This window comes from Hypanus sabinus, unplaced genomic scaffold (genome assembly GCF_030144855.1).
Source record: "Hypanus sabinus isolate sHypSab1 unplaced genomic scaffold, sHypSab1.hap1 scaffold_1469, whole genome shotgun sequence".
Taxonomy (NCBI): Eukaryota; Metazoa; Chordata; class Chondrichthyes; order Myliobatiformes; family Dasyatidae; genus Hypanus; species Hypanus sabinus.
Genome location: NW_026779543.1, coordinates 14,809 through 86,559, shown reverse-complemented (window position 1 = coordinate 86,559; position 71,751 = coordinate 14,809). Strand labels below are relative to the sequence as shown.

The following is a 71,751-nucleotide window of genomic DNA, read 5'->3' as shown; positions in this document are numbered from 1 at the left end:
GGGCGGAGAGGGATGCAGAGAGATCAAGGGCGAATGGGAAGGGCGGGGAGGGGTGGGGAAATGTCGAGAAATAAGGGGATTGATGAGTAGATGTTTGACGTTGTCTGAAGAATTAAGTAGGAGGGGGTGTAGTGAGTGGTGTGGTAATTCGGGAGGATGGATGGAGGGAGAGTGGAAAAGAGGTAAAGAGAAAGGGGGTAGTCACGTCATTCATGTTGCCCCCACGGGCTGTTGACAGAGTCCCTGGATGTTTTCAGGAATCGCCGGGTACAAAGGTGCCGACTTCTCGCAGACGAAACTGCGAATACGTTTGCAAGGGTATTTGTCTCCGTCCGGTCTGCAATGAGTGCAGACGGTAGTTCGATTGGTCACGAGATACAGGACACCAGAGGCCGCTTCCCTGTGAAAGAGGGTTAAAACGTTTCAACACAGACACTACAGCGCAGCAGTAAACCCGAGACCCTCGCAGAACTAAGCTCATCAATCAGCTCTCTCCTCACAGCCCTGAGACCGTTCCCAGCCGCATCACACTGACCCACTCCGTCCCCACAGTCCTGTGTCAGTCTCCAAACTAATCCCACAGCACCACGCACCCCTCACAACCTCCAGTCCATCGCCAGATTAATCTCACTGACCCACCTTCTCTTCAGTCCTGTTTCAGTCCTCAGACAAATCCAACAGAAGAACTCTCCCCCCCTCCAAATCAGTTTCATTCACCAAAGAAACACACTGTACTACCCTCTCCCCAAAGACTTGTGGGAGAATCGAAATGAATTCCTCTATTCCTATATACTCTATTCCTATATTCCTCTATACTCTATTCCTCTGTCTGTGTCCAAATTAACCCCTTTGCCACTCCACCTCCCCTCAGCTTCCTGTCAGTGTCCAAACTTTCGCACTGCCACGCGATCAACCCACAGCCGCGGGGCCGCCGTCACAGTCCTTCGTCAGACCGCAAACTAGTCCCACGGACCTAATATTGGAACACCGCCCTGTGTCTCTGCTCAAACTGATCCTTCTGTCTCACCATCTCCATTCAGAGTTCTGTCTGTCACTAAACTAATCCCGCTGCCCAGCTCTTCGCTCACATACAAATGTCAGTCCCCAAAATCAGCATTGCCTCTCCCTCTCCCCACAGATTCGTGTCAGACTTCAAACTAATTCCACTGTGTCGCGCCTTCCAAACCGACCAGCTCGGTCTCAAAATTACCCCAGGGTACTGGTGCTGTTCCCTACCCACAGCCTGCTGAATGCCCGCACAATATTCTAGTCCCCTGCTTCGCCATTCCCCGACAGACAAGTGTCGGTTACAAAAGTATTCCCTTTGTACCATCCTCTCCCGACAAACTGGAACAGTCTGCAAACCCCTCCCTCTTCCCACAAACCAACTGCAGTCCGTAAACAAGTCCCATTTTCTCCTGTCAGGACTATGTCATTCCATAGGTAATACCACACAGATCTCACCCGTCTTCGCATTTTCCAATCCAGTATGCACGTTTTCGGTCGACAAGAAGGTGGGATATAGCGTTCTGTGAAGATACATTTATTTCATTATTGCCGAGAATCGGAAACCATTGATGGGGTCACTCTCAGTTTATTACAACAGGAGTGACGGTGGGACGGTGCGGAGGGAGCATTTTGTGTCTGACCCCGGGATTGTGTGATGTGACTGTGTGGAGGGAGATTCACTCAGCGTCTAACCCCGGGAGTGTGCCATGGACGGTGCGGAGGGAGATTCTCTCCGTGTCGGACCCCGGCAGTGTGAGACGTGACGGTGTGGAGGGAGGTTCACTCTGTGTCTGACCCCGGGAGTGTTTGTCGGGACAGGGTGAAGGGAGATTCACTCTGTGTCTGAAACCGGGAGTGTGTGATGGGTGGTGTGGAGGGAGATTCACACTGTGCCTGACCCGGGACTGTGTGATGGGCGGTGTGGAGCAAACCTCACTCTGTGTCTGTCCCGGAGAATATTTGTCGGGTGTGTGTGCTTTGTGCCTCACTCTGTGTTAGACCCCTTCGGTGTATAATGTGTCCCGTCCTACTGTGGGACCTTCATGAGTTTGGGACATACCACTTCATCCACTGAATTGATTTCGAAAAGACTTGAATTCCGGCCTGAGCATTCCTGCATCGATTTGTCGAAAGATGCTTTAAATGTGGATACGTAATAACACCTGTCTTTGTTAAAGATCCAGTCCTTCAAACAGGATTGCTCTGTAAACAGGAATAAGTGACAGTGAATCTTAATCCGTACCTACACATCGCAGACCCCGGAGGATTGGGCGAGACTGAGGCGCCGATTGAATCTCCCTCCAAACCGTCCCCTCACCCTTTCCCCGGATCAGACACAGAGTGAATCTGCCTTCCTACCGTCCCATCACACACTCCCGGGGTCAGACACAGAGTGAATCTCCCTCCACACCGTCCCATCACACACTCCCGGGGTCAGACACAGAGTGAATCTCCCTCCCCACCTTCCCATCACACACTCCCGGGGTCAGACACAGAGTGAATCTCCCTCCACACCGTCCCATCATACACTCCCGGGGTCAGACACAGAGTGAATCTACCTCCCCACCGTCCCATCACACACTCCCGGGGTCAGACACAGAGTGAATCTCCCTCCACACCGTCCCATCACACACTCCCGGAATCAGACACAGAGTGAATCTCCCATCACACACTCCCGGAATCAGACACAGAGTGAATCTCCCATCACACACTCCCGGGTTCAGACAGAGTGTGATGCTCTCTCCACACCACCCAGTCACACTCCCACGCAGTCCGTCGAATTGAATTGACTTTATTTCTTACATTGTTTAGGTACGTGGGCAGTAAAAATCTTTACGTTATGTCTCCGTCTAAATGTGCAATGTGCAATTTATAGTAATTTGTAATAAACTGTGTATACAGCAAGGAAATCAATAGAGCGCAGAAACACAACTGCATCAGCGTGGCTGAGTAAGTTGATGGCCTGATGGAAGGAGCTTTCCCGAAGCCTCCTGGTCCTGGCTATTATTCTGCGGTAACGTTTCCTCTTGCCGGATATATTGCAGGAGGTCCAGGATCCAGCTGCACAAGGCATGGTGAAGGACGAGTTCTCAGAGCTTCTTCGAGCCTGGACGGAGTTATGGCGTCGAAATCTCAACTGTACTCCATGAAAAGTATTTGCAGTGTCCTTCTTCTCCAGATCTGTAAGAACACTGTGCAGAGCAGTGGCTAGTGTGACAACTGTCAACCGGATGTGTCGGAAGGCAAATTATCGAAAACACAGCCTAAAAGGTGACTTAAGGTTCAGGTCGCTTCCGGTGCTCTCCAGGAAGGATTAGTGCTGGCGATATCTAACCAAGCGTCAGGAAGAGTTGGGTCGTCTCGGAGAGAGGCAGAGCTATTGGCAGCCCCACTGCGCTTGGCTTTGAAGCGTGTGATATGGTGCAGACCTTGACGTCATTTGCATGTGTTGCTGGTGGGGTGTTGTGTCTGGATCTTGTCCCTGTATTGAGATCCCCTTGATCACCGGCAATGTGAACAGTCTGTCGCGGGATAAGTGCTGCTCGCACGGAACCCTCTTCCGGCGGATGCCGGTCTGGGTAGATTCTGACCGATTTCTGGGGGCACATCCTTACTGCTCTTCCGAATGAAACTCGTCACCCCCTTCCGTAAACTTGGAGACATCCACAGCATGAAGGATATTCCGGTCGGCGTCACCAAAGCAGTCCTGTTCAAGGGAGACCGATCGAATCGGACCATCAGCGGACGATTTTAAGCATGGCCGCCATTTGTTTCAGCTTCTACCTGGAACGCGGCAGAAACAAGACGGAGGAGTGGCCCGACTTTCCAAACGGCGGGTGGAGGAGTGTTTTATATGATAGCGGAAGACAAGTGGTCGTGCCTTCCATCTCCCCGAGTGCTCCCCTGGATGTGTTGACGAAACTTCGGCGAGACTTCAGAAAACAACGTTCTGTTAAAGACTGCGGCGACGATGAAGGCGGCCTCTGGGTACACGGTCTCCAGGGTGTTGACGATCTCGCACAGATCCCTGAGAGACAGGTCAGTAACAGGCTGCGACGGAGTACACACAGCTGTGATGATCACAGCCGTGAAATCCAGAAACACACAGCACAGGGTCAGGCACAGAGTGAAGGTGTTCCACTGTCCGACGCAGACTCCAGACTCCCTCCGCTCAATCTCATCAAAAGCTACGGTCAGATCATAGAGTGAAGCGCCCTCCACACCGTCCGGTCACACACTCCCGGAGTCAGACACAGAGTGAATTTCCCTCCACACCGTCCGATCACACACTCCCGGGGTCAGACACAGAGTGAATTTCCCTCCACACCGTCCCGTCACACACTTCCGGGGTCAGACACAGAGTGACAGAGTGAATCTCCCTCCGCACCGTCCCATCACACACAGCTCTGGTCAGACACAGAGTGAATCTCCCTCCACACATTCCCATCACATACTCCCGGGTCAGGCAAAGAGTGAATCTCCCTGCACACCGCCTCATCACACACTCCCGGGGTCAGACACAGAGTGAATCTTCCAACACACCGTCCCATCGCACACTCCCTGGGTCAGAGACAGAGTGAATCTCCCTCCACAACGTCCCAGCACACAGTGCTGTGGTCAGATAGAGAGTGAAGCTCCCTCCACGCCGTCCCATCACACACTAGCGGGGTCTGACACAGAGAGTGAATCTCCCTCCATACCGTCCCTTCACACAGTACCGGGGTCAGACACAGAGTAAATCTCCCTTCACACCGTACCAACACACACTCCCCGGGTCAGACACAGAGTGAAGCTCCCTCCACACCGTACCAACACACACTCCCTTGGTCAGACACAGAGTGAATCTCCCTCCACACCGTCCCATCACACACTACCAGGGTCAGAAATAGAGTGAATCTCCCTCCACCCCGTCCCATCACACACTCCCGGGGTCAGACACAGAGTGCATCTCGCTCCACACAGTCCCATCACACACTCCTGTGGTCAGACACGGAGTGAAGCTTCCTCCACACCGTCCCATCACACACTCCCAGGGTCAGAGACAGAGTGACTCTCCCACCACAACGTCCCAACACACACTCCCCGGGTCAGACTCAGAGTGAATCTCCCTCCACACCTTCCCATCACACACTACCAGGGTCAGAAATAGAGTGAATCACACTCCATACCGTCGCATCACGCACTCCCGGTGTCAGACACAGAGTGAATCTCCCTCCACACCGTCCCATCACACACTCCCGGGGTCAGACGCAGAGTTAATATCCCTCCACACCGTCCCAGCACACACTCCCAGAGTCGGCATTTGAGTTGTCCGAAACGTTCATACACTCCGAATGTCAACGGAGCGGTGAAGCTTCCTCGACAATCTCCTACCATACACTCACGGAGTCAGATACGGGGTGAAGCTCCTTGCACTCCGTCCCATCACAAAACCCTGACGTCAGAATATTAAGGTCTTCCCCAGAATCCCATTTCTCTCTCTGTCTGATGAGATGCGGGATGATATAGCCTCACCTCTGATACTGGTAAAGAAGTGGCAAATTTCCGGATAGGTGCTCCAAAGCAGAGTGTTGTTTGAGTCCGAGCAGATCTGAGCCTGACGAATCTGTGATACTGAGAGAGACGGTGAAGGATATTTAGCGTTGACAGGGACGTGTGAGTGGGCGTCTCTTTCCAGTGCTCTTATCCGCGTATAGATATCACGCGTATGGAGTGTCATTCTCAGGATTGTGGGACATGTTGGTGTCATGGTGAGGAGTGTCTGGTGTCATAGTCAAGGGAAACGGTGTCATCGTGACGTGCGAGTATGCGTCAGTGACGTGGTGATTGTTAATTCCGTGTCACAGTGAGGGACATATCATTGTTGCCTGAGGTTCGTGTCGGTGTCACAGTGATAAGTGTTTCTGTCACCCGATGAGATGTGTACCGGGTCAAGCTGAGATTAATTTCAGTGTTACGGTGAGGATATGTCGGTATCTCAGTGAGTGGAGAGTCTGTGTCCTGGTGAGGGGTGTGGTGTAACACGGGCGGCTGTGCTGGTCTCACCGTGAGAGATGTGTCAGTGTTACGGTGAAGCTTGTGTCTGTGTCACGACGAAGAACGTGCTGTGATCACAGTCGGTGTGTCTGTGTTAGTGAAGTACGTGTCCGTGCCACGGTGAGGGGCACGTCGGTGTTACAGTGAATCGTTATTACAGTAACGACGGTGTCTGTCGCTATCAGTTTGAAGGATGTGTCGGTATCATGTTGAGGGATGTATTGCTGGGGCTACTGTTGGGGTCGCGGTGAGAGTCCCCTCACTACCACAGTGAGGGGTATGTGGTTTCACCATCAAGTGTGTTTCGGTGTGATTTTGGGAATTTATCGCTATTACAGTGGCCCTCTTTATTCTCTGCGGTTTGGTCTTTCCGTCCGGTGTGAAACTCACCATGAATCCTCCAGCAGATACCCGTGATGATGAGGGCCGCTGTTAAAACGCAGATTAGCCATATGCTTGAGTCTGATCGGTCTCCCCTTGCGGTTCGTTCATTTCCCATGTCGTCTGTGGAAAAGACGTTCCACGACTTTGTTACTCCATCGTCATATTCCCTGATCTACCCCACCCCTGCTCTTCCCATCCTCTGAGTTCAAATCACTCTCTTTCCCTCTTTCTGAGAAGTGAACATAAATCATAGATCAGAACTATTGCAAAGAAAATGAACACTTTTCCTGCCTACCAAAATCCATCTCCCACCATTCTCTGTAAATTGACGTGCCTGAGAAACCTCTGCTAAAGCGCCTCTATCGATCTCCCTCCAGCAACAGCGCTGGCAGCACATTCCAGTCACCCAGGCACTCTGTGTAAACAGAAATCCGCCCCACCCAGTGTAGGATTCACAGTCAATACCTAGAAAGCTAAAATCGCCAAAGTTCACGACCTTATGTTTCCTGTAAGAGCCTGCGAACTTTCCACAGGTGTGTTCATCTGAATCCTCACGACTGTTAGTTGATCGACAATGTAGCCCCATGAACGAGTTCATGCCGATCTTGTTTCTCACTTCAGCTCTTAAACTCTCACCTAGACGAGGGATATTTTCCCTGATTTGTAAAGCCGCCCCTCATTCTTGAATTTATTCCGCATCAGCACGACTAAAAGAGCAGAAAACTGTTTGAGCTATCTGATCTTCGCCTCCTGCAAACAAGTCTCACTGGTGACGACATTAACACCGGTCCTGAGCTCATCTGCCTTCCGTCCAGTACTTCCTGCTTTGAGACGTGCGCAGCTGAGATCATGAGTCCCAGCTGGTTCAAAAATTTTCTTCCTGACTCTATGTGAGGTCGCATCAGCATCTGTCCCAACAAGCACTCCACTCTCTGCTATGTAACGCCACCACTCCCCCTTTTTAATGGCGCTTCCCGCTGGGATAGTAGTTCCACTCCACTTCAGATGGACACTGAGAAATCTGCTCATGGCGGAGGAAGAAGCAGATTCATCACGTGGGGGCGCTATTGCGCGGCCTCCAGGCGGCAGTCGGTGCTTCCCCCTTGCACCGCTACCCTCCCCCCCAGTATTCTCTCGGCAGAAGACAAGGTCTATTGTTGTTGACTGAAGATGTCTTGCGGCCGTCAAATTACGCAGTGACTCGAGATGTGTTGTCGTCTGTTTATTGCCAATGAACTATCTGCCTACTTTTGTCTAGACCAGAACCACCTCCCTCGTTCTACCGATATTACCGTTGTCTATATGGACCACGAAGTCTGCCTGCTCACTCTCACTCTTGACAATGTTGAGCACGAGATATCCGACACTGGTAATAGAGGATTCTATAGTAGGGGTAAACAGAAAAGATGTTCTGTGGACGAGAGATGGTATGTTAAATCTCGGGTGCAATCTCTCTCCTTCCCTGCTGATACAAAGAACCATATTCAGTGCCAGAGACTGACCGTTGAGACTTTCCTCTGCTTCTCATTTGCACCCCTCTCCCTCACCCAGAAGTGCAGAAAGTGGTCTACCGGTTATTCAGCAGATTGGCCACAAGGGGACTCTGCACAGCCTCTGGCTGTTTAACTCCATTCCCCTTCCTGAATGTCGCCCATTTTCCTGTGAAACTCTCAGTGGGTCTATCTTTCCACCAATATGTCCACCTTATCATTCCCTTCAGCTTCCCCAATGATTCCGAGTTCAACCTGTTCAGGTTCCAGTTCTTTAATGGCGAGTGTTAGAAGCTGGATGCACTTCTCACAGGAGACACGGGAGGTCTCCTTGCAGTCCCACGTCCAGCAAGGGGAGCAGGCAGCTCTCCTGTCAGGAATGCCTACCGCTTTAATTGCACAATCATAAAGAAAGAAACAACATATAAACTGAAATGAACTATAAGAGTACAGAGGAGATTACTGGAATGTTACCTGGGTTTCAGCACCCAAGTTACAGAGAAAGGTTGAATAAATAGGTCGTTATACTTTTGAACGCAGAAGGTTGAGGGGGATTTGATAGCAGTATTGAAAATTATGAGGGGGATAGATAGCGTTGACATGGATAGGCTTTTTCCAATGAGTGCAGTGGAGATTCAACCAGGAGGACATGAGTTGAGAGTTCGGTTGCAAAAGTTTAGGGGTAACACGGGGGTGAATTTCTTTTCTCAGAGAGTGGTAACAATGCGGAACGAGCTTCCAGTAGAAGTGGTACAGGCAGGTTCGATATTGCCATTTATATAAAAAAAAACTCGATAGGTATATGTACAGGGAAGGAATAGAGGTTTATGGGCTGAGAGCAGATCGGTGGGATAAGATGAAAGTAAGCGTTCGGCACGGACTAGAAGGGAAAAATGGCCTGTTTCCGTGCTATAAGTGTTATATTGTTATTTGAAATATTTCCGAGATAGCTGCCCGAAGGATTGCTAGAAAGGCAAATCAAAATCACGTTTGACTTCAAAAGACCTTCAGGACGATTTAGCCGACTTTGGAGTGGTGGTGAACTGTTCTACTGTGCAGCGACACCTGAACAAATATGACTTTCATGGAAGAGACATCAGAGAAAGGTTGAACAAGAATGAAACATTTAAGATTATTAAGGGATTGGACACGCTGGAGGCAGGAAGCATGTTCCTGCCGATGGGTGAGTCCAGAACTAGATGCCACAGTTTAAGAATAAAGGTTAGTCCTTTTAGAGCAGAGATGCTAAAAAACTTTTTCACTCAGAGTGTGGTGGATATATGGAATGCTCTGTCCCAGAAGGCAGTGGAGGCCAAGTCTCTGGATGCATTCAAGAGAGAGTTAGATAGAGCACTTATAGATAGCGGGGTCAAGGGATATGGGGAGACGGCAGGAACGGGGTACTAATTGTGCATGATCAACCATGATCACAGTGAATGGTGGTGCTGGCTAGAAGGACCGAATGGCCTACACCTGCACCTACTGTCTATTGTCTATTAAGTTAATTATTTTATTATTTAAACCATAGAAGGTTTGGGGGGTACTATCGAGGTATTTAAAATTATGAACGGGATAGAAAGAGTTGACATGGATAGGCTTTTTTTCCACTGAGAGCATTGGAGATTCAAACAAGAGGACATGAGATGAGAGTTACGGAGCAAAAGTTTCGGGGTAACACGAGGGGGGACTTCTTTACTCAGAGAGTGGTCGCTGTGTGGGACGAACTTCCAGTAGAAATGTTAGAGGCAGGTTCGATTTTGTCATTTAAAAAAATGGTTAAGTATATAGACAGGAAAGTATTCCAGGGTTATAGGGTGCATGAAGATCGGTGGGACTAGGTGAGAATACGTGTACGTCACGGTCTAGAAGAGATGAGATTACCTATTCCCGTGCTGAAATTGTTATATGGTTATATGGTTTGATGCTTTTTGTAATGGGTGATTTTAACTTCCCTAATATTGACTGGCATCTCCTGACTGCAAGGAGGATAGATGGGGCTGAAATTGTATGGTGTGTTCAACAAGGATTCCTACACCGAATGTGGACCGGACGTTGAGAGGAGAAGCAATACTAGATCTGGTTCTGGGTAATGAACCTCGTCAGGTGGCAGACCTCCCGGTGGGGGAGCATCTTGTTGAGAGTGACCACAACACCCTTAGCTTCGGCATAACTATGGAAACAAGTTAAAAACAGAAAAAAATGTGTAAGTGTCTAACGGGGAAAGGGCTAACTATAATTGGATCAGACAAGAGACACCGAGAGTAAATTGGAAACAGATGTATAGGGGTGAAATGTTAGATATAAGAAGCAGGAAGTAGGAGGGGCTCATGGAAAACAAGGTAACCAGAAGTTTTAGAAAGGACTTATGAGAGCTCGAAGGGGCTATGAGAAGGGATTGACATGGAGGATTAAGGGGAGCCCTAAGGCTTTCTGTGCTTATGTGAAGAACAGAAGGATGACAAGAATGAAAGCAGGGCCGCTAAAAGATAAAGAAGGCAACATGTGCCTGGAGGCGTAGGAGCTTGGCGGGGTCCTAAATGATTACTTTGCTTCAGTATTCACAAGTGAAAAGGACCTTGACCAGGCCTGTGTGCTGGACGATGTGACGATGTTGTGTCTTCTGAAAAACATCAGGATTGATAAGTCCCCAGGGCCGGACGTGATATACCCTAGGGTGCTGTGGTAAGTGAGAGGAGAGATCGTTGGCGCAGTAACTATCAGCATTTGAATCCTCTTTAGCTGTAGCGAAGGTCCCGGAGGGTTGGAGAATGGCAAAAGTAGTTCCCTTGTTTAAATAAATAACCGAATCCTCGGAACCATAGACCGGTGTGTCGGTGGTCTGCAAACTATAGGAAAATATTCCTAAGGATAGGACCTACGAGAATTTGGAGAAATACAGTCCACTCAAGGATAGTCAACATGACTTTATGAAGGGAAGGTCTTGCTTCACGAGCGAAATTGAGTTATTTGAAGAGGTAACAAATGAAATTGATCATGGTAGTGCGGTAGATGTGGACTACATGGATTGTAGCAAGGGCCCCAGGAGAGAATCATCCGGAAAGTCATTATGCATGGGATCAGTAGAACCTTTGCTGTTTGGATTAAAAAAAAAGGCTTAAAGGAATCAAGCAGAGGGTAGAAGTGGAAGGAAAGTATTCTGCCTGGAGTTCGGTGACTAGTGGAGTGCCGCACGTATCTGTCCTGGAACCCCTGCTATATGTGATATTTACTAATGAACTGGATGCAGAGGCAAAAGGATGGGTGAGTATGTTTGCGGAGGACAAGAAGATTGGAGGAGTTGTGGATGGAGCTGTATTTAGTCTGAAGTTACAAGAAAATATAGACAGGATGCACACTTGGGCAGTAAAGAGGTAGATAGAGTTCAATCAGGATAAATGTGAGGTGAGGCATTTGGGAAGGACAAACCAGCAGACTGAGTACAGGATTAATGGTCAAAAATTAGGAGAGTGGATGAACAGAAGGACCTTGGGTAGAAATCCATGCATCCCTCAAGGTCGCTGCACAGTTAGATAGGACAGTTACGAAGGCCTATGTGATGCTGGAGTTTATTAATAGGAGGATTGATGTCGAGAGCAGAGAGGTCATGTTGCAACTCTACAAATCTCTGGTGAGTCAACACTTATAGTAGATTGTTCAGTTCAGTTTCTCTCATTATAGGAAGGATGTGAAAGCTATGGAGAGGGTGCAGAGGAGATTTACCAGGATGTTGCCTGGTTTGGAAAACAATTCTTAAGAGGCAAAGTTAGCTGAGCTAGGATTTTTTTCTCTGAAGCGTAGAAGTATCAGAGGGGACTTGATAGAGGTGCACAAGATTATGAGAAGCATAGCCAGTGCCTGTTTCCCGGGGAACGGATAGCAAGAACCAGAGTGCATGTGCACAAACTAAACGGAGGGAAGATAAGAGAAGATATCGGGGTAAATTGTTTTGACACAGTGGGTTATGTGTGCCTTGAATGATGGAATGACTTGCCAGGGATGGTGGTGGAGGCGAAAAAATTAGGGGTATTTTAGAGTCTCTTGGACAGCCATATGGATTAAACAAATTAGAGGGTTACGGGGTATTGAGGGTTCCGTGCTCTTTTAAATTATACAAACCCCATTTCCAGAAAAGTTGGGAGATTGTCCAAATGCGATAAAAACAATAATGTGTTATATGTTAATTCACGTAAACCTTTATTTAACTGACAAAAGTACCTAGAAAAGATTTTCAACATCTTAACTGACCAACTTAAATGTATTTTGTAAAGATACACAAATTTAGAAATTGATGGCTGCAACACACTCAACAAAATTTGGGACAGAGTTCAAATAAGATTGGAAAGTGCACAGAATATTCAAGTAACACCGGTTTGGAAGACTCCACATTAAGCAGGCTAATTGGTAGCAGGTGAGGAATCATAACTGGGTATAAAAGTAGCGTCAATCAAAGGCTCAGTCTTTGCAAACAAGGATGGGTCGTGGCTCACCTCTCTGCCAAAATTCGTCAAAGAATTGTTAGTCAGTTCAAAAGGAACATTTCCCAAAGCAGGATTGCAGAGAATTTAGGTCTTTCAACATCTACAGTACATAATATTGTGAAAGGTTTCAGAGAATTCAGAGACATCTCAGTGCGTAAAGGGCACCGTCAGAAACCACTGTTGAAATCACGTGATCTTCGAGCCCTCAGGCGGCATTGTCTAAGAAACCGTCATGCTACTGTGACAATTATAGCCACCTGGGCTCGGTAGTACTTCGGAAAACCATTGTCACTTAACACAGTCCGACGCTGAATCCAGAAATGCAACTTGAAACTGCATTACGCAAGGGGGAAGCCATACATCAACTCTATGCAGAAACGCCGGCGAGTTCTCTGGGCCCGAGCTCATCTCAGATGGACTGAAAGACCGTGGTATCAGGTGCTGCAGTCAGGTGAGTCGACATTTCAGTTGGTTTTCGAAAAAAAAAACGAGCGTCGAGTTCTCCGTACCAAAGATGGAAACGACCATCCTGATAGTTAACAGCGAAAGGTGCAAAAAAACAGCATCTGTGATGGTATGGGGTGCATCAGTGCCCACGGCATGGGTGAGTTGCATGTATGTGAAGGTACCATTGACTCTGAGGCGTATATTAGGATTTTAGAGAGACATATGTTGCCATCACGGCGACGTCTCTTCCGGGGACGTCCATGCTTATTTCGGCAGGACAATGCCAGACTACATTCTGCACGGGCTACAACAGCATGGCTTTATAGGCACAGAATGCGTGTGCTCGACTGGCCTGCTGCCAGTCCAGATCTATCTTCTATTAAAAACGTATGGCGCATCAGAAGAGAATCAGACAACGGAGACAACGGACTGTTGAGCAGCTGAAATCTTATATCATGCAAGATTGGACAACATTTCCAATTGCAAATCTACTGCAATTAATAACTTCAGTTCCAAAACGATTAAAAAGTTATTAAAAGGGAAGATGATGTAACACAATTGTAAACATGCCTCTGTAACAACTTTTGTTGAGTGTGTTGCAGCCATCAAATTCTAAATTTGTGTAAATTTACAAAATACAATTAAGTTGGTCAGTAAAGCTATTGAAAACCTTTCCCTTGTACTTTTGTCAGTTAAATAAAGTTTCACATGAATTAACATATCACAGATTTTTGTTTTTACTGCATTTTGGAAACTATCCCACCTTTTCTGGAAATAGGGTTTATACATAGGTCGGCACAAAATCGAGGGCTGAAGGGCCTGTACTGTTCTGTAGTATTATCGTGCCTATTGTCTAGTATCCCAGTGCACACCACCGGGGTCAGTCACAGCGCTAAGCCCCTCCCACTCTCTGCCCCACCCACCTCTCAAAGTAGACTGTGAATCCGCCCCTCTGAACTGCCTGTTGTTGTCGGTTCTCGGCCATCTTGTCGAGTCTCCGAGCTCAGGAAAGGGATTGAACCGTCGATAGAGGAAACCCGGAGCGGCAGACCGTCATCCTCAAATACCTGATAATAGGCCGATGAAGAGAGGGACGGGGAGCAGGGGAAGAAATCGGGGAGGAGAGAAATTGAGGGTGTGCGAGAAGGCGGTCTAGTGAGATGAGAGTGACGGGAGGGACAGAAACAAAAGTGGAGTAAAGATTTGAAGAGTGATTGAGGAAGAGGGTAGATAATGGAGAGAGAGGGAGGGAAGGAATTGAAGGAGGGGTGTAGAGGGAGATGGTAGGGGTGAGAAACGAGAGAATGTCGGAAAGATTTGTGTCATCCATCGAAAGCCTCTACTGTGCTGGGGATTTGTAACTCCACCCCCACCCCATACCTGCCGCGCCACCCAGCACGCACCCCACCCCCATTTGGGTACTGGCTTTCTGTCCTACTGCTCCTGCTCATCGCCAGGGTTTCAGACATCAGCCGATCTGTCTGCGATACTCACCCCCAACACACATCGAGGCGAGTGATGCGCCTCCCTCCGAGTGAGGGTAAACAACTACCCTCGGAACTCGTACCCCTCGCCACCTTCCCTCCGCTCCTCTTCTTCCGACTCCCTCAATCCCACCCTCACACCTCACCCGTTTCTTTTCTCCCTCCCACCATTCCCCAACACCTCCCTACCTCCTGCCATTCCGGAAGACTTTGTGCGAGTGTCTGTGTCTGAAAGCCTTTGTATTGTATCCGGAAGAGGAAGGAAGAAGAGGCGAGCAGTGGGCAGGGACAGAGTGGTGAGATTGCACACACGGCAGGAACAGCATGACAGGACGTTTCACACAGAACTGTGGAGAGGCTCAGAACCGAAGGATCAACGGCGTTTGGAAAAGGGAGTAAAACCTGTTGTCAACTCTCCCCCATTCTCCTCACCAATCCAGGTGAACAGAGAAAGGGAGATCTGTAGAGGAGGGGCTTGGGTTGGGGTCGGGGATGTGGAAGACTATTGGTGATGGAGCGGTCCACGCAAACAGAGAATTGTGTCGGGGAGGTTGGAAATGAGGGAAAAGGGTGCAGTGGAGCAGAGAGTTGACTGAGTTGGGAGGAGTTGAGGGGAGGACGGACGTGTCAGAGATTGGGAGTATTGTGAGGTAGGAAGGGGTCGTCGGTGACCGGAAGTCGGTGTAGGGGATTGTGCGGTGGATGTATACGGCAGAGGAGTCAGATGATCATGGAACGGTCAGTGGTGAGCGGGAGCGGTGGGGTGACTAGACACCCCATCTTCTGTGATCTCTGTTTCGAGCAAAACCTCAGTACATTAGTCAGACGTCAGCCAACGATGATGAACCTGTTATGGATCTACAGACCTGTGCCCAACAACAGACATGATTTAAATGGAGAGAAAATTAAAAAGATCTGTGCTAGGACTTGGAAGACCTCATGCAGGATTCATTTAAGGTTAACATTCAGGTCGAGTCGGTGGCGAAAAAGGCAAATGTGATTTTGACATTCATTTCGGGTTGTCTCTAATATCGAAATAGGTATGTAATGTTCAGAATTATAAGGCACTCATTCGCTCATTCGGAGCGTTGTGGGCAGTTTCGGGACCCTTATCGCGGAACGGATGAGCTTACATTGGAGAAGGTTCGGAGGCTGTTCACCGGAATAATTCCGGGATTGAATTGCTTGTCATATGCGGAATAAGGGACATCCCTCTATTCTTAGACTGTATCCTCCAGTCTTTGACGCTAGCAGCACAGGACAAATCCGCTCCACATCCATTCTAGCAGGACCTTTCACCATTCGAGAGATTTTAATGAGGTTACCCCTCATCCTTCTGAATTCCGTTCAATATCGGCGCAGAGCCATAATAAACTTTATTTAACAAGCCTTTTATTTCCGGAATAATTTTCCTGAACCTCCTTGAATCTTCCTCCAGTTTCCGCACAACCTTTGTAAGATAAGCGACCCAAAACCGGTCACTGTAATCCACGTGAGGCCTCACCAGTGTTTTATGTTTTCAGAAGTTTAAATCGTCGCGTTTATAGTCCTTAGAAATAATTGCTCACATGGTTTTGGACTTCCTGATCACAGACTCAACATGGAAATTAACCTTCAAGGAATCCTGCACAAGATCTCCCAAGTCCCTGTTAGTGTTTGGCTCCGTTTGTGTTCTCCATTTTCTCTACAATTACAAAATTGCCTACTCTTTCATTTCTTCTACCAGCATGCGTGGCCTTTTAATTTCCGACATTGTATTCATCTGCATTTCTTTGTCCATTCCCCTTATTTATTCAAGTCTTTCTGCAGACTGTCTACTTCCTCAAAACTGCCTGTCCCTCCACCTATCTCCATATAATTTACAATCAATTCTATTATCCAAATGACTGACACGGAATTTGAAAAGTATCGGTCGCACCACAGACCCCAGTAGAACAAGATGAGTCACCGGCACTCAATCAGATAAAAGTCTCCCTTTATTCCCACTCTTTGCCTCTTGCCAAATAGCCTCTGCTTTATCCAGGCCAGAATGTTTCCTGCAATCCCATGAGCTCGCAGCTTCTTAATCAGCCTCCTTTGTCTCAACTTGTCAAAGGCCTTCTGACAATCCAAATAGCACGTCATTAACCAATTCTCTTTTGTCGATCTGCATATTATTTCATTAAAACGTACAGCAGATTTGTCAGGCAGCATTTTTCCTGAAAAAAAAAACTTAGGCCTACTTTATACCGGGTCTCCAGGTACACTGCGACCTCATCCTTAACAATGGCCTCAAATAAATTCCCAACCGCTGAGCTCAGACTAACTGACCCAGAGTTTCTTTAACAATAGACTCTAATACCTTCGCAACCGCTGAGCTCAGACAAACTGGCCTAGAGGTCCCTTAACAATGGTCTCTAATACTTTCCCAAACGCTGAGTTCAGACAAACTGGCAAAGAGTTCCCTTAACAATGGTCTCTAATAACTTTCCAAACGCTGAGCTCAAACCAACTGGCCGAGAGTTCCCTTAACAATGGTCTCTAATAACTTTCCAAACGCTGAGCTCGGACTAACTGGCCTAGAGTTTCCTTAACAATGGTCTCTAATAACTTTCCAAACGCTGAGCTCGGACCAACTGGCCAAGAGTTCCCTTAACAATTGTCTCTAATACCTTCCCAACCGAGATATCCCAACCAGTGCCTGGAAATGTATGATCATGCATTTTGCCGGAACGAAATAAAAGAGTAGTCTATTTTATTTTTTTAAAAAATCAACAATCTGCGGCGCAATGGGATTTGGAGTTCTGGTGCATTATCCCCTCAAATTTAATTTACAGGTGTCGTCAGTGGTGAGAAAGACAAATACAATGATCGCAATCATTTCCAGACGATCAGCCTATAACGGTAATGATTTATTTTTTTAGGCTTTGCAAGGCACTGAAGAGGTCTCATTTGTAGTATTATGAGCAGTGTTGGTTCCCTTGGATGAAAGTCGAATCACTGGCATTGGAGATCAGACGACCAGAAGACATATACAAGGAATTAGACCATTCAGCCCATCGAAACTGCTTTGCCGTTCCCATCATGGCTGATCCCGCATCGCACTCAGCTCCAGACACCTGCTTTGCGTAAGGAAACTGTCAAGCTGTCCCCATAAATATAATGACGGGTTTGGATTCCAACATGGTTTCTGGCAGAACATTCCGCACATTCGCTTCTGACCAGCAGCAAGCACTGCTCTTTGCTTCTGTTCTAAAAGGTCACCTGGCAGTTCTGAGTGTGTGCCCTCTTGTTCTGGATATCCCCACCAAAGGAAACATCCTCTCCACATCCACCCAGTCTAGTATTTTCAACGTTCGGTAGTTTCAATTAGATTATCCTGCATTATTCTGAATTCCAGTGAGTACAGGACCAAATTTGCCGAACGCTCCTCACATGTTAACCCCTTCATTTCCAGAATTTTCCCCGTAATCCTCGTCCGAAACCTATGCAATGACAACATATCCTTTCTCAGATATGCAACGCAAATATGTTACCAATACTCCAAGTGCGGCCTTGTTGTTGCTTATAAAGCCTCCCCGTTATCTCCCTTTTCTATATATATTCGTTTCCTCTCGAAATAAATGCCAACATTGCATTTGCCTTCTTACCCCAGACTCAAACAGTCCTTCTGCACCTATGATGTTTGAAACTTCTCCACATTTAAATAAATCACCTTATGTTCCTTTTACCAAAAGGCACTGTATACCCCTCCACCTGTCTTCGTATTATTGGCAAACTTTGCCTCAAAACCATTCAAATCATTATACAAATAATTATCAAACAATGTGAAAATAGTGGGCTGATTACTGACAACTGAGGATCACCACCAGACACCGTCAGCCAACCAGAAAAGACCCCTGTTATTCCCTCTCAGTGTCTTCTGCCTGCCAGACATTCCTCTATCCATGGCAGTATCCGTCCCGTAACGCCTTCGGATTTTGTCTTGTTAAGGAGCCTCTTGTGTGGCACCTCAAAAGATTCCTTCTGAAAATTCAAACAAATGGCATCCTTTACCTCTTCTTTGTCCGCTCTGCTTGTTACTTCCTCTAGGAACTCTAATAGATTTGTCCGGCAACATTTTCGCTCAACAGAAACCATGCTGACTTTGACTTACTTCATCATTCCTCTCCAGGAACCCCGAACATCCATCCTTAATAATAGATTCCAACATTTTCTCAACAACCGAACTTAGGCTGACTGGCCAATCATTTCATTTTTTTAGCCTTCCTTCCTTTTCAAAGATTGGAGCGATATCTGTAATCCTCCAGCCCTCTGGGAATTAAGTGATGTTGAAGATTATGGCCAATGCATCAGTTTTCCTTTGGCAACTTCTCTCAGGACTTTAAGATGTGGGTTGTCTGTTTCAGGCGACTTATCGACGTAAGACCTTTGGGTTTTACTCGCATATTGCCCTTTGTAATCGCCATGGCACTCACGCCTGCTCCCTGACCCTGACTGGTCTCTGGCACACTGCTAGTTTACTCCATCGTGAAGACATTTGCAAAGTACAAATTACGCCCATCCGCCATTTTTGTCACCCATTAATACCTCACCAGCATCATTTTCCAGTGGCTCAAAATCAAGTCTCAGCTTCCTATTAACCTTGGCCTCACTGAAAAATGAACTTATAGTATCCTGATTAATATTATTGGATACTTTGCAATCATATTCACACTTTTATTTCCATTTTATAGTCTTTTTCGTTGCCTTTTGTTGGATTTTCAAAGCTTTCAAATCATCCAGCTTCCCATTCACTTTTCCCACCTTATATATTCTTTCCAGGCCTTAACTTTATTCCTCAGCCACTGTTGCCTACCGTTGCCATTTGAGAATAACTTATTCTGTGGGACATATCGAAACTGCTCATTATGGACAATTACCTGAAATTTCAGCCATCTCTTCTCTGCAGTCATCCCAGCCATTATCCCCACCCGTCTGTGATACTGATACATGTGAATTATGCTTCTCCCTCAGAAAACTGAGAACCAATTTAATCACACCTCTTCAGTAAACAGAATTAAGGCTTTTGGTCACATCACTTACGAATGCTGAGGACTCGGTGTGAGATAACCCGCACCCTAGCACGCGGGAAGCAACACACCATTCAGGAGTCGAATTCTGGCACAGCGAACATCCTTTCTGTCCCACTAACTAACGAATCCTCGATCACCACAGCTTGTCCTTTCTTCCCCACCCCTTCCGAGTCAAGAGGCAGACTTACTGCCAAACAGCCAACCACTGGGATATCACTCTCTCCGCTCGTCCGCCACCACGATCTTTCCAGTCATTGTTCTGCCACTTTGGCTCCAATCCCTCTTGAACCGGTTGGCACCCATGAGTGTGAAATGGATAAACTTTCTGGTTATTGACTGACGAGCACGTGACTTGGGTTTCATCACTACCGTGAAGGTCCTGACCTTTAATCTAACTCCCTGTATCCCCTCATCTCTCGTTCCACCCATGCCATGGGAGGTCAAATGCAACACGATCTGACATGCCCCCCCCCCCCCCCACAGGGCGTTGGACCATATGGACAATTGCAACACCGACGTCAGGATGTGATTTAATGACAACAGCTCAGAGTTCAGCGCAAACATTTCCTCAGTTCTTATCAACGAGCTCCAGATCCGGGACAGTGCATCTCCCTCTGCAACAGAATGTTCGACTTCTTCATGGGGAAACCACAGTCAGTGTAGTTCGGTCATAACACTTCCGATCAACAAACAGTGTTGAAGTCACAGAGAAGATGCATAAAACAGAGGGGGAGATTTATTAACCACATAACCATACAACAATTTACATCACGGAAACAGGCCATCGCGGCCCTTCTAATCCGTGCCGAACGCTGACTCTCAACTAGTCCCACCTACCTGCACTCAGCCCATAACCCCATCCCATTCCTGTCTATATACCCGTCCATTTGTTTAATGACTAAATCTAACCTGCCTCTACCACTTCCACTGGAAGCTCGTTCCACACAGCTACCACTCTCTGAGTAAAGAAGTTGCCTCTCTCGTTACCCCTAAACTTTTGCCCCCATCTCTCATCTCATGTCCTCTTGTTTGAATCTCCTCTACTCTCAATAGAAAAAGCCTATCCACGTCAACTCTATTTATAACCTTCATAACGCTAAATACCTCTATCAAGTCCCCTCCTTCAAACTTCTACGCTCCAAAGAATAAAGACCTAACTTGTTCAACATTTCTCTCTAACTTCGATGCTGAAACCGAGATAACATTCCAGTGACCAGAACTGTACACAATACTACAAATTTGGCCTCATCAAAGGCTTGTACAATTTTAACATTACATCCAAACTCCTATACTCAATACTGTGATATGTAAAGGCCAACACACCAAACGATTTCTTACCACCTTCTCCACATGCGATTCCACATTCAGGGAACTGTGCACCATAATTCCTAGATAACTCTGTTCTACTGCATTCGCCCATGCCCTACCATTTACCATGTATGACTTATTTTGATTAGTCCTACCAAAAAGTAGCACCTCACACTTATGAACATTAAACTCCATTTGCCATCTTGCAGCTCACTCTTCTAACTAGCCTAAATCTCTCTGCAAGCTTTGAAAACTGACTTCATTATATACAACGCCACCTATCTTAATATCATCTGCATATTTACTAATCCAATTTACCATCCCATCATCCAGATCATTAATGTATATGACAAACAACATTGGACCAAGTATAGATACCTGAGTCACACCACTAGACACCGGCCTCCAACCTCACAAACAGTTATCCACCATTACACTCTGGCATCTCCCATCCAGCCATTATTGAATCCAATTACTACTTCTACATTAATACCTAACGATTGAACCTTCCTAAATTAGCTTCCGTGTGGAACCATGTCAGAGGCCTTAATGAAGTCAATATAGACATCATCCACTACTTAACACTCCTCAACTTTCCTTGTAAGCTCTTCAAAAAATCAAAACATGACGTTCCGCGCACAAATCCATTTTGACTGTTCCTAATCAGACCTTGTGCATTCGGATAATTATATATGCCATCTCTAAGGATACCTTCCACTAATTTACCCATCACTGACGTCAGACTTACAGGCCGATCATTGCTAGGTTGACTCTGAGAACACTTGTTAAACAATGGAACCGGATGAGCAATTCGCCAATCCGACGACACCATCCCCGTTTCTAACGACATTTGAAATATTCCTGTCAGAGCCCCTGCAGAGTCACCGGCAGTAAACCTAAATAATTCTCCGTTCATTCCCACTCTTTGCCTCCTGCCACGGAAACAGCACTTTATCCATTTTAATCCGCACATTACTGCATTCAGTCCTGTATTCATCCTTTTCGATGGTGTCCAAAATTCACCATGCATCTCAGACGATTGGCTGCAATGTCTCCCCCTCAACACCCTCTCCTCAGTACAAATTGCCTCGGTTTGTAAAACCAGTTACCTTATCCTCAGCACGATTTTCAGCCAATGCCGATCCTTCTGCATTGAAATGTGTGCAGCCCAGGGCAATATTTGCACCGATCTCAACCATCTGATTACCACCTCTGTGTGTGTTCTTATCACCATCCATCTCCGCAGCCTCTCCGCTAACTGATCTGGCACTCTGGTCCCATCCCTCTGGAATTAGTTGACACCCATGTGTGAAAACTGTATAATCTCTCTGGCTCTGGCCCGGAAAGCACGGTGCTCGGGTTTCAATACTGAGATCACTACCCTGGAGATCCTGCCCTTTAACCCTTATCCCTCTAGTCAATCATCCTAGCCATGGCATTGGTAGCCAAGTGGGACACGATCTGACTTGCTTTCCATTGGGCCTTGGGCATTCTGGAAATTTGCAATACCCACACCGGGCTGCTGTTTATTGACAACAGCTTAGAGTTCAGCAGAATTATTTCCTCAGTTCTTACCAACAATCTGAGCATCCGGGGCAGTGCATCTCCATCGGCAACAGAATGTTTGACTTCCCCATTGCGAACCCACAGCCAGTGTAGCTCGGTCACAACATTTCCGATCAACAAACTGCACAACAGAGGTCCATCGGCCAGGAAAGCATTGCCGAAAATGCTCTTATCTTGGAAATTACCAAGGGTAAACAACATTGGACCAGGTATAGATCCCTGAGACACACCACTAGACACCAGCCTCCAACCTGACAAACAGTTATCCACCATTACACTCTGGCATCTCCCATCCAGTCATTATTGAATCCATTTACTACTTCAATATTAATACCTAACGATTGAACCTACCTAAATTAGCTTCCGTGTGGAACCGTGTCAGAGGCCTTAATGAAGTCAATATAGACAACATCCACTAATTAACACTCGTCAACTTTCCTTGTAAGCTCTTCGAAAAATTCAATAGTTTTTGTCAAACATGACGTTCCGCGCACAAATCCATTTTGACTGTTCCTAATCAGACCTTGTGCATTCGGATAATTATATATGCCATCACTAAGGATACCTTCCACTAATTTACCCATTCACTGACATCAAACTTACAGGCCGATTATTGCTAGGTTTACTCTTAGAACCCTTATTAAACTATAGAATCGGATGAGCAATTCGCCAATTTTCCGACACCATCCCCGTTTCTAATGACATTTGAAATATTCCTGTCAGAGCCCCTGCAGAGCAACCGGTAGTAAACCTGAGTACGTCTCCATTCATTCCCACTCCTTGCATCCTACCACGGAAACACCACTTTATCCATTATAATCCGCACATTAATGCCTTCAGTCCTGTATTCATCCTTTTCGATGGTGTCCACAATTTACCAGGAATCTCAGACGATTGACTGCAATGTCTTCCCCTCAACAGCCTCTCCTCAGTACAAATTGCCTCGGTTTGTAAAAACAGTTACCTCATCTTCAGCACTATTTGCAGCCAATGCCGATCCTTCTGCATTGAAATGTGTGCACCCCAGGACAATATGTGCACCGATCTCAACCATCTGATTACCACCTCTGTATGAGTTCCTATCACCATCCGTCTCCACTGCCTTTCCAATAAGTGTTCTGGCACTTTGGGCCCATCCCTCTGGAGCTAGTTGACACCCATGTGTGAAAACTGTACAATCTCACTGGCTCTGGCCCGGCGAGCACTCTGCTCGGGTTTCAATACTGAGATCACTACCCTGGAGATACTTTAACACTTATCCCTCTACTCCCTCGTCACTCCTCCTAGCCATGCCATTGGTAGCCAAGTGGGACACGATCTGTCTTGCTTTCCATTGGGCCTTGGACAATCTGGACATTTGCAATACCCACACCGTGCTGCTGTTTATTGACAACAGCTCAGAGTTCAGAACATCACATCCTCAGTTGTTATCAACAATCTCCGCATCCGGGGCAGTGCATCTCCCTCCCTCTGCAACAGAATGTTTGACTTCCCCATTCGGAAACCACAGTCAGTGTAGCTCGGTCACAACATTTCCGATCAACAAACAGCACAATAGAGGCCCATCGGCCCCCAAAGCATTGTCGAAAATGCTCTTATCTTGGAAATCACCAATGGTAACCCATAACACTATATTTTCGAGGCTCCATGCCCCTGTCCAGGAGTCTCTTATGAGACCCTATCGTATCCGCCACAGCCACTAGCGCCGGCAGCCAATTCAACGCACTCTGCACTAAAAAAAAACCCTGGCATCTCCTCTGTAACTGCTTCCAAGCAGATTAAAAAAGCGCCCCCTCGTTCTAGCTATAGTTTCTTTTGTCCTGCACCGTGCGTGTAACTACCTCTCTATACGTTCAATCTATCACCTGGAAAGCCTCTCGAATTATTTAAAAAATTCCTGGATGTTAGCATCTGTGCACAGTCAACACGTTGACCCCGTTGACCTTGTCTCTCTCCACAAGCGGTCTGCAATGGCTGGACTCTCCTGCTTCCAAGTGGCCTCAGTCAGTCTGGAGAATTGGAATATCTCCATCAGGCTGCGGTTTTGTTGACAACAGCTCAGCGTTCAGAACAATCATTTCCTCAGTTATAATCAACAATCTCCAAACCCTGGGTCAGTGTATCTCCCTGTGCAACCGAATGTTTAACTAACTCATGAGGAAACCGCAGTCAATGCAGATCGGCCATAACATTTCCCATCCACAGGTAGGGTTCAAGTAGCAGAGGGGCTACAAAAGGGCTGAGACCGATTGCGGAAACGGGCAAAGCCATGGCTGATGGAATAGAGTGCCGGGAAGTTTTTGGTCCTGCAATTCGGTAAAATAAATAAAAATGCAGAATATTTTCGAAATGGAGAGAAAATTCAACAATCTACGGCCGAAAATGATTTGGGAGTCCTTGTGCAGGATTTCCTTAAGGTTAATTTATTGTTGGAGTCCGTGGTGACGAAGGCAAACACAACGGATTCATTGCTTTCCAGAGGACTAACATATGAAGACGATCAATTAATTTTAAGGTGTTTTTCGGAGGCCTGATCCGGGGTATTATGGCCCTAATTGTGGACCTTATATAGGGAAGGATGGGTGGACGTTCTGAAGGGTGAAATTGAGTTTCGCGAAAATGATTCCGGGGTTGAGGAGAGTTTGATGAATCTGGGCCTGTACTCACTGGAATTCAGAAGAAAGAGAGGTGACGTCATTGACACCCGTCAAAAGTTGAAAGTCCTCGATCGAGTGAATGGAGAGAGAGATGGTGGGGGAGACTAAGGCCTGCGTGGGCAGCCTCAGCATGCAGGGATGAGAATTTAGAACGTATGTTCGGAGGGATTTCCTCTGCCAAAGAGGGGTGGTTTAAGGAATTCCTTGTCGTAGGCGGCGGTGTAAACCAAGTCATTGTGTATGTACAACACATCAGTAGATCGAGGTAAAAGTTTCTGCTGAAGGAATTAACCAGCTACGGGCTTAAAAAAAAAGCTAAAGCAAAAAGGAGGTAATCTCCTGATTACAGCCTCAGACATGTGAAATTGGCTTAATGTAAAGAAGATTAGACAGTCAAATGCGTGTGTCAAGGATTGGTGTTGGAGAAGTGGGTTCGAATTCATGAGAAATTGGCACCAGTACTTGGGAAGGAGGGAGCTGTTCCAATGGGACGGATACACCTGAACCGTGATGGGACCGGGATCCCAGAGAGCCACATGACGCGGGGTTGTGTGCAACAGATTGGCGGAGTATGGATAAAGTAAAAGAGAAAAATGTGGATGAAGTTAAAGTAAAATCAAAAGATAAAAAAAGAGAAAAGTAAGTGTGGAGTGAAGTGAAGCGAAGAAACTTCAAGTGTAAAGTGAGAAAGATGACATGATTTTAAAAGCACAATGAGTGTAAAATCACTTTATCTGAAAGTCCGTAGTTTTCCAAATAAGGTCAGTGAAATCGTGGCACAAATCAGTACAAAGGGGACTGATTTAGTGGTCATTATAGAGACGTGGCTGCAAAGTAAAGAGGATTGGAAATTCAATATCCAAGAATATCAGGGAATACGAAAGGATTAGCAGGAATTTCAGGAGGTGGTGTAGCGCTCTTGATTGAGGCGGATGTTAGGGCGATATTTGGAGACGACATAGGATCTTTGGAGCAGAATGTGGAATCAATCTGGGTGGAGATAGCACATTCACTCAAACACGAAGAAGGTGCCAAGTTCCCGACCGAAGAGCGGCAGGCATTCAGGTCTCGGCGCGTCCATTCCCCGGAGTGTGGTTAGCTGTCACTTTCCCTTTAGGGCTCTGACTACCAATTATTGCCCGTCAACAACCCTCCCCTCCATCGAGGACATGTTCAAGAATGAATGCGTCCGGAATACCGCCTCCAGCCGGGAAATACCCTGTGCTCATCGGTACCATCGGGGAGGGGGTACAGGAGCCTGAAAACTCAACAATTTACAAGCAGTTGCCTCCCCTCCGCCATCAGATTGCGAACTCTCCGTGAACACTTAAACACTCCCTCGGTATTCACCTTCATTGCAGTATTTATTAGTTCTCCCTATTTACGTTAATTTTACATCTCCCTATTTACGATAATTTTGCACCGTACCGAAGTCACCTTGAAGTTGTACAAGGCGTCGTTGAGGCCGCGCTTGGAGGGCGGTGTTCACTTCTGGTCCCCCTCCTGTAGGAAAGCTGCCACTAAGCTGGGAAGAGTGCGGGGTGAGATTTACGAGGATGTTGCCGGGTCTCGACGGTCTGAGTTACGGACAGAAGGCAAGCAGAAAGGATGTGTCTACAGTTCCTGGAGCGAGGGTATGAAGCCAGGAGGGGCACAAGGAGGGTAAATGTGCACATTGGGTTGGGTTGGGGAATTGAGAGCCAGAGTTCACAGAATTGAGGTGAGAGTGTGTGGAGAGAACGGAGAGAGGAGAGGCCGAGAATGGGGTCCGAGGGGGAGAGAGCCAGAGCAGAAGAAGAATGTGTTGGGGAGAATGGCAAAGATAAGAGTAGAAAGAGGGAGTAATTGTGGCGAGCGGAGGAGAGAGGGGCAGGAAGGGTGAAGAGTGGTCTGGATGGGGAGAGGGAGAGTAGTGGGGGAGAATGTGGATGCGATTAGAGGAGGAGACTGGTGTACGATGGAGTGGGTGTGAAGGAGTAAAAGGGTAGGGGTTTGAGAGTGGGGTAGATTGAATGGGGAGAATTGAGATACATTCCTTTGATTTAGGTTCTCCCCACGGGGTGTTGACAAAGACCTCGGATCTCTGCAGGAATATCCGACTTCTCGCAGAGGAATCTGTGTTTTATTTTGCAATCGTATGTCCAGGATCCGTCGCATTTTCTGCAGCTGGGCCGGCTATAGGACTTGTACAGAAGATTAGAGCCCACATTCCTGTCAAAGAGGGTTAGACAATTTCAACAGAGACAAAACAGATGCAGCAGCCAACCTGAGATCGTCGAAAACAACTAATCCATTGATCTGCGCTCGCCACCCAGCCCCGGATCCACGGCCGTACGAATCCCACTACACCCCTCTCCCCGACAATCCCGAGTCAGTTCCCAAATCAATCCCAATGCATCACCCTCGCCCGACAACCCTGGGTCAGTCAACAGTCTAATCCCACTGACCCAATCTCTCTCTCCACGGCCTCGTGTCACTCTCAAACCACGGACCTGTAACAGTCCAAACCTCACCCGTCTCTGCATTTTCCAATCCAGTAAGTTCTGTATTCATCGCCGACAGAGGTGGAAACAAATTCCTGTGAAGTGAAATCCTTTCCATTAATATGCATTCAACGTCCTGGGAAATGTTTCACTGCTAATGTAATGGTTTCTCTGTAGCAGCAGTGTGTTTGTGTTATGACGAGAGATAACGGGTGCTTTGTAATGTGTGGCGTCCGCTGATGGGAGGGGTTTTCTTTCCTGTGAGCCCGTGAGCGGGGAACTCGCGGGCTTTTGTTCGGCAGAAGATGGAAAGAGAAGATGCCAGAATGGGGTAATCGTAGACTGCAGGTCTGAGCGGACTTGGAATGGGGTCGGGAGTCGACCACACTCAGGAGAAATCGATGGAGAACGGACGGACGGGAAAACAGTGAGCTCCAAGGAGCGCGTTGGACTGTTTCGTTAAAATGGTAAAATTGTTTTCTAGACTAACCCTGTAGTTAAATGAAGAATCATAAAGCCCAACCGTTTAATTGCAAATGGTGAACTGCTCGTTATTTCGTGGGATTGATTTGTAACCGGGCAACACGACCACACAAACAAGTTTTTCTCGGATTGGCCTGGCCGACGGCAGTATCGCCCTCACACACCAGGCAAAGCATGCTGGTAGAACCTAACGGTGACATTGCGCCTCTCCCCATGTCTGGCCACGGGAAAATTTGAAGAGATGGCATAGACATGGAAACATCCAGTGTCATATCCCAGGAATGGGTGATGGGACGGCTTTGTGGGTGCTTCACTCTGTGCCTGACCCAGGGAGAGTCTGACGGGACGCCGTGAAGGGACTTCATTCTGTCACAATCAAAAACTTCCATAATTGCACCGTGCAGAGCATTCCGACAGGGGGCATGACTGTCCGGTATGGAGGGGGCTACTGCACAGGACCGAAAGAGCTGCGGAAGTTTGCAATTCTAGTCAGCTCCATCGTGGGCGCATGTCTACAAAGTACCCAGGACATTTTCAGGAGGCGGAGTCTCAGCAAGGCAGTGTCCATTATTAAAGACCTCCACCAGCCAGGGCATGCCCATTTCTCTCTGTAACCATCAGGTAGGAGATACAGAAGCTTGAAGGCCCTCACTCAGTGATTCAGGAACAGCTTCTTCTCCTCTGCCATCCGATTCCTAAATGGACTGGAAACATTGTACACTACCTCACTTTTTATAACGTAGATCATTTCCGGTTTTTTTACATTTTTAATAATCAATTCAATGTACGTGTTTGATTTACTTGTTCATTTTTATTATGCTTTATTTTATATTTATTATTATTTTCTCTCTCTCTGTTAAATTATGCATTGCATTGAAGTGCTACTGCTAAGTTAACAAATTTCACGTCACATGCCAGTGATGATAAACCGGGTTCAGATACTGGTCCTCGTGGGAGTTTCACTCTGTGTCTATCCCCGGGAGGGTGTGATGGGACGGTGTGGAATGTTTCGATCTATCTTACACCCTGGGAATCACTTACCTCTTCCTCTTTTGAATTTATTTCGAGGAGCCTTGCATCCAAGTTTGAACAATGTTCCCTCGCTCCATCATAAGTTTTCTCCAAGGAAGATATGAAATAACACCGATTTTCGTTATCGATCCAGTTCTGAGGACACGGATGCTCTACAAATCAGGAACAAAAAACAGTGATTCACCCTCCATAACACCCATTGCACCGAATGGGATCAGAAAATTCAAACTCCCTTAACAACGTCCAATCCCGGATTCAGACAGCAGGTGTCGCTCCTTTCACACCGTCCCATCACGCACACCTCCGGCCAGACATAGAGAGAACCTCCCTCCGCATCGTCCCCCCATCTCATACTCGCGGGATCAGAAACAGAGTGTCTCTCTCTCTCTCTCTCTCTCTCTCTCTCTCTCTCACTCACTCTCTCCACAGTCGCATTACACACACATGGGTTCAGACTGCACGCTGCCCATTGTCAAACCACGCGCTCTTGCGGGCAGACACAGAGAGAAGCTCACTCCACACCGTCCCATCACACATTCCCACAGGGAGACACAGAGTTAAGCTACTGTGACAGTGTCCAATCGCCCACACCAGTGATCAGACACAGTGTAGCTCCTCGAGCACCGTTCGATTACTGACACCCGGAGAAATTCTGAAGGTCACTGGTTCGAGCTGAGGCAGTCTGTTGTGTCCTTGAGCAAGGGACTTAACCACACATTGCTGTGCGATGTCAAAGGGGCCAAGCTGCATGGGTCATAGTGCCCTTCACTTGGACAACATCGGTGGCGTGGAGAGGGGAGACTTGCAGCTTGGGCAACTGCCGGTCTTCCATACAACCCTGCCCAGGCCTGCGCCCTGGAAACCTTCCCAGGCGAAAGTCCATGGTCTCACTAGAACAACGGGGACCTAGAAACTGAAATTAGAAAAAAAACTTATAGCGTCCTGTTTTATAATATTGGCCAGTTTACCATCATATTCCAGTTGTATTCCAGCTTGTTTTTTTATTATTATTTCACAGCCTTTCTTGTTGCCTTTTGTATGATTTTAAAAGCTTTCAAGTCATCCAATTCCTACTCAATTTTGCCATTTTACATCAGCTTTCCCTGGCCTAACTGCAATCCTTAATTTCCTTTGTCAGCCACGGATGCCTACTCTTATCTTGTAAGAACCTCTTCTTCGTTGGGGCATATGTATCCTGTTCATTGTGTAAAATTACCAGAAATTTAGTCCGTATGCCCGACTGCATCTGAAGTGTTATACCGGCTGCTGATGAGGATGACCACTGAACTGGCTTCCCGGCTGTCACCCAGTTTCCTGTGTCCTCCACCTTGGATGTAACCGCCTCTCTGTGTACGTCTCCGTTTATTAACACGCTTGATCTCTTGCCAAAGAAGCGCCGCATTATCCATTATACTCCAAACATTAAAAGTTAACATTTTCTGTCCTGTGTTTGTTCTTTTCGATGGTGTCCACAATTTACCAAGCATCTCAGACGATTGACTGTAATTTCCCTCCTCAACAGCAAATGCTCAGGAATCACTATCGGAGAGTAAATCTCCCTCAACACTGTCCCATCTCAAACAACAGGGGTTACACATAGAGTGAAGTTCACTCCACACGGTCCCATCTCACACTCCCGGGGTCAGACACAAGAGTAAATCTCCCTCTACACTTTCACATCAGACACTCCCGGGGTCAAGACACAGAGTGAATCTCCCTCCACTCCGTCCCATCACACACTCCCGGGGTCAGACCAGAGTCAATCCCCCTCCTCACCGTCCAAACACACACTCCCGGGGTTAGACACAGAAAGAATCTCACTTCACACATTCCCATCACACACTCCCGGGGTCAGACAAAGTGTATCGCCCATCTCACCTTCCTATCACACACTCCCGGGATCAGACACAGAGTGAATCCGCCTCCACAATGACCCATCACGCACTCCCGGGGTCAGACACAGAGTCAATCCCCCTCCTCACCGTCCCATCACACATTCCCGGGGTTAGACACAGATTGAATCTCCCGCCATACCTTCCCATCTCACATTCCGCGGGTCAGACACACAGTGAACATCCCACCTCACAGTCCCATCGCACACTCCCGGGGTCAGAAACGGAGTGAATCTCCCACCACACTGTCCCATCACACAACTCCCGGGCTCAGACACGGATTGAATCTCCATCCGCACCGTCCCATCACACACTCCCGGGGTCAGACACAGAGTGAATCTCCCTCCACACCGTCCCATCACACACTCCCGGGGTCAGACACAGAGTGAATCTCCCTCCACACCGTCCCATCTCACAAAGTCTCGTCACGCACTGCCTGTGAATCTCTTCCTCAATGGCCTCATCACGCATTCCAGCATTCAGACGTGTCGTGAAATTTCCTGCACGCCGTCCAGTCACACTCCTCCGGTGGAAGTTTCTCCGTGTTTCTCCATAGAACCATAAAACTATAGAACACAACAGCACAGTACAGGCACTTCAGCCCTCCATGTTGTGCTGACCCATATAACCCTTAAAAATGTATTAAACCAACACTACCCAATAACCCTCCATTTTTCTTTCATCCATGTGCCTGTCAAAGAGGCTCTTAAATACCCCTAATGTTTTAGCCTCCACCACCATCCCTGGCAGGTCATTGCAGGCAATCACAACTCTCTGTGTAAAAAAGAAAATTACCCCTGGTATCTCCCCTAATCTTTCCTTCCTTAATTTTGTATCAATGCCTCTGGTGTTTCTTCTATTGGTTCCCTGGGAAACAGGTACAGACCACCGATCCTATCTATGCCTCTTATAGTCTTCTAGACGTCTATCAAATCCCCTCTCATTCTTCTACGCTCCAAAGAGAAAAGTCCCAGCTCTGCTAACCTTGTTTCATATGACTTGTTCTCCAATCAGGCAACATCCTGGTGAATCTCCTCTGCACCCTGTCCACAGCTTCCACATCTTTCCTATAATGAGGTGCCCAGAATTGAACACAATACTCTAAGTGCGGTCTCACCGGAGATTTGTAGAGCTGTAACATGACCTCTCTACTCTTGAACTCAATCCCCCTCTTAATGAAGTCTAGCATCCCATAGGTCTTCTTAATTACCCTATCAACCTGTGCAGCGACCTTGATGGATGTATGGAATTGAACCCCAAGTTCCCTTTGTTCACCCACACTGTTAAGTAACTGACCATTAATTCTGTACTCAGTCTTCTGGCTTGTCCTTCCAAAATACATCACCTCGCACTTGTCCGGATTGAACTCCATCTGCCATTTTTATGCCCAACTCTGCAGCCTGTCTATATCTTCTTGCAACCTTCGACAACATACAGCTCCATCCAAAGCTCCTCCAATCTTCGTGTCATCCACGAAGTTACTCAACCATCTTTCCACCTCTACTTTCAGGTCATTTATAAAATTCACGAACAGCAGGGGTCCAAGGACAGATCCCTGCGACACTCCACTAATTACCGACCTCCAGGAAGAATACTTTCCTTTCACAACTACACTCTGCTTTCTTCCTTTAAGTCATTGTTTTTTTATCCAAACACCTTCCACAACGTCTCATCAGACACTCTCGGGATCAGAAACTGTGTGAAACCTCTTCTGCAACGTCCCATAATTCACTCCCAGATTCAGGCACAGAGTGAAGCCCCAGCTGCACCGTCCCGTCACACACTCCTATATTTAGACTGAAACTCTCTCTCTCCACGGTGCTACAACACACTTCAGAAGTTAGACATGAGGTGAATCTCTCTGGGCACTGTCCCAACATACAATCCCTCTGTCAGACACAGAGTGAAGCTGGATCCATACTGTCCTATCAGAGATTCACGGAGTCAGACATAGAATAAAATTGTAATGCTACGTCTCACAATCCCGTGGTCAGACCCAGAGTGAATGCACCTCTACAACATCCCGCCACACTCTCCTGGGTTCAGTGACAGAATACAACTTCTTCCAGACAGACGCGTCATCCACTCCCGATGTCAAGCACAGAGTGACGGTTCCTCTCTCCATGCCTGTCCTGTGATGAGGAGCGGCTTAAAGAGGGGATGATGCCTCACCTTTTCTGCTGGTCAACAATTCACAGATTTGAGCCTTGGTTTCGTTGACAGATCTGTACTTCGTTTCCATCTCAGTGAACTGGTGACGGAGATAGCTGTGCATTCGTTTAAGATCGGATAGATTAGAGTTGAGCGCAGAGAGATTTTTCAGACAGGTTCTCCGGGAGAAATTCAGGTGGGAATTCTCGGATATCTTGGATTGAAGGGTTGAGTTTAACTCCTGGTAATTTCTGTCGGATGTGATCTCAGACTGACGAATCTGTGACACTGCGAGAGATGGTAAAGGATGTTTAGCCTTTACAGTGACACGTGAGTCAGCGTCACGCTACCGAACGGGTCACAGAGAGTGTTGTGTCAGTGTCACGGTGAAGGGTGTCACAGTGAAGGATGTGCTGATGGCACAGTGAGAGGAGTCGGCACCATTTTGAGGGTCGTGTCTGTGGCACGCTGAGGGGTATATCAATGTCCCGGTGAAGATTGTGTTGATTTTCCAATGGGGGTCTGCGTCACTATCATGGGGGACATGTCCGAGTTGCTCTGATGAAAGTGTCGGTGTCACTGTGATAGGTGTTTAGGGGCACTGTCGAGAGTTGAGGCGGTTCATAATGAAGTGTTTCTCGATGTCACTGCGAGGGAAATCGCAGAGTGAGGGGCTTGGGGTGTCACTGTGGTTAGAGTACCTGTGGCATGGTTTGGGGTGCACTGGTCGCACAGAGAGGAGTGTGTCTGTGTCACGGTGAGCGGCATGTCATGGCTACGGTAGGTGTGGCAGTGTCACGCCAAGGTGTGCGTCGATGTCACTGAGGTTTCGCTGTGAATTTCGGAGCCGGTATGACGATCAGGTGTCTGCCTGTGTCAGGGTGAGGTGAAGGTAATTGCGTCAGTGAGCGGTGCATCTGTGTTATGTTGAGGGGCGCAATCGTCTCGGTGAGGGGTGTTCCAGTGACGTGTGAGTCTTTGTCACGGTGCGGAGCTGGACGGGTCAGGGGGAGATGCGTGTTGGTGTCACAGAGACTGGTGTCTCAGTGTCACTGTTCAGGGCTTGTCGGTGTCACTGTGGTGCTGTACAATAACAATTTATTTACATTTGGAGCCCGTTCGGCTCACCTTGGGTCGAGAGCCCGTCAACAATCACGGTAATGGCGGAAGTAACTAGGCAGAGTTGGCAGATCCTACGGTGCGATCTATTCCCCATGTTCTCTTTCAGTGTGTTGGTGAATGCAGCCATGTCGCCCACTGGGACTCTCTTCCACCCACCAGACGCGGTCTCTCCTTCCACCACCAACACCCCTCCCTCTCTCAATCTCAGTTACATTGAGCCTCATCGCTGAGATTCCAAATAGCTTGACTTCCCAGGGCTGACCAGCGTCTCTCTGATTCCAGAAACTTAATCACGTCTCCCGAATGTCATCGTTTAAGTTGAAAATGTGGGTGTTTGACTGAGCCCTCAGGGGAGGCTTTTCCAGACTATGGGAATACATGGGATGCACGGGGAATTGGCCGTCTGGATTCAGAGTTTTACAGTCATGTTTTATTCCACACTCCCAACTTACGGTCTGACTCCAACCGGAGTCCGTTCGACTCACCATGGATCGAGAGCCCGACCACCGTCGCGAAGAGGACGAACGTAACCAGGCAGAGTAGGCAGAACTTACGGTCCGGTCTATTTCCGATGTTCTCGTTCGTCTGCTCTTTATGCGGACCTGTAGAGAGACGATTCAGAGAAACAGAAGGAGAATTCAGGAGATGGTGTGAGAGGACCGATGGGCCGGAAAATGTGAAACAATGGGGGAGAGAAAACGAGAAGAGAGAGGACCTAGGAAGTGGCCGCGTGAGAAGAGGAAGCGATTTTCGGTGTGAATGGGGAGTGGGATGTGCGAGAGAGACAGAGAAAAAGTGGGGAACAGAGGCGAAATGACGAGAGAGAAAAGTGGGAGAGAGGAGGGAAGAGACAATGGAGCGAGAGAGAGGGGTGGGAAAGAGTGGAAAGAGAGTGTTTCACGGGTTTATTATTTTTCCTATCTGTATCACTGTTTGACCGCTTTGTTCATTTTTCACGCATGAGATAAATGACTGTCTTCTGGGGATGAAGCTGTTGCGGTGATTTCGTAGACTCCATTGTGTTTCTTTGTTTTGCAGCTGCTGACAAGGAGAAGGGCAGCACCGTCACGTGATGGCTAGCGCAGCGCTTTACAGTACCAGCGACCCGGGTTCAGTTCCCGTCACTGCTTGCAAGGAGTTTCCAATACTCCCCATGAGCCAGTGGATTTCCTCCGGGTGATCTGGGATCCTTCCGTAGTACAAAGACATATCGGTTTTTCGGTTAATTGTTTATTGTAAATTTAACTGTCATTAAAAAGGAATAGTTCGGAGTATTGTTGGGCAACGCGGCCTGAATGGCCGGAAGAGCCGATTCGGAACTGTTATTCTATAGTAAAAAAAAACAAAATAAATTTTGAGGAAGAAATGATAAAGCATGGTGGGAAATGGTCTACATATACAACCGGACCATCCGGTGTTTGTGGTGGGTGTGACTGTCCGGGAAGAATGTAGAGCTGAAAGGCTGTAAAATCTCAGACGACACAAAATGTGAAGGGATAGGAGACAGTTAACGATAGAACCCTTAACTGTCGACAGGGAAAGGGATCTCGGGTTGATCACGCGGTTCAATGGAGTGATAAAGATTTGACTGCAGACAAAGTCTCTCTCATGGGAGATCCATTCACAAGATTGTGATGGCCGGGATTCACAGTGAATTGGGAATTAAGTCGCCGTACTGGCTTGTCCACAGAACCCAGAGGCCGGCGGCCGTCCGTGACTGGTGGTGTTACCCACGGGACCTCTATTGTCTGTGGCCAAAACCTGTGAGAACCTGGAGATTTAACAAGGCTTTGTGTGTTTCCAACATCCTGCATCGTAGACCAGCCAGTACAGCAGAGGAACAGGCCCTTCGGCCGGCAATGCTGTCCGGGATGCATTCCCTCTGGTGTCAGACATTTCACATTTGGGAATGATGCCCTTTGTAACTCTTATGATCTTGTGCTATCTCGGAGCATTTCGCCTACCAAGGTGCAACATTTTACGTTTGCCCGGGTTAAACACCATCTGCCATTCCTCCATCCCATATCAGACACTGATCCAAGTCCCACGGAATTGAATGCAGGCCATCTAAGCGATGCACAACACCCATCAGCCTATCATCTACAAACTTACCAAACCACCCATCTGCATTCTCACCCAGATCGTTCATTTATATAAAACAATATAACAATCACATCTCGGACCTTCTAGTCCGTGACGAACGCTTACTCTCACCTAGTCCCACCGACCCGCACTCATCCTATATCCTTCCATTCCTTTCCTATTCATATACCTATCCATTTTTAAATAACAATATCGAACCTGCTTCCACCACTTCCACTGGAAGCTCGTTCCACACATCTACCACTCTTTGTGCAAAAATGTCCTCTTTAAACTTTTGCTCCTTAACTCTCAACTCATGTCCTATTCTTTGAATGTTCCCCGCTCTCAATGAAAAAATAAACCTATCCATTTCAACTTGATCAATCCCCCTCATAATTTTTCAATACCTCTATCAAGTCCCCCCTCAGGCTTCTAACGATGCAAAGAATAAAGGCCTAACTTGTTCAAACTTTCTTTGTAACTTAGGTGCTGAAACCCAAGTAACATTCTCGTAAATCTCCCCTCTACGCCCTCTATTTTATTGACATATTTCCTATAGCTCGGTGTCCAGAACTGTGCACAATGCTAGAAATTGGTCCTCAGCAATACCTTGTACAATTTTAACTTTACATCCCAACTCCTATACTCAGTGCTCTGATTCATAAAGGCCAGCATACAAAAAGCTTTCTTCACCTACCTATCCACATGAGATTCTACATTCAGGGAACTGTGCGCCTTTATTCCTCGATCACTCTGTTCTACTGGATTTCTCAATGCCCTGACATGTACCATGTATGTCCTATTTTGATTAGGCCTAACAAAATTTAACACCTCAAACCTATCAGTATTAAATTCCATCTGCCATCTTCCAGCCCACATTTCTAACTGACCCAAATCTCCCTTCAAGCTTTGATTTCTTGCTTCCCTATCCACAACGCCACCTATCTAAGTATCGTTTGCAAACTTACTAATCCAATTTAACACCTCATCATCCAGATCATTAATGTATATGATAAACAACACTGGACCCTGTACAGTTCCCTGCGGCACACCACTAGTCACCGGCCTCCAAACTGACAAACAGTTATCCACCACTACTCTCTGGCATCTCCCATCCAGCGACTGTTGAATAAATTTTACTACTTCAATATTAATACCTAACAGTTGAAACTTCCTAACTAAGCTTCCGTGTGGAAACTTGTCAATTACTTACTGAAGTCGATACAGATAACATCCACTGCTTCACTATCGTCAACTTTCCTAGTAACCTTTCCAAAAAAGTTCAATGCGATCTGTCAAACATGAACTTCCACTCACAAATCCATGTTGACTGTTGCTAATGAGACCCTGTCTATCCAGATAATTAGATGTAATCTAGATATACATCAGAAACAGGAGAGATCGCACCCACACCCACAGATACAGGTCACTTCATTGGAGTAGAACAAGGTTACTCTATCACAGAATGCAGAATAAAGTATCAAAATTTCAGATAAATTGTAGTGCAGGCGGACTACAGGTTTCAAGAGCCGTGAAGAGGAAGATTTGATGTCAAGAGCACATCTTATCGTATTTGGTGTCCGTTCAATATTCTGATTGCTATTGTGTAGAAGCTATCCTTGAGCCTCCGGATACATGCTTTCGCATTTTCCCTCCGATGGGAGGGTGTAGAAGACAGAATGTCCGGGGACCTTTGATGACGCTGGGTGCTTTATCTGAGCAGCAGTATGTGCTGAGAGAGATCATGGAGGGGAGGATGGTTTCGGAGCTGGGCTCAGCTATTTCCACAACGCTCTGCAGTTCCCTGCGGTCATGGGCGGTGGAGTGTTTATATTTTTAGTGAGGAACCAGGACGTTTTATGAGAACAGGGTAGTGGACATTGTGAACAAGGAACAAAATAAGACTTTTTTTTTTACTTGGTAGACTAATCTGTGTAATGGTGTGGGACCCAGGGGAATTTGACCGAATGATATGTCCGGATTGATAGGCATAATAAACGCTTGACAAGTCCCGTATCAAGTTCCCAGATGGTAGATCACTCTGCAAGATGGGAGAGAGGAATTGGGAGAGAGATCCAAGAAGGAAAGGAGCGGTGAGACTGGGCGGGAGAGGGAAAGATAGGGAGAGTAGAAGAGAGAAGGGGGAAGGAGTTGGCAGGTGGCGTGAGACCCAGGTAGATATGCCGGCGGATTTAACTGGGGAGAACAGACCAGTAATTGGTAGTAGATGTTCCATACAGAAGCTTGTACAAGGCTATTAACACGGGCTCAGATGGGAAGATGCTGTGGAACCCAAGGAGATCTCTCTGACCGATTTGATTAAAGAGGACTGATCAGGTCGAGCTGCTGGATGTAATGTACACAGATTTTAACAAGGCCCCAGAGGGTGTACCGCTCTGGGAGATGGTGTGCGACGCGGGGGGGGGGGGGGATGGCTGATCCAGTATACAATTGACTCAGAGATAGGAGACACGTTTTAGTGTCGCAGTCGGTTTCCCAAACCGGAAGCCCGTCACTAGCACTGTTCACGGGTGGTCGGTGGTGGGCCGATCGATCTCTGTCAATTATATCGACAATTTATGGCAGATTGCACAGTACACAGTATGTGTGCTTGCAGACGACATTAACGTTGATGTCGTTTTATACAGTGAAGACAGATTTCACTTACAGTGGGATCTCGATTCGCCGGGGAAGTCGGCCGAGCAGAAGCAGATGCAACTTAGTTTGAACTTTCGTATTTCAGGAAGACAAGCAACAGGGTAGGACTTGCACGGTGAACGGGAGGAAACTAGGGAGAGTTTATAGAACGTACGGCGAGAGGTACGCTGTTCCCTGAAAGTGGAGTCACAGGTAGACAGAACCGTGGAGAGTATTGTAGAAGAGAGTGACCCAAGGGCATAATGGTACACGGTTCTCTGAAGGTGGAGTCACAGGTAGACAAGGTGGTGAAGAGCGTTGTCGAGCAGAGGGACCCGGGGTATAGGTACACGGTTCTCTGAAAGTGGAGTCACAGGTAGACAAGGTGGTGAAGAGCGTTGTCGAGCTGAGGGACCCGGGGTATAGGTACACGGTTCTCTGAAGGTGGAGTCACAGGTAGACAAGGTGGTGAAGAGCGTTGTCGAGCAGAGGGACCCGGGGTATAGGTTCACGGTTCTCTGAAAGTGGAGTCACAGTTGGACAGGGCGGTGAAGAAAGCAGTCAGGGCAATAAGTACAGGAGTAGGGAGGTCAGGTTGGAATTGAAGAGAGAGAGAGGGGTAGGGACTGAGAGGGAAGGGAGAGGGGGTAGTGACTGAGAGGGGGCAAAGAGAGTGTAGGGTCCAAGACGGAGGAGAGAGAAAGGGTAGGGATTGAGAGGGAGGAGGGAGACAACATTAGGAACCGATAAGGAGAGAGAGAAAAAGTAGCGACCAAGCGAGAGGAGAGATCAGGGTCGGGACCAGGAGGTGTGAGCCAGTGCAGGGACGAGAGAGAGGGGAGAGTGAGTAGGGACCCAAAGGGAGGAGGGAGAGCAGAGTAGTGACCGAGGTGAGGTGAGGGAGAGTTTGAGAACAAGAAGGAGGGGAGAGAGAGGGGTAGGGACTGAGAGGGAGGAGGGAGACAACATTAGGAACTGATAAGGGGAGAGAGAAAAAGTAGCGACCAAGCGAGAGGAGAGATCAGGGTCGGGACCAGGAGGTGTGAGCCAGTGTAGGCACGAGAGAGAGGGGGGAGTGAGTAGGGACCCAAAGGGAGGAGGGAGAGCAGAGTAGTGACCGAGGTGAGGTGAGGGAGAGTTTGAGAACAAGAAGGAGGGGAGAGAGAGGGATAGGGACTGAGAGGGACAGAGTGGTCGAGACCGAGAGGAAGGGGGCACAGAGGGTTTGAGAACGAGGGGGAGGAGAAAGGGAAGGGAGTATAGAACGAGAAGGAAGGCAGAGAGAGAGTGGTAGGGACCGAGAAAGACGGGGCATAGGGGGTAGTGACCGAGAGGGAAGAGAGAGAGAGAGAGAGAGAGAGAGAGAGAGAGAGAGAGAGAGAGAGAGAGAGAGAGAGAGAGAGAGAGAGAGAGAGAGAGAGAGAGAGAGAGAGAGAGAGAGAGAGAGAGAGAGAGAGAGAGAGAGAGAGAGAGAGGAGCAGGGACTGAGAGGGAAGAAAGTTAGGAAGGAGAGGGGTAGGGACAGAGGAGAGAGAGAGAGTAGTAGGGACAGAGTGAGAAAGAGGAGTAGGGCCTGAGAGGGAGGAGAGAGAGATTTGGACTGAGAGGGAGGACAGTGAGAATAGTAGGGACTGAGAGGTAGGAGATTCAGAGGAATTGGGACTGAGATGAATGGAGGGGTAGGGAGTTAGGACAGGGTCATTTTTCTGTAGGCTTGGATAATCGAGGACCAAAATGCTCAGGGATAAAGAGAAAGCAGTAGATGATGCAACTGGGGACAAGAATGACAACATCTTGTTTACACCGACAGTGGTCCGTCTGTGGAACGAGCGGCCAAAGGAAGTGGTCGAAGCAGATTCATTAAAACTTGAACACTTGTGCATAACACACGTGACCCCTTAAGAGTGATGTCGTTATTGTGAACTCTGACCTGTCTGTGCAACCACTGACATTTCCGCAGGTCCCGGGGCAATGGGAGGATCTTCATACTCTTCGGTGAGATGTTCATCATTAGGAAGTTTGAGCACTGAGTAGGTCGAGTTCAGACCGTCTGAGAGGTGAGAGAGAGAAAGAGAGAAGTAAAAGGAGAGGCGTCGACAGAAGTTTTCTCGTAGGTCTGCGGCGGCTATTTAAAAAGGTGGTCTCGAGAGCGTTAGTCCATTGTACGTGGGCTGTCACTGGCTCTAACCGGATGGCCAATCGGCAGTTGGATAGCAGGGCAGGTTCAGGGAGCTACTGGCCCATGGAGCGTTTACCAAAGGAGCGGTTATCAAAGGAGGGACCTGAGGCAGAGCGGTAGGGCTTTGATACATCCGGGCTTCGGCGATAACGGGTCGAGGCGAGGTGAGCTAGCTGTGAGGAACAGAACAGGAAGAGTGTCTGTGAGGCCAGTGTTATATACTGCGTGTTAGATGTGGGAAGTCCGGGAGAATCTCAGCTTCCCGGATGGAAACTTCCGCACCAGCTACGTCGAGCTACAGCTCCTTAGGGACCGCGATAGGGAAATAGAGACGCAGCTCAATGACCTTCGTCTGGTCAGGGAGAGTGCGAAGATGATAGAGGGGATTTACAGGCAAGCAGTCACAGCGGGTCCTGGGGAGACAGATAAATGGGTAACAGTCAGGGGAGGGAAACGTCTGCTCAGGGAGAGTGAGGAGATGATAGACGGGATTTACAGGCAAGCAGTCACGCCGGGTCCCCGGGAGACAGATAAATGGGTAACAGTCAGGAGAGGGAAACGTCTGGTCAGGGAGAGTGAGGAGCTGATAGACGGGATTTACAGGCATGCAGTCACAGCGGGTCCTGGGGAGACAGATAAATGGGTAACAGTCAGGAGAGGGAAACGTCTGGTCAGGGAGAGTGAGGAGATGATAGAGGGGATTTGCAGGCATGCAGTCACTCCGGGTCCTCGGGAGACAGATAAATGGGTAACAGTCAGGAGAGGGAAACGTCTGGTCAGGGAGAGTGCGGAGATGATAGACGGGATTTACAGGCATGCAGTCACTCCGGGCCATCGGGAGACAGATAAATGGGTAACAGTCAGGAGAGGGAAACGTCTGGTCAGGGTGAGTGAGGAGATGATAGAGGAGATTTACAGGCAAGCAGTCACTCCGGGCCCTCGGGAGACAGATAAATGGGTAACAGTCAGGAGAGGGAAACGTCTGGTCAGCGAGAGTGCGGAGATGATAGAGGGGATTTACAGGCATGCAGTCACACCGGGTCCTGGGGAGACAGATAAATGGGTAACAGTCAGGAGAGGGAAACGTCTGGTCAGGGTGAGTGAGGAGATGATAGAGGAGATTTACAGGCAAGCAGTCACTCCGGGCCCTCGGGAGACAGATGAATGGGTAACAGTCAGGAGAGGGAAACGTCTGGTCAGGGAGAGTGAGGAGATGATAGACGGGATTTACAGGCATGCAGTCACACCGGGTCCTGGGGAGACAGATAAATGGGTAACAGTCAGGAGAGGGAAACGTCTGGTCAGGGAGAGTAAGGAGATGATAGAGGAGATTTACAGGCAAGCAGTCACACCGGGTCCTGGGGAGACAGATAAATGGGTAACAGTCAGGGGAGGGAAACGTCTGGTCAGGGAGAGTGAGGAGATGATAGAGGAGATTTACAGGCATGCAGTCACACCGGGTCCCCGGGAGAAAGATAAATGGGTAACAGTCAGGAGAGGGAAACGTCTGGTCAGGGAGAGTGAGGAGATGAAAGACGGGATTTACAGGCAAGCAGTCACAGCGGGTCCTGGGGTGACAGATAAATGGGTAACAGTCAGGAGAGGGAAACGTCTGGTCAGGGAGAGTGAGGAGATGATAGACGGGATTTACAGGCATGCAGTCACACCGGGTCCTGGGGAGACAGATAAATGGGTAACAGTCAGGAGAGGGAAACGTCTGGTCAGGGAGAGTGAGGAGATGATAGACGGGATTTACAGGCAAGCTGTCACACCGGGTCCTGGGGAGACAGATAAATGGGTAACAGTCAGGAGAGGGAAACGTTTGGTCAGGGTGAGTGAGGAGATGATAGACGGGATTTAAAGGCAAGCAGTCACACCGGATCCTGGGGAGACAAATAAATGGGTAACAGTCAGGAGTGGGAAACGTCTGGTCAGGGAGAGTGAGGAGATGATAGAGGGGATTTACAGGCAAGCAGTCACACCGGGCCCTGGGGAGACAGATAAATGGGTAACAGTCAGGAGAGGGAAACGTCTGGTCAGGGAACGTGAGGAGATGATAGAGGGGATTTACAGGCATGCAGTCACTCCGGGTCCTGGGGAGACAGATAAATGGGTAACAGTCAGGAGAGGGAAACGTCTGGTCAGGGAGAGTGCGGAGATGATAGACGGGATTTACAGGCAAGCAGTCACACCGGGTCCTGGGGAGACAGATAAATGGGTAACAGTCAGGAGAGGGAAACGTCTGGTCAGGGAGAGTGAGGAGATGATAGACGGGATTTACAGGCAAGCAGTCACACCGGGTCCTGGGGAGAGAGATAAATGGGTAACAGTCAGGAGAGGGAAACGTCTGGTCAGGGAGAGTGCGGAGATGATAGAGGGGATTGACAGGCATGCAGTCACTCCGGGTCCTGGGGAGACAGATAAATGGGTAACAGTCAGGAGAGGGAAACGTCTGGTCAGGGAGAGTGCGGAGATGATATACGGGATTTACAGGCAAGCTGTCACAGCGGGTCCTGGGGAGACAGATAAATGGGTAACAGTCAGGAGAGGGAAACGTCTGGTCAGCGAGAGTGCGGAGATGATAGACGGGATTTACAGGCAAGCAGTCACACCGGGTCCTGGGGAGACAAATAAATGGGTAACAGTCAGGAGAGGGAAACGTCTGGTCAGGGAGATTGAGGAGATGATAGAGGGGATTTACAGGCAAGCAGTCACACCGGGTCCTGGGGAGACAGATAAATGGGTAACAGTCAGGAGAGGGAAACGTCTGGTCAGGGAGAGTGCGGAGATGATAGACGGGATTTACAGGCAAGCAGTCACACCGGGTCCTGGGGTGACAGATAAATGGGTAACAGTCAGGAGAGGGAAACGTCTTGTCAGGGTGAGTGAGGAGATGATAGAGGGCATTTACAGTCAAGCAGTCACACCGGGTCCTGGGGTGACAGATAAATGGGTAACAGTCAGGAGAGGGAAACGTCTGGTCAGGGAGAGTGCGGAGATGATATACGGGATTTACAGGCAAGCTGTCACAGCGGGTCCTGGGGAGACAGATAAATGGGTAACAGTCAGGAGAGGGAAACGTCTGGTCAGCGAGAGTGCGGAGATGATAGACGGGATTTACAGGCAAGCAGTCACACCGGGTCCTGGGGAGACAGATAAATGGGTAACAGTCAGGAGAGGGAAACGTCTGGTCAGGGAGAGTGCGGAGATGATAGACGGGATTTACAGGCAAGCAGTCACACCGGGTCCTGGGGAGACAGATAAATGGGTAACAGTCAGGAGAGGGAAACGTCTGGTCAGGGAGAGTGAGGAGATGATAGACGGGATTTACAGGCAAGCAGTCACACCGGGTCCTGGGGAGACAGATAAATGGGTAACAGTCAGGAGAGGGAAACGTCTGGTCAGGGAGAGTGCGGAGATGATAGAGGGGATTGACAGGCATGCAGTCACTCCGGGTCCTGGGGAGACAGATAAATGGGTAACAGTCAGGAGAGGGAAACGTCTGGTCAGGGAGAGTGCGGAGATGATATACGGGATTTACAGGCAAGCTGTCACAGCGGGTCCTGGGGAGACAGATAAATGGGTAACAGTCAGGAGAGGGAAACGTCTGGTCAGCGAGAGTGCGGAGATGATAGACGGGATTTACAGGCAAGCAGTCACACCGGGTCCTGGGGAGACAAATAAATGGGTAACAGTCAGGAGAGGGAAACGTCTGGTCAGGGAGAGTGCGGAGATGATAGACGGGATTTACAGGCAAGCAGTCACACCGGGTCCTGGGGAGACAGATAAATGGGTAACAGTCAGGAGAGGGAAACGTCTGGTCAGCGAGAGTGCGGAGATGATAGAGGGGATTGACAGGCATGCAGTCACTCCGGGTCCTGGGGAGACAGATAAATGGGTAACAGTCAGGAGAGGGAAACGTCTGGTCAGGGAGAGTGCGGAGATGATATACGGGATTTACAGGCAAGCTGTCACAGCGGGTCCTGGGGAGACAGATAAATGGGTAACAGTCAGGAGAGGGAAACGTCTGGTCAGCGAGAGTGCGGAGATGATAGACGGGATTTACAGGCAAGCAGTCACACCGGGTCCTGGGGAGACAAATAAATGGGTAACAGTCAGGAGAGGGAAACGTCTGGTCAGGGAGAGTGCGGAGATGATAGACGGGATTTACAGGCAAGCAGTCACACCGGGTCCTGGGGTGACAGATAAATGGGAAACAGTCAGGAGAGGGAAACGTCTTGTCAGGGTGAGTGAGGAGATGATAGAGGGCATTTACAGTCAAGCAGTCACACCGGGCCCTCGGGAGACAGATAAATGTGTAACAGTCAGGAGAGGGAAACATCTGGTCAGGGAGAGTGCGGAGATGATAGACGGTATTTACAGGCAAGCAGTCACAGCGGGTCCTCGGGAGACAGATAAATGTGTCACAGTCAGGAGAGGGAAACGTCTTGTCAGGGTGAGTGAGGAGATGATAGAGGGCATTTACAGTCAAGCAGTCACACCGGGCCCTCGGGAGACAGATAAATGTGTAACAGTCAGGAGAGGGAAACATCTGGTCAGGGAGAGTGCGGAGATGATAGACGGTATTTACAGGCAAGCAGTCACAGCGGGTCCTCGGGAGACAGATAAATGTGTCACAGTCAGGAGAGGGAAACGTCTGGTCAGGGAGAGTGCGGAGATGATAAACGGGATTTACAGGCAAGCAGTCACACCGGGTCCTGGGGAGACAGATAAATGGGTAACAGTCAGGAGAGGGAAACGTCTGGTCAGGGAGAGTGCGGAGATGATAGAGGGGATTGACAGGCATGCAGTCACTCCGGGTCCTGGGGAGACAGATAAATGGGTAACAGTCAGGAGAGGGAAACGTCTGGTCAGGGAGAGTGCGGAGATGATATACGGGATTTACAGGCAAGCTGTCACAGCGGGTCCTGGGGAGACAGATAAATGGGTAACAGTCAGGAGAGGGAAACGTCTGGTCAGCGAGAGTGCGGAGATGATAGACGGGATTTACAGGCAAGCAGTCACACCGGGTCCTGGGGAGACAAATAAATGGGTAACAGTCAGGAGAGGGAAACGTCTGGTCAGGGAGATTGAGGAGATGATAGAGGGGATTTACAGGCAAGCAGTCACACCGGGTCCTGGGGAGACAGATAAATGGGTAACAGTCAGGAGAGGGAAACGTCTGGTCAGGGAGAGTGCGGAGATGATAGACGGGATTTACAGGCAAGCAGTCACACCGGGTCCTGGGGTGACAGATAAATGGGTAACAGTCAGGAGAGGGAAACGTCTTGTCAGGGTGAGTGAGGAGATGATAGAGGGCATTTACAGTCAAGCAGTCACACCGGGTCCTGGGGTGACAGATAAATGGGTAACAGTCAGGAGAGGGAAACGTCTGGTCAGGGAGAGTGCGGAGATGATATACGGGATTTACAGGCAAGCTGTCACAGCGGGTCCTGGGGAGACAGATAAATGGGTAACAGTCAGGAGAGGGAAACGTCTGGTCAGCGAGAGTGCGGAGATGATAGACGGGATTTACAGGCAAGCAGTCACACCGGGTCCTGGGGAGACAGATAAATGGGTAACAGTCAGGAGAGGGAAACGTCTGGTCAGGGAGAGTGCGGAGATGATAGACGGGATTTACAGGCAAGCAGTCACACCGGGTCCTGGGGAGACAGATAAATGGGTAACAGTCAGGAGAGGGAAACGTCTGGTCAGGGAGAGTGAGGAGATGATAGACGGGATTTACAGGCAAGCAGTCACACCGGGTCCTGGGGAGACAGATAAATGGGTAACAGTCAGGAGAGGGAAACGTCTGGTCAGGGAGAGTGCGGAGATGATAGAGGGGATTGACAGGCATGCAGTCACTCCGGGTCCTGGGGAGACAGATAAATGGGTAACAGTCAGGAGAGGGAAACGTCTGGTCAGGGAGAGTGCGGAGATGATATACGGGATTTACAGGCAAGCTGTCACAGCGGGTCCTGGGGAGACAGATAAATGGGTAACAGTCAGGAGAGGGAAACGTCTGGTCAGCGAGAGTGCGGAGATGATAGACGGGATTTACAGGCAAGCAGTCACACCGGGTCCTGGGGAGACAAATAAATGGGTAACAGTCAGGAGAGGGAAACGTCTGGTCAGGGAGAGTGCGGAGATGATAGACGGGATTTACAGGCAAGCAGTCACACCGGGTCCTGGGGAGACAGATAAATGGGTAACAGTCAGGAGAGGGAAACGTCTGGTCAGCGAGAGTGCGGAGATGATAGAGGGGATTGACAGGCATGCAGTCACTCCGGGTCCTGGGGAGACAGATAAATGGGTAACAGTCAGGAGAGGGAAACGTCTGGTCAGGGAGAGTGCGGAGATGATATACGGGATTTACAGGCAAGCTGTCACAGCGGGTCCTGGGGAGACAGATAAATGGGTAACAGTCAGGAGAGGGAAACGTCTGGTCAGCGAGAGTGCGGAGATGATAGACGGGATTTACAGGCAAGCAGTCACACCGGGTCCTGGGGAGACAAATAAATGGGTAACAGTCAGGAGAGGGAAACGTCTGGTCAGGGAGAGTGCGGAGATGATAGACGGGATTTACAGGCAAGCAGTCACACCGGGTCCTGGGGTGACAGATAAATGGGAAACAGTCAGGAGAGGGAAACGTCTTGTCAGGGTGAGTGAGGAGATGATAGAGGGCATTTACAGTCAAGCAGTCACACCGGGCCCTCGGGAGACAGATAAATGTGTAACAGTCAGGAGAGGGAAACATCTGGTCAGGGAGAGTGCGGAGATGATAGACGGTATTTACAGGCAAGCAGTCACAGCGGGTCCTCGGGAGACAGATAAATGTGTCACAGTCAGGAGAGGGAAACGTCTTGTCAGGGTGAGTGAGGAGATGATAGAGGGCATTTACAGTCAAGCAGTCACACCGGGCCCTCGGGAGACAGATAAATGTGTAACAGTCAGGAGAGGGAAACATCTGGTCAGGGAGAGTGCGGAGATGATAGACGGTATTTACAGGCAAGCAGTCACAGCGGGTCCTCGGGAGACAGATAAATGTGTCACAGTCAGGAGAGGGAAACGTCTGGTCAGGGAGAGTGCGGAGATGATAAACGGGATTTACAGGCAAGCAGTCACACCGGGTCCTGGGGAGACAGATAAATGGGTAACAGTCAGGAGAGGGAAACGTCTGGTCAGGGAGAGTGCGGAGATGATAGACGGGATTTACAGGCAAGCAGTCACACCGGGTCCTGGGGTGACAGATAAATGGGTAACAGTCAGGAGAGGGAAACGTCTGGTCAGGGAGAGTGCGGAGATGATATACGGGATTTACAGGCAAGCTGTCACAGCGGGTCCTGGGGAGACAGATAAATGTGTAACAGTCAGGAGAGGGAAACGTCTGGTCAGCGAGAGTGCGGAGATGATAGACGGGATTTACAGGCAAGCAGTCACACCGGGTCCTGGGGAGACAAATAAATGGGTAACAGTCAGGAGAGGGAAACGTCTGGTCAGGGAGATTGAGGAGATGATAGAGGGGATTTACAGGCAAGCAGTCACACCGGGTCCTGGGGAGACAGATAAATGGGTAACAGTCAGGAGAGGGAAACGTCTGGTCAGGGAGAGTGCGGAGATGATAGACGGGATTTACAGGCAAGCAGTCACACCGGGTCCTGGGGTGACAGATAAATGGGTAACAGTCAGGAGAGGGAAACGTCTTGTCAGGGTGAGTGAGGAGATGATAGAGGGCATTTACAGTCAAGCAGTCACACCGGGCCCTCGGGAGACAGATAAATGGGTAACAGTCAGGAGAGGGAAACGTCTGGTCAGGGAGAGTGCGGAGATGATAGAAGGGATTTACAGGCAAGCAGTCACACCGGGTCTTGGGGAGACAGATAAATGGGTAACAGTCAGGAGAGGGAAACGTCTGGTCAGGGAGAGTGCGGAGATGATAGACGGGATTAACAGGCATGCAGTCACTCCGGATCCTGGGGAGACAGATAAATGGGTAACAGTCAGGAGTGGGAAACGTCTGGTCAGGGAGAGTGAGGAGATGATAGAGGGGATTTACAGGCAAGCAGTCAGAGCGGGTCCTGGGGAGACAGATAAATGTGTAACAGTCAGGAGAGGGAAACGTCTGGTCAGGCAGAGTGCGGAGATTATAGAGGGGATTTACAGGCAAGCAGTCACAGCGGGTCCCCGGGAGACAGATAAATGGGTCACAGTCAGGAGAGGGAAACGTCTGGTCAGGGAGAGTGAGGAGATGATAGACGGGATTTACAGGCATGCAGTCACTCCGGGCCCTCGGGAGACAGATAAATGGGAAACGTCTGGTCAGGGAGAGTGCGGAGATGATAGACGGTATTTACAGGCAAGCAGTCACAGCGGGTCCTCGGGAGACAGATAAATGTGTCACAGTCAGGAGAGGGAAACGTCTGGTCAGGGAGAGTGCGGAGATGATAAACGGGATTTACAGGCAAGCAGTCACACCGGGTCCTAGGGAGACAGATAAATGGGTAACAGTCAGGAGAGGGAAACGTCTGGTCAGGGAGAGTGCGAAGATGATAGACGGGATTTACAGGCAAGCAGTCACACCGGGTCCTGGGGAGACAGATAAATGGGTAACAGACAGGAGACGGAAACGTCTGGTTAGGGAGAGTGAGGAGATGATAGAGGGGATTTACAGGCAAGCAGTCACACCGGGCCCTGGGGAGACAGATAAATGGGTAACAGTCAGGAGAGGGAAACGTCTGGTCAGGGAACGTGAGGAGATGATAGAGGGGATTTACAGGCATGCAGTCACTCCGGGTCCTGGGGAGACAGATAAATGGGTAACAGTCAGGAGAGGGAAACGTCTGGTCAGGGAGAGTGCGGAGATGATAGACGGGATTTACAGGCAAGCAGTCACACCGGGTCCTGGGGAGACAGATAAATGGGTAACAGTCAGGAGAGGGAAACGTCTGGTCAGGGAGAGTGAGGAGATGATAGACGGGATTTACAGGCAAGCAGTCACACCCGGTCCTGGGGAGAGAGATAAATGGGTAACAGTCAGGAGAGGGAAACGTCTGGTCAGGGAGAGTGCGGAGATGATAGAGGGGATTTACAGGCATGCAGTCACTCCGGGTCCTGGGGAGACGGATAAATGGATAACAGTCAGGAGAGGGAAACGTCTGGTCAGGGAGAGTGCGGAGATGACATACGGGATTTACAGGCAAGCTGTCACAGCGGGTCCTGGGGAGACAGATAAATGGGTAACAGTCAGGAGAGGGAAACGTCTGGTCAGCGAGAGTGCGGAGATGATAGACGGGATTTACAGGCAAGCAGTCACACCGGGTCCTGGGGAGACAAATAAATGGGTAACAGTCAGGAGAGGGAAACGTCTGGTCAGGGAGATTGAGGAGATGATAGAGGGGATTTACAGGCAAGCAGTCACACCGGGTCCTGGGGAGACAGATAAATGGGTAACAGTCAGGAGAGGGAAACGTCTGGTCAGGGAGAGTGCGGAGATGATAGACGGGATTTACAGGCAAGCAGTCACACCGGGTCCTGGGGAGAGAGATAAATGGGTAACAGTCAGGAGAGGGAAACGTCTGGTCAGGGAGAGTGAGGAGATGATAGATGGGATTTACAGGCATGCAGTCATTCCGGGTCCCCGGGAGACAGATAAATGGGTAACAGTCAGGAGAGGGAAACGGCTGGTCAGGGTGAGTGAGGAGATGATAGAGGGGATTTACAGTCAAGCAGTCACAGCGGGCCCTCGGGAGACAGATAAATGTGTAACAGTCAGGAGAGGGAAACGCCTGGTCAGGGAGAGTGCGGAGATGATAGACGGGATTTACAGGCAAGCAGTCACACCGGGTCCTGGGGAGACAGATATATGGGTAACAGTCATGAGTGGGAAACTTCTGGTCAGGGAGAGTGCGGAGATGATAGAGGCGATTTACAGGCAAGCATTCACACCGGGTCCCCGGGAGACAGATAAATGGGTAACAGTCAGGAGAGGGAAACGTCTGGTCAGGGAGAGTGCGGAGATGATAGAGGGGATTTACAGGCAAGCAGTCACACCGGGTCCTGGGGAGAGAGATAAATGGGTAACAGTCAGGAGAGGGAAACGTCTGGTCAGGGAGAGTGAGGAGATGATAGATGGGATTTACAGGCATGCAGTCATTCCGGGTCCCCGGGAGACAGATAAATGGGTAACAGTCAGGAGAGGGAAACGGCTGGTCAGGGTGAGTGAGGAGATGATAGAGGGGATTTACAGTCAAGCAGTCACAGCGGGCCCTCGGGAGACAGATACATGTGTAACAGTCAGGAGAGGGAAACGTCTGGTCAGGGAGAGTGCGGAGATGATAGACGGGATTTACAGGCAAGCAGTCACACCGGGTCCTGGGGAGACAGATATATGGGTAACAGTCATGAGTGGGAAACTTCTGGTCAGGGAGAGTGCGGAGATGATAGAGGCGATTTACAGGCAAGCATTCACACCGGGTCCCCGGGAGACAGATAAATGGGTAACAGTCAGGAGAGGGAAACGTCTGGTCAGGGAGAGTGAGGAGATGATAGATGGGATTTACAGGCATGCAGTCATTCCGGGTCCCCGGGAGACAGATAAATGGGTAACAGTCAGGAGAGGGAAACGTCTGGTCAGGCAGAGTGCGGAGATGATAGACGGGATTTACAGGCAAGCAGTCACACCGGGTCTTGGGGAGACAGATACATGGGTAACAGTCAGGAGAGGGAAACGTCTGGTCAGGGAGAGTGAGGAGATGATAGACGGGATTTACAGGCAAGCAGTCACACCGGGTCCTGTGGTGACAGATAAATGGGTAACAGTCAGGAGAGGGAAACGGCTGGTCAGGGTGAGTGAGGAGATGATAGAGGGGATTTACAGTCAAGCAGTCACAGCGGGCCCTCGGGAGACAGATAAATGTGTAACAGTCAGGAGAGGGAAACTTCTGGTCAGGGAGAGTGCGGAGATGATGGAGGGGATTTACAGGCATGCAGTCACTCCGGGTCCTGGGGAGACAGATAAATGGGTAACAGTCAGGAGAGGGAAACGTCTGGTCAGGGAGAGTGCGAAGATGATAGAGGGGATTAACAGGCAAGGAGTCACACCGGGTCCCCGGGAGACAGATAAATGGGTAACAGTCAGGAGAGGGAAACGTCTGGTCAGGGAGAGTGCGGAGATGATAGAGGGGATTTACAGGCATGCAGTCACTCCGGGTCCTGGGGAGACAGATAAATGGGTAACAGTCAGGAGAGGGAAACGTCTGGTCAGGGAGAGTGCGGAGATGATAGAGGGGATTTACAGGCATGCAGTCACTCCGGGTCCTTGGGAGACAGATAAATGGGTAACAGTCAGGAGAGGGAAACCTCTGGTCAGGGAGAGTGCGGAGATGATAGACGGGATTTACAGGCAAGCAGTCACTCCGGGTCCTGGGGAGACAGATAAATGGGTAACAGTCAGGAGAGGGAAACGTCTGGTCAGGGAGAGTGCGGAGATGATAGACGGGATTTACAGGCAAGCAGTCACAGCGGGTCCTCGGGAGACAGATAAATGTGTAACAGTCAGGAGAGGGAAACGTCTGGTCAGGGAGATTGCGGAGATGATAGACGGGATTTACAGGCAAGCAGTCACACCGGGTCCTGGGGAGACAGTTATATGGGTAACAGTCATGAGAGGGAAACTTCTGGTCAGGGAGAGTGCGGAGATGATAGAGGCGATTTACAGGCAAGCATTCACACCGGGTCCTGGGGAGAGAGATAAATGGGTAACAGTCAGGAGAGGGAAACGTCTGGTCAGGGAGAGTGAGGAGATGATAGATGGGATTTACAGGCATGCAGTCACTCCGGGTCCCCGGGAGACAGATAAATGGGTAACAGTCAGGAGAGGGAAACGTCTGGTCAGGGAGAGTGAGGAGATGATAGACGGGATTTACAGGCATGCAGTCACTCCGGGTCCCCGGGAGACAGATAAATGGGTAACAGTCAGGAGAGGGAAACGTCTGGTCAGCGAGAGTGCGGAGATGATAGAGGGGATTTACAGGCAAGCAGTCATACCGGGTCCTGGGGAGACAGATAAATGTGTAGCAGTCAGGAGAGGGAAACGTCTGGTCAGGGAGAGTGAGGAGATGATAGACGGGATTTACATGTAAGCAGTCACACCGGGTCCCCGGGAGACAGATAAATGGGTAACAGTCAGGAGAGGAAACGCAGAAGTCAGATAATTGAGAGTATCCGTGTGGCTGTCCCTTTAAACTATAAGTGCTCCTGTTTGAGTACTGTTGGAGGGGGACTGGATACCTATGGGATGCAACAACTGACGCGCTCCTGGCACAGGGTCTGTCCCTGTTGCTAAGTAGGGTAGAGAACACAAGCAGTAAATCGGGACTCTATAGTTAAGGGGTCAGACAGGCGATTCTGAGTACGCTGGAAAGATACACGGGTGGTTGCTTCCCTCCCTGTTGCCTGGGACCAGGATGTTTCTGATCGCGTCCATGATATCCTGTAGAAGGAAGCAGAACAGCCAGAGGTCGTGATACCTATTGGCGACCGTGGCTAACAAGAGATGTCAAGGACAGTATAACAATAAAAGAGAAGAAGTCTAACATAGCAAAGATGAGCGGGAAGCCAGAGGACTGGGAAACTTTCAGAGCAACAGAATATAACAAAAAAGGCAATAAGGGAAGAAATTTTGAGGTACGAAGGTAAGCTAGCAAAGAATATAGATGAGGATAGTAAAAGCTTCATTTGGTATTCATGATAAAATATATTAGTTAAGACCAAATTTGGGCCCTTGAAGACAGAAACAGTTGAATTTATTATGGGGAACAAGGGAATGGCAGATGAGATGAACAGTTGGATCTGTCTTCACTGGGGTAGACACAGGCAATATCCCAGACGGGATTGGGGCATATCTCAATGCAGGAAGCTTTAAGGAAATGCGGTTTAGATCAGGGAATGAATCAATACAGTGAATTATAAGATTGTAGCCATTACTGAGAATTGTGTGCAGGAAGAGCAAGCAGGAGAGCACCATATTTCGATGTGAGAAGGCAGAAGGAATTAAAGGAGGAGCGGTGACATTACTAGGCTTAGAATATGTTACCGTAGTGAACAATCAGGACAAGCAAGATAATTCGTCTAAGTGAGGCTTTATGGGTGGAAATGACGAGCAAGAAATGCATGACAATGTTACAACATAGAACATAGAATAGTACACACAGTACAGGCACTTCGGGCCACTTTTAAACCCTTCTTCTCATGTAACCCTCCACCTGAAATTCCTCCATATAGATGTATAGTAATCTCTTAAATTCCACTAGTGAATCTGCCTCTACCACTGACTCAGGCAGTGCATTCTCCGTACCAACCACTCTCTGATTTAAAAACCTTCCTCTAATATCGCCCTTAAACTTTCCACCCTCTTACCTTAAAGCCCTGTCACCTTGTATTGAGCAGTGTTGACCTGGAGAAGTGGCGCTGTCTGTCCACTCTATCTATTCCTCTTAATATTTTGTATAACTTAACATGTCTTCTCTCATCCTCTTTCTCTCCAGAGAGAGAAAATAAAGCATAGCCCTCTTAATCTCTGTTCATTATGCATATTCTATAAACCAGGCAGCATCCTGGTAAATATCCTCTTTACCCTTTCCAATGAATCCACATACTTCCTATACTGAGGCGACCAGAACTGGACACAATACTCCAAGTGTGTCCTAACAGTTCTAGAGCTGCATCATTGCCCGCGACTCTTAAATTCTATCCCTCATCTTATGAAACACTCCGTAATCTTTCTTAACTAACCTAAATACCTGTGAGTCAACTTTCAGGAATCTATGGACATATATTTCCAGATATCTCTTCTCCTCCACGCTACCAAGTATGCTGCCATATACTTTGTACTCTGCCTTGGGGTTTGTCCTTCCAAAGTGTACCACCTCACACTTCTCCGGCTTGAGCTCCATCTTCCAATTCTCAGCCCTTTCAATGTCTCTCTGCAATCTTCAACAAACCGCAACACTATCTGCAACACCACCAACATTTGTGTCGTCTGCAATCTTGCTAAACCACTCTTCTACCCCCACATCCAGTTCGTTAATAAAAATCACAAAAAGTAAGGGACCAGAACAGATCCTTGTGGGGCACCTCTAGCCACAATCCTCCAATCAGAATGGACTCCGTCCACAACGACCCTCTGCCTTCTGCAGGCAAGCCAATTCTGAATCTTCCCTGGATTCCGTGGCTTCTGACTTTCTGTATAAGCCTACGGTTAGGTATTTCAGGAAGACGAGCCAGGATGGGACACTCACAGTGAAGAGGATGAACCTTGGGAAGAGCTAAAGGATAGATGGACCCAGATTACGGGTAAACGTTTCCCAGAAATTGAGGTCAAGGTTAGATAGGGCGGTGAGGGAGTCTGTAGCTCAATTTGCAATCACAGAATGCAGAATAAAGTGTCACAGTTACAGAGAGAGGGCAGGGCGGGCAGACGATAAGGTGCAAGGGGGCACGACGAGACAGATCGTGAGGTGAGGAGTCCGTCTGATCGCCCTAGGGGGACGTTCGATAATCCGATACTCCCCCCCCCAATGGGAGTGAGTCTGGGTTGGGCGGGGGTCTATGATTAATCTGGCTGCTGCACCGAGGCAGCAGGGAATGTGGGCCAGCGGCCACGGAAGGAACTTGTTAGATGTCCATATTTGGAGAGAGGTAGCGAGACGGACGATTAGGGAAGTGTAGTAGACAATGACGTATAGGGTCTTCAATCAGGCATTTGTTTGGCTGCTCTGTATAATGGGGTGGAGCCCAGGGAGATTAGACGGACCGATTTGATTGCCGATGACCTGTTTGTCCTGATTGCCAGATAAATCTACAATGGCTTTAACAAATACAGTCACAAGATCCCAGATGGTAGATCGGTTTGGGAGATTGAAGAGAGAAAGGGAGGAAGAGATGGAGAAAGAAAGGAGAGGTGAGAGAGATGTAGTATTTGAGGAAGACAAGCCCGGATGGCACATTCACAGGCAAAGGAGGAACCATAGGGTGTGTTATAGAATAGATGGACCCAAGACTACGGGAAAACAGTTCCCAGAAATTGTGGTCAAGGATAGATAGTCGTTGTCCACCTGCTCCAGGAGTAATGCCACTGAGCAGCAGCGATTGCAGAGGGAGCTTGACGCGTATGTTGCCGAGACTCGATGGACTGAGTTACGGAGATAATTCAGGCAGTTTAGGATTTTATACCTTGGAGTTCATGGGTGACCTTACAGAGGTTTATAAAACCATGTGGGGCACAGACAATATGAATGCGCAGAGTCATTTTCTGTATACTTCTAGAATCGAGGACAGAACGCAAAGTTCTGAGGCGATAGCAGAAAGAGATTTAACTGCGGACCAGAGAGACATTTTTTTTTAATCAGACGGTGCTCCGTCTGTGGAAGGAACTGCCAGAAGAAAGGGTCGATGCAGATGCATTAACACTTGCACTGTGACTGTGCCCCCTCAGAATAGCATCATCAATGTGAACTCTGACCTGCCTGCGCAGTCACTGACATTTCTCCTGGTCCAGACGCAACAGGAGGATCTTCTTCGTTAGCGATGGGAAGTTCATTTTGGAGAAGGTTCAGCCGCGAGTAGGTGGGGTCCAGATCATCTAGGACAGAATGCAAGAGAATGTGTCAGAGAGGCAAATAGAAGGGTAAGGGACAGGTAGACACTGGTGGGGACGGAGTGAGAGACAGGTAGAAAATATGAGGGAGAAGGTGAAGTGAGTGGAGAGTGACGTGGACACTGAGCAGTAGATGGGGGACGGATGGAGACGGGAAATAGGGTGACAGATGAAGGTGATGAACGGGAAAATGGGAGAGAATGGGGAGCCTGAACGAGGAGAGGAATTCGACAATCTGTGGGAATGGAGAAGATGGAACGAGGTTATGAGTGAAGCGGCAGTGTGAAGAGTAAGAGCGTTATCGAAAGAGTCAGGAAGAGACGGGCAGAGTGAGGGGAGAAAAATGGCAGAGGTTGCGAGAGGGACAGAAGGAGAGAGAGACAATGGGTGATAGAGGGGGAAGAGAGAGGGTTAAGGTTTTATTATTTTGGTCGTGGTTGTACTGTTGTTTGCAACTTGTTTTGTCACACATTGGAAATATGATGGTCTTTTAGGGATTACAATGCAATGGGGCTTTCCTTTCTTTCCTGTCTGATTGCAAGAGGACGAGCGGTAGGTAACGTGGTTGCTCACAGTACCAGAGACCCGAGTTAAACAAATCTCAATATATATTTAAAAAAAAGATTCACAAGGTTGATTATCATTTACATATACAAGTGGCTGGTTGTGTTTTGTGATGTCAATGACTGATCTGAATTAAAATGGAGATGACTGGCTGCTAAAATCAGTAGACCCTATCGCCAGAAGATATAGGAGCAGAAGGGGGCCATTTGACCCATTGAGTCTGCTCCGCCATTCAATAACGGGGTGATCCAATCCTCCAGCAATCCCCACTCCCATTCCTTCTCGCCATATCATTTGGTATCTTGGCTAAACTAGAACCTATCTATCTCTGCCTTAGATTTATCCAATGACTTGTCCTCCACAGCCGTTTGTCGCTTCAAAAACCGCAGATTTTCCAACCTCTGACTAAAGTAAGTTCTCCCTAATATCAGTTCAAAAAAGAGGTCCATCAATCCTGATTCCTGCCCTCTTGTTCTCGACTTCCCTACCAAGGGAAATAACTTTGCTGTATGTAATCCGCTCAGTACTCAGCATTCGGAATTTTTCTATGCAATCCCCCTCCTCCTCCTGAATTCCAGGGTATACAGCCCGTGAGTTTCCGGACGTTCCTCATACGGTACCCCTTCATTCCTGGAATCATTCTCGTGAATCTTCTCTGAAACCTTCCAATGACGGAATACATTTTCTAAAATAAGGAGCCCAATACTGCTAACAATACTCCAAGTGTGGTCTCACCAGTGCCTTATTCAGCCTCAACATCACATCCCTGCTCTTATATTCTATACCTGTAGAAATCAATACCTGCATTGCATTGGCCTTCTTCACCATTGACTCAAACTGGAGGTTAAATTTTAGAGTATCCTCCAGAAAGACTCCCAAAGTCCCTTTGCATTTCTGCATTTTGAATTCTCTCCCCATCTAAATAATAGTATGCCCGTTTATTTCTTCCAACAAACTACATGAACGTACACTTTCCAACATTGTATTTCATTTGCCACTTCGTTTCCCATTCCTATAAACTATCTACGACCCTCAGCAGCATCTCTGTTTCCTCAACACTTCTCGCTCCTCCAACTATATTTGTGTCAGCGGGAAATCATTGACATGCATCGCAAAAAGCAAAGATTCCAGCACCGAACCCTGTGGAACTCCACTGGTAACCGCCAGCCAGACGGAATAGGATCTCTTTATTCCCAGTCTCACTTTGCTGCTGATCAGTCAATGCTCCACACACTCTTCTTTGGGCCCTATACTTTTATGGTCTCTTATTTTCCCAAGCAGCCTCATGTGCGGCACCTTGCCAAAGGCCTTCTGAAATTACAAGTTTACCATCTCTACTGCTTCCCGTTAGACTTCCCTGCTAGTAGTTTCCTCAGAAAAATGCAGTAGGTTAATCAGGCAGGATGTTCCTTCCAGGACAATATGCCGGTTTCGGCCTACCTTATCATTTGCCTGCAGGTATTCCGTAAACTCATCTGTAGATTCCTTTCTGCTGCATCCCACCCTTCCTAAATAGCAGAGTAGCATCTTGAATTTTCCAGCCATCTGGTACAATGCCAGAATCTATCGTTCCTTGAAAGGTCATTGTTAGTGCCTCCGCCATCTCTCCAGCTACTTTCTTCAGAACCCGAGGGTGTATTCCATCGGGCCCAGTAGATTTATCCACCCTCAGACCATTAAGCATTCTGAGCACCTTCTCATACATAATTTTCACTGCACAAACATTTTTGAATATCCGCATACTGCAGACTTCTTCAACTCTGAAGTCGGACGCAACATTTACATTCAGTTCCTCTGCCATCTCTGCGTCTCTCATTACCATATCCCCAGCATCATTTTCTATTGGTCCAATAACTACCCTTGAATCTCTTTCACCCTTTATATACACAAGCAAAAACTTTTAGTATTTTCTTTGATATTAGTCACCAGCTTCCTTTCATAATTCATCTTTTCCTTCGTAATGACCTTCTTAGTTTCCTTCTGCAAGTTTTTAAAAGCTTCCCAATCCTCATATAATATGACTGATACAGCCTAATAAAGACAAGAATCCTATATGCCTTCATAAATCCCTGTCAGTAAGCATGGCCACGAGCAATGACATTGCACCACAAGATCCCTCTGATAATCAACACCGTTTTGGTTCTTGTCTTTAATAGTTTGTTACTGGTTACCATTTTACCTACCAAAGTGTAAATTGTGCGTTTTTCTGTGTTAAGCTCAATCTGCCATTTCGCCAACCCATATCTGAAACTGATCCATGCCCTACTGCATTCATTGCAGATCTCCTACACGGTCCCTAACACCACTCAACTTCGTATTAGGTACAGACTTACCAACCCTCCATCCACATTTTCAACGACATCATTTATTTTCATCAACAACAGGACAGGTCTCAGCAACATCCATAGATTCAGCTAACTTCGCTGGAATACAACGCGGTACACCAGTCACAGGAAGTGACAGTGTAAAGCGTCACAGTTACAGAGGAAGTGCACGGAGGCACACAAGAATGTTGAAGGGCCACGAGGAGATGATTGTGAGGTTAAGCGTACCTGATATCCCAATACGGGACCGTTCAATATTCTGATAGCAGTTGAATAGAAGCTGTCCTTGCGCCTAGTTACAGCTATATAAAACCATGGATAGATCCTATTTGGAGCACTGTGTTCACTGTGGGAATGCTATAGAGACAGTACAGAGTAGATTTACAAGGTTGTTGCCTGGATTGGGTAGCGTACCTCATGAGAATAAGCTGAGTGATCTTGGAACTTTCTCCTCAGAAAGACGGCGGATAATAATTGGCCTGAGAGACTTTAAGATCACAAGAGGCATTGATCACGTAGTTAGCCAGACGCTGTTTCCCAGAGGTGTAATGGCTAACACCAGTGAACAGAGCTTTATAGTGCTTGGAAATAGGTGTCGAGGGTGTGACGGGTTAAGACTTTCACACAGAAAGTGGTGAGTGCGTGGAAAGCACGGCCGTCGACGGTGGTGGAGGAGAGTGCAATAGGGTCAATAAAGAGCCTCTTAAATAGGCACATGGAGCTTAGAAAAATAGAGGGCTCTGCGGCATAGAAATTCCAGGCAGTTTATGGAATAGTTTACATGGTCGGCAGAACATTGTGGGCCGAAGGGCCTAAATGTGCTGTAGACTTCTATGTTCTAGTGAGACATCTTTTCCCATGGGGTGGGGGCAGAAGACAGCATGACCGGGTAGTGGGTTTGGTTCTTTGATCACGATGACAGCAGGCAGTATAGGCAGTTCCTGGAGGGATGCATTTTGCCGAGAAGAGTTCAGCTGTGTCCACGGTGTTCTGCAGTTTCTTTCGCTCAGGGGCGGAGCAGTTTCTATATGAGGATTCAGGAACCCGGACGGTTCATGACAGCAGGGTGGTAGACGTGATGTGTAGGGAACTCAATAAGGCGTTTAATGTTTCCACTTGTTGGCTAATCTGTAGATTGGTTTGGGACCCAGAGAGATTTGACCGACTGGTTTGTGCGTATTTGTAGGCATAATGGACGCTGAATTTAACAATTCCAAACACGAGGTCCCAGTTGGTAGATTGCTCAGGAAGATGGAAGGCACGGAGGTAGGGAGAGACGGAGAAGGAAAGGAGCAGTGACAGAGGGAGGAAGAAGGGAAGATTGGGACGGTGGAAGATAGAAGAGAGAGGGCGATGCTAGATTATATGAGACCCGAGGTGAAATGTCGGGCTGATTTAACCCGGATGACAGGTCAAGCTCTAGTAGTGTATGTATCGTACTTAACATGGCTATTAACAATTGTTCAGATGGTTATCTGTTCTGGAGGATGATGTGGAATCGAGGAGATATATCTGATTAACTGGATTGCGGTGGACTGGTCAAGTCGGGATGGTGGATGTACTGAACCCATATTCTAACAGTGTCCCAGATGGTATATGCTCTGGAATATGGGCGCGACGCAGGGCCGGCTGGCTGACTGAATATAGAAATGGCTCTGTGTCCGGAGCAAAGGTTTAATGTTGCAGTTCTTTTCTCAGACGAGGCGCCCGTCACGAGCTGAAGGAAATGCTATTTAAATCGGACATGTGTGAGTAATCGTATTTCAGTAAGACAGCCCAGTGTTGGATTTTCACAACGATTCGGAGGAACACTGAGGAGTGTTAGAGAACAGAAGGACCCGAGGTACAGGGACACGGTTCCCAGAAAGTGAAGTGACAGGTAGACAGGACGGTGAAGAATGCGTCTGAACGCAGGCCTTCATCAGAAAGTCACTGAGTACAGGAGTCGGGCGACCACGTTGCAGTTGTACCGAAAGTCGGTGAGGTCGCAGGTGGAGTACGGTGCTCAGTGTTGGACGACCGGTTCCCGGAGACATGCCATAGAACTGGAAATGAGTGCTCGGGGAGATTTTGGGCGACGTTGCCGGGACTCCAGGGACTCAGTTCGGGAAAGAGGTTGGGTTGATTGTAACTTTATTCCTTGTAGGGCAGGCGTGACCGTTCAGGGGTTTATAAAACCACAAGGAGGACAGACAGAGTGAATGGGCGCAATTATTTCCCCTGGATCTGGACAGTCGAGGACCAGAGCGCACAGGTATAAGGAGAAAGGGGAAAAAAGATTCAACTGGTGAGCCGATTGACAACCATTTGTTACTCAGATGGTGGACAGTCTGTGGAACCAGCTGCCAGGGCATTGGTCGATGCAGATGAATTATCACTATATATAACGTATAGCACGTGACCCCTTCAAAACATGAAATCTGACCTGCCTGAGCAGTCGTTGGCATTTCTCCTGGTCTCGGCGCCAGAGGAGGATTTTCTTCCTTAGCGATGGGAATTTCATTTTGGTGAAAGTTCAGCTGAGAGTAGGTGGGGTCCAGATAATCTGGAACAGAATGGAAGAGAATCTGAGAGAGAGACAAATAGAAGGGCAAGAGACGGGTAGAGAATGGTGAGGCGGAGTGGGAGACCGGGAGAAAATTTGAGGAAGATGAGGAAGTGAGCAGAGAAAGAAGTGGAGACTGAGCAGCAGATGGATGGACAGAGAAGGGAAATCGTTTGAGAGATAAAGCCGATGGACGGGAAAATAGGAGAGAATGGGGAGACAGAACGAGGAGAGGAATTCAACAGGCAGTGTGGACGGAGAAGAAGGAAAGGGACGGTTTGCACCTTAACAAGCGGGGGGCCTGCGTTCTGGCAGGCCGGTTTGCCACTGCAACACGGGTGTGTTTAAACTAGTAAGTGGGGGGACAGGTGAGTACGAACTCGAAATATAAGGACACAGTTAAAGGGAAAGAGTGAAACAGAAAACTTAACAATGACAACAGAATTAAAGGGGTAGAAAGCTCAGGAAGGGATCGGAGAGTATGGCCAAGTGCAACAGCAGTCCGTGTGAGAAGCGAGGGGAACGAAAAGTATTATATATGAATGCACGAAGTATAAGAAATAAAGTGGATGAGCTTGACGCTCAGATGGAAATTATAGGATGCTATAGGAATAACATAGACATGGCTGCAAGAGGACCAGGGCTGGGACATGAATATTCAAGCGTATACGTCCAATCGAAAGGACAGCAGGTGGACAGAGGGGCTGGGGAGACTCTACTGGTGAGGAATAAAATTCAGTCCCTTGCGAGGGGAGACATAGAATCAGGAGATGCAGAGTCAGTATGGATAGAACTGAGAAATTGGAAGGGCAAAAATGCTCTGATGTGAGTTGTCAACAGGCCCCCCAATAGTAGCCGGGATATAGGGTGCAAGTTGAATCAAGAGTTAAAATTAGCATGTCGCAAAGGTAATGCAACATGCAGGGAGACTGTGAAGATCAGGTTGGCACTGTACCCCAAGAAATGGAGTTTGTGTAGTGCGTCCGAGATGGATCCTTAGAGCAGATTGTACTGGAGCCTAGAAGGCAGAAGGCAATTGTGGATCTAGTGTTGTGTAATGGACGGATTTGAGAAGGGAACTGGAGGTAAAGGAGCCATTAGGAGATAGTGACCAGAATATGATGTTTTAATCTACAATTTGAGAGGGAGTAGGGAAAATGGGATGTGTCAGTTTTACAGTTGAAAAAAGGGAACTATGGAGCCATGAGGAAGGACCTAGACAAAGTTGACTGGAAAGATACCCTAGCAGGGGTGACACTGGAACAGGAAGAAGGACTCTAAGGGGATTAGGGGGCGTCCGTGGCTAATAAGGGAAGTCAAGGACAGTATAAAAATAAAAGAGAAGTATAAAATAGCAACGATGACCGGCAAGCCAGATGATTGGGAAACATTTAAGGAGCAACAGAAGATAACAAAAAATACAATAGGAGGAGAAAATATGGGGGACGAAGGTAAGCTAGCCAAGAATACCGAGGAGAATAGTAAAAGCTTCTTTGTTTGTGAAGAGGAAAAAAAAAACATTTAAGGCCAAAGTTGGGCCCCTGAAGGCAGAAACGGGTGAATTTATTATAGGGAACAAGGAAATGGCAGACGAGTTGAACAGATACTTTGGAACTGTCTTCACTAGGGAAAACACAGACAATTTCCCAGATGCGGTCAGAGGACCTAGGGCAACGGAGTAACTGACGGAAATCCACATTAGTCAGAAAATGTTGTTGGTTAGACTGATGGGACTGAAGGCTGATAAATCCCGAGGGCCAGATGGTCTGCATGCCAGAGTACTTAAAGAAGTGGGTCTAGAAATCGTGGACACATTCGTAACCATTTTCCAATGTTCTATTGATTCTGGATCAGATCCTGAGGATTGGAGGATAGCTAATGTTATCCCACATTTTAAGAAAGGAGGGAGAGAGAATACAAGAAATTAGCCTGACATCAGTGGTGGGGAAGTGCTGGAGTCAACTATAAAAGATGAAATAGCGGCACATGTGGATAGCAGTAACAGGATCGGTCGATTCATCATGGATTTACGAAGGGGGAAGCATGCTTGACGAATTTCTGGAATTTGTTGAGGATGTAACTATGAAAATGGACAATGGAGAGCCAACAGATGCAGTGCATCTGTGCTTTCAGAAAGTCTTTCATGAGGTCCCACATAGGAGAATAGTGGGCAAAATTAAAGCACATAGTATTGGGAGTAGGGGACTAACATGGATATAAAATTGGTTGGCAGACAGGAAACAAAGAGTCGGGATTAACGGGTCCTTTTCAGAATGGCAGGCAGTGACTAGAAGGGTACCGCAAGGCTCGGTGCTAGGATCGCACCTATTTACTATATACATTAATAATTTAGATGAAGGGATTAAAAGTAGCATTAGCAAATTTGCAGATGACAGAAAGCAGGGTGGCAGCGTGAAATATGAGGAGGATGTTAAGAGAATGCAGGCTGACTTAGACAGGTTGGGTGAGTGGGCAGATACATGGCAGATGCAGTTTAATGTGGATAAATGTGAGAATATCCACTTTGTGGCAAGTGCAGGAAGGCAGATTACTAACTGAATGGTGTAAAATTAGGAAAAGCGGAAATACAACGAAATCTAGGTGTTTTTGTACATCAGTCACTGAGCGCACGCATGCACGTACAGCAGACAGTGCAGAAAGCTAATGGCATGTTTGCCTTCATAACAAGGGGAGTTGAGTATAGGAACAAAGAGGCCCTGGTGAGACCACACCTGGAGTATGGTGTTCAGTTTTGGTCTCCAAATTGGAGGAAGGACATTCTTGCTATTGAGGGAGTGCAGCGTAGGTTCACGAGGTTAATTCGGGGGATGGCGGGAATGTCATATGTTGAAAGATTGGAGAAACTGGGCTTGTATACACTGGAATTTAGAAGGATGAGAGGGGATCTGATTGAGACATATAAGATTGTTAAGGGATTGGACACGCTGGAGGCAGTAAACATGCTCCCGATGTTGGTGGAGTCCAGAACGAGAGGTCATATTTTAAGACTAAGGGGTAGGTCATTTATAACTGACTTGAGGAAAAGCTTCTTCACTCATAGAGTAGTGGATCTATGGAATGCTCTGCCTCAGAAAGCAGTGGAGGCCATTTCTCTGGATGCTTTCAAGAAAGAGTTGGATAGAGTTTTAAAGATAGCGGAGTCAAGGGTTATGGGAAAAAGGAAGGAACTGAGCACTGTTTGTGGATAATCAGCCACGATCACAATGAATGGCGATGCTGGCTCGAAGGACTGAATTGCCTACTCCTGTATTTATTGTCTATTGTCTATTGCGTACAGGAGTAAGGCGGTCATGTTGCATTTGTACAGGACTTCGATGAGGCCGCGCTTGGAGTACGGTATTCAGTGTTGGTCAGCATGTTCTCGGAAAGATGCCACAGAGCTGGAATGAGTGCTCGGGGAGATTTATGACAACGTTACCGGGACTCCAGGGACAGAGTTAGGGAAAGGGTTGATTGCGACTTTATTTGTTGTAGAGCAGGGATGACATTTCAGAGGTATATGAAGCCACGAGGAACACAGACAGAGTGAATGAGCGCAATTATTTCCCCTAGATTTCGAAAATGGAGGACAGGAGCGCATAGGTATAAGGAGACAGGGGAAATAGATTCAGCTGGTGAGCCGATTGATTACCGTTTGTTACCCGGATGGTGGCCAGTCTGTGGAACGAGCTGCCAGGGTATTGGTGGAGAAGAATACATTACACACTTGGCCATTTGGCAGTATGACATGTGAACCCTCCAGAATGACGTCGTTGTTGCATCACTGACCTGCTTGTCTATTGGTGAGGCGTTCGACTTTCCGAATGTTCAGATCGGTGTCGGTGCAGGTCAGATCGTCTGCGAGAGAGTGATAGACAAGTGTGAGATAGCGCGATAGAGAATCGGGGACAGTGAGGTGCAGAGGGAAGGGAAGAGAGTACAGACACGATGGGGGGAGATGGTTGGGGACAGCGAAAGGAATGAAAGGAGAGGCAACAGAGAGAAGCGAGACAGGGAGTACAACGACAGAGCGAGTGAAAAGGATTAATTGAGTTGTTGAGAGGGGGTGACTGAAGAGTGGCGATGGGTGGGAAAATGGAGCAGAATTGGGGAAAGAGAACGAGGAGCAATAGGAGAGAGAGAGAGTAAAGTGAGGTGAGGGGAGAGAGGTAGTCAGTGCGGAGTGTAGGATTAAGAGGCGAGGCAGACTGGTGAGAGAGTGTAAAGTGAAGGGTAGTGAAATGTGTGGAAGAGAGGATGGAAGAGTCAAAAGGAGAGAGTGAGAGGGGGAAAGATTGCAGAAACAGATCCAAAGTTGAAGTGACAGAGGGGAGAAGATTAAGTTAGTGAGCAATGTGAGAGGGGAGAGTTAATGGGTATAAAGGGGTAGAGAGATGCTGGGAGATAGTTAGAGAGCGGACAGAATAATCACGCGAGACGGAGACAAATGTGGAGAGAAAGAGGGGGGGGGGGAGGCAGCGGATGCAGTCTATATGGACTTCAGCAAGGCCTTTGACAATGTTCCACATGGAAGGTTAGTTAAGAAGGTTCAGTCGTTAGTTATTAATGCTGGAGTAATCCAATGGATTCAACACTGTCTAGATGGGAGATGCCAGATAATTGTTTATCGGGATGGAGGCCGGTGACTAGCGGGGTGCCTCAGGGATCTGTTTTGGGTCCAATGTTGTTTGTAATATACATATATCATCTGGATGATGGGGTGGTAAATTGGATTAGTAAGTATGCCGATGATACTAAGGTAGCAGGTGTTGTGGATAATGAGGTGGGTTTTCAAAGCTTGCAGGGAGATTTATGCCGGTTAGAAGAATGGGCTGAACGTTGGCAGATGTAGTTTAATGCTGAGAAGTGTGAGGTTCTACATTTTGGTAGGAATAATCCAAATAGAACATACAGGGTAAATGGTAGGGCATTGAGGAATGCAGTGGAACAGAGAGATCTAAGAATAACAGTGCATAGTTCCCTGAAGGTGGAGTCTCATGTAGATAGGGTGGTGAAGAAGGGTTTTGGAACGCTGGCCTTTATAAATCAGAGCCATTGAGTACAGAATTTGGGATGTAATGTTAAAATTGTACAAGGCATTGGTAAGGCCAAATTTGGAATATTGTGTGCAGTTCTGGTCACCGAATTATAGGAAAAATGTCAATAAATTAGAGAGAGTGCAGAGACGATTTACTAGGATGTTACCTGGGTTTCAGCACTTAAGTTGCAGAGAAAGGTTGAACAAGTTAGGTCTCTATTCATTGGAGCGTAGAAGGTTGAGGGGGGATTTGTTCAAGGTATTTAAAATTTTGAGAGGGACAGATAGAGTTGACGTTAATAGGCTGTTTCCATTGAGAGTAGGGGAGATTCAAACGAGAGGACATGATTTGTGAGTTAAAGGGGAAAAGTTGAAGGGAAACACGAGGGGGTATTTCTTTACTCAGAGAGTGATAGCTGTGTAGAATGAGCTTCCTGTAGAAGTAGTAGAGGCCAGTTCAGTTGTGGCATTTAAAGGTAAAATTGGATAGGTATATGGACGAAAGCTGTGGAGGGTTATGGGCTGAGTGCGGAGAGGTGGGACTGGGTGAGATTAAGAATTCGGCACGGGCTAGAAGGGCCGAGATGGCCTGTTTCCGTGCTGTGATTGTTATATGGTTATATGGAAAGGGAGAGTATGTGAGAGAGGGAATAGTGGGACAGATAGCGTGAAAGAGGTCAGGGAGAGAGTGAGTACGGAAGAGAGAGAGGTTTAAGGAGGGATAGAGAGGGGAGGGGGCGTTAGAGAGGAGCGAGTGAGAGAGAGCAGCAAGGGGAGAATAGTTAGACCGTAAAGATAGGGGGTGATGAGGGACAAGGGGCAGAGTGAGGCCCAGAGAGGGGAGAGTGGACGAGATGGGAAAAGGGGGACAGAGGGGAGAAGAGAAGGGAAACAGAAGAATGAGTGTGAGAGGGAAAGGGAGAGAGGTAAGGTTTGTGCAGAGTGAGGTGGGGGTTGTAGATGGAAAATACGAGAGTGGATTAAAAATATATTTTCGAGGTCTTCCTCATCACTGCATCTCTCATTGCCCTCTCTAAACACCACCCTTCCCACGGTGCTGCTGATTCACCTGCCATCCCACAACGCTCCCTCCCTCCGCCGTCTAAGCGCTCCCCCCTCAGTCACCCTCCCACCCCACCGCCCCGAACACGAGACTTCCACTACACTGCCCCCATGACATTCCGTCCTCCCACATCACACTCTCTACACCCCACTACACAACACTGTCCCCATGACATTCCGTCCTCACACATCACACTCTCTACACCCCACTCCACAATGCTGCCTCGATAATGCCCTCAGATGCTAGTCGCTCCACGCCAACCTTCACAAAGCACGCCAGCATCACTGACGCCCCCACCCCCTCACATTGCTCCCTCCGTGTATCCTGTCCTGCGCGTTCCCTCTGACATATTCTCAAACAGCGGATCATTAGGGTCAGCTGTCAGTTTGCCCTGAGGTTTCTCGACAGGAATCGTCAAATTACATGAACACAGTCAAGGCAACAACAATGAAACTGACTTCCATCTCTACGGACATGGGACACAGAGAGGGTTTAGGCTTTAGTCTCCACCTACGGTACATCAGTTTCAGAAACTGGCTGAGGTTCCCTCATCATCGACCCAGTCAACACACGGTGAATCTCCCTGTGCAGCTTCTCACAAGTCCTGGGCTTAGACACAGAGTGACGCTCCCTCCCCACTGTGCCGTCACCAAACCCCAGGGACAAACGCAGCGGGGGTTTCCATCCACACTCTCCAACACACGCCCTGGGAGCCAGACTCAAATTGAAACGCCCTCCCTCCGTCTTTCAATCCCACTCACCTCGGGAAGGTGCCACTGAGCCAGTATATGTGCGTTTCATATTCATGTAAGTCTCGCTGTCGTCCATCCTGTCGAGGATTCTCTGCGTATCTGAGCTCAGGAAGGAGAAGTAACCGTTGTCAGAGTAAGCCCGTTTTGACAAGTGAGTCAGACCGACACCAAAAAATACAAGCTGAACAGCTGAAAAATAGAGGAAGCGAAAGCTGGGGGTGTGAGAGGAACCGTGGAGAGGGAATGAGAGTGCGAGAGAATGGCCGCAGAGATGGACTTCAGTAAAGCCTTTGACAATGTCCCACATAGGAGGTTTGTTAAGAAGATTCAGTTGCGAGGTATCGATGATAAAGTAGTAAACTGGATTCGACATTGGCTCAATGGGAGAAACCAGAGAGTGGTAGTGGATAATTTCTTCCCTGAGTTGAGGCCTGTGACTAGTGGTGTGCCACTGGGATCAGTGCTGGGTCCATTGTTATTTGTCATCTATATCATTAATCTGGATGATAATGAGGTAAACTGGATCAACAAGTGTGCTGATGATACAACGATTGGAGGTGTAGTGGACAGTGAGGTAGGTTTTCAAAGCTTGCAGAGGGATTTGGACCAGCTGGGGAAACGGACTGTAAAATGGCAGATGGAGTTTAATACAGACAAGTGTGAGGTGCTGCATTTTGGATGGGAAAATCAAGGTGGAACATACAAGGTTGGGCACTGAGGAGTGCTGTAGAAGAGAGGGACCTGGGGATACAGATTGGTCTTTATAAATCACAGTATTGAGTTTAAGAGCTGGAATGTTATGATGAGGTTGTATAAGATATTGGACAGATCGAATTTGCAGTAAGGTGTGCAGTTTTGGTCACCTACTTACAGGAAGGATATTAATAAGTTTGAAAGAGTGTAGAGAAGGTTTAAAAGGAAGCTTGCATTTTCCTGCCTGATAACTTCATAAATGACCTTACTCCAATTAAGTGTTTTTCTAATTGTCTCTGTCCATCTCTCCAATGCTGCTTTAATGGAAATAGAATTATGAACACTATCTCCAGAATGCTTTCCCACTGAGAGATATGAATCCTGACCAGTTTGATTTCCCTGTACCAAATCAAGTACAACCTCTCCTCTTGTAGGCTTATCTACATGTTGTGTCACGAAACATTACTGCAACCCACGTAACAGACTCCACTCCATCCATACCCCTTGCTTTAGGGAGATAGCCATCCCGACTACTCTGTCATTATCGCGTCTTTCCAGGCTCGGGTTTCCTGTCTGCTACTCGATATCTCTGCTATTACTGGGCGGCCTATAAAAACACCCATTAAAGTTATTGAACCCTTACTGTTACTAATCTTCATCCTCAGAGACTCTGTAGAGAATTCCGGCATGGCGTACACCTTTTCTGCAGCTGTGTCACTATCTCTGTTCAACAGTGCCACTACCCCACCTCTTTTGCCTCCCTCCATGTCTTTCTGTAACTTCAAAACTCGACCCCGAAAGTAACCATTCCTGTCCCTGAGGCATCGAAGTATCTGTAATGTCCACCAGATCAGAATTCAAAGGAGACAGTGATCACACTCTCCTTCCTTTATCATAACATTGGAGAGGGATAGGAACAGATCAGTTAGCAAAGCGTTTAATTGAATTAAGCCAAAATACGGGGCTAACAGGCAGGAATTGAGAAGCATAAATTGGGATCAGGAGTTCTCAGAACTGTAAGAAAGAGTTATGATACATGTTTACGGGATATTTGGTTGGAGTTATGCATAGGCATGTTCCAATGAGAAGGGGAAAGTATGGTACGGTACAGAAACCGTGGTCAACAAAGGCTGTTGGAAGTTATGTCAATAATAAAAGAAGGCCTTATGAAAAGTTTAAAAGTTAAGCAGATGACGGAGATCTGGAAGATTATAAAGCTAGCCGGAAGGAGCTTCAGAAAGAAATTAGGAGCCAGAAGTGGCATTAAGAAGCCTTTGGAGGTTAGGATTCAGCTGCACCGCAGCATACTCGATAAGTATGTGAAGAACAAATGGATAAGACGTGAGGGATTGGGACGAATCAAGTATGACAGTGGAAAAGGGTGGATGGAACCGGAGTAAACAGCAGAGGAATATAATGAATACTTTGCTTCAGAATTCACCAGGGCAAAGGATTCTGGCGTTTGTACGGGTGACTTAGAGCGGACTGAAAACCTTGAGTATGTACACATTAATAAAGGCAAAATGCAGGAGTTTTTAGAAAGCATCAAGTTGCAAAAGTCACAGGGAATGGAGGATCAGGCTACTGTGCGAGCCGAGCGAGCAGATTGTTGAACTAGTAGCGATGATGATTGTATCATCAATAGGGATGGGTAAGGTTCCGGGGGATTAGAGGGTCGCGGATGTTGTTCCTTTATTCACGAAAGGGAGTAGAGCTAGCCCAGGAAATTATAGATCAATGAGTCTTACGTCAGTGGTTGCTACGTTGAAGGAGCAGATCCTGAGAGGCAGGATTTGTGAACATTCGGAGAGGCATGATATAATTAATAATAGTCAGCATGGATATTCAAAGGTAGGTCGTGCCTTAATAGCCGGACTGATTTTTTTTGATGGTGTGACTGAACATATCGATGAAGGTAGCGCAGTATATCTAGGTTTCAACGAGTGATTTCAACGATAATTTGATAACGTACCCATGGAAGTTTTATTGGGAAAGTAAGGGTGGATGGGACAGAAGGGGACTTTGCTTTCCGGATGCAGAACTGGCTTGCCCACAGAAGGATTTAAATGGGTCATATTCTGCATGGAGGCCAGTGAACAGTGGAGCTCCTCAGGGATCTGTTCTGGGACCCTTACTCTTCGTG

General features: G+C 48.1%; 2 protein-coding genes across 3 annotated transcripts; both read right to left on the bottom strand.

Annotated features, from left to right (window-relative positions):
- Positions 1 to 161: 161 nt before the first annotated feature.
- On the bottom strand, positions 162 to 7,807 carry LOC132387003 (natural killer cells antigen CD94-like). Its single transcript, XM_059959359.1, has 6 exons — positions 7,722 to 7,807; positions 6,436 to 6,549; positions 5,524 to 5,622; positions 2,069 to 2,211; positions 1,465 to 1,529; positions 162 to 400 (listed from the first exon to the last, which is right to left on the bottom strand). Exons 2-6 carry the CDS (start codon positions 6,542 to 6,544, stop codon positions 211 to 213), a joined length of 606 nt encoding a protein of 201 aa, XP_059815342.1. The 5' UTR covers positions 6,545 to 6,549; positions 7,722 to 7,807; the 3' UTR covers positions 162 to 210.
- An 18,451-nt stretch (positions 7,808 to 26,258) lies between these two features.
- Positions 26,259 to 62,014, bottom strand: LOC132387002 (oxidized low-density lipoprotein receptor 1-like). Of its 2 annotated transcripts, XM_059959357.1 has the most exons (8): positions 61,943 to 62,014; positions 56,495 to 56,614; positions 40,726 to 40,845; positions 34,562 to 34,678; positions 32,976 to 33,242; positions 28,921 to 29,063; positions 27,427 to 27,491; positions 26,259 to 27,124 (listed from the first exon to the last, which is right to left on the bottom strand). In XM_059959357.1, the coding sequence occupies exons 1-8, from the start codon at positions 61,962 to 61,964 to the stop codon at positions 26,956 to 26,958; spliced, it is 1,023 nt and encodes a 340-aa protein (XP_059815340.1). In that variant the 5' UTR covers positions 61,965 to 62,014; the 3' UTR covers positions 26,259 to 26,955. The 2 variants fall into 2 exon arrangements, with proteins under 2 accessions (XP_059815340.1, XP_059815341.1); XM_059959358.1 differs by lacking the exon at positions 40,726 to 40,845.
- Positions 62,015 to 71,751: the final 9,737 nt, after the last annotated feature.

What these genes read in the sequence shown, in the direction of transcription:
- LOC132387003 (XM_059959359.1), bottom strand. Translation starts at nt 6,544, where the DNA reads ATGGGAAATGAACGAACCGCAAGGGGAGACCGATCAGACTCAAGCATA. An exon ending in TATCTGCTGGAGGATTCATG is followed by an intron (nt 5,623 to 6,435) that starts GTGAGTTTCACA and finishes CGTCTCTCTCAG; the next exon opens with TATCACAGATTCGTCAGGCT. An exon ending in CTTCTTTACCAGTATCAGAG is followed by an intron (nt 2,212 to 5,523) that starts GTGAGGCTATAT and finishes TCCTGTTTACAG; the next exon opens with AGCAATCCTGTTTGAAGGAC.
- LOC132387002 (XM_059959357.1), bottom strand. Translation starts at nt 61,964, where the DNA reads ATGCCAACGACTGCTCAGGCAG. An exon ending in TAAATTCAAAAGAGGAAGAG is followed by an intron (nt 27,492 to 28,920) that starts GTAAGTGATTCC and finishes TTCACTTCACAG; the next exon opens with GAATTTGTTTCCACCTCTGT. An exon ending in ATTGGAAAATGCAGAGACGG is followed by an intron (nt 27,125 to 27,426) that starts GTGAGGTTTGGA and finishes CCTCTTTGACAG; the next exon opens with GAATGTGGGCTCTAATCTTC.